Raw genomic sequence first — 71,229 nt, forward strand, 5'->3', positions numbered from 1 at the left:
TTCTTGTTCCTCCCTTCCTCCCCTTTGTGACATGAGGTTTGCCAAGCAGAAAGGGAGAGCCTGAAACCGCTGCCCTTGACGTCTGGGAGGAGGGGAAAAAGCAGCTTAAATTGCCAAGTTGAAAGGAGGCTCAAGGTTACAAAGGGGCAAAGGGCAGATAAGTGGCTGGGAGTGGAGTGGCAGAGGGATCCAGGCTGCAGAGAGTTAAGGAGGCACACTGGATTAACTAGCTTGGGAGAACGTAAGTCAAGAATCAACTAACAATAGATTCAAGGTAACTTTGTTTGGGGATTCCTGCTTGAAGTCCTCAAGCTGGAGCATCCCCAGCTTGCTCTGTGAAAGTAAATCTTTCAGCAGTTGCAATTAATGCCCCACACACGTATGTACAGAGTTTGGTTCCTTATGTGGCATTCAACTGTTCCCTGTGTCCAGTAAAACTCTAAATCACACACCCTGTCACTCTTCGGAGACTGTGTCTGGGGAGCTGACTCAGGTTTTGAACTTGCAGCCTTGTCTCCTCCACTTCAGCAGCTTCCTTAAAATGACGTATCAGTGATCTGAGAACCATTTCAAACTCTTAAAACAAGTTTTGAACCTGGTGCTTTGCTTCCTGTGCAACTGCTGGAACAGCAAACGCTTCCATGTCTATAGTTACGCGAAGTTAAACAGCGTTACAGTGGTAGCTGTACTATACTAGCTGTCAGCGCAGCTAGGTATTTGAAATCGGACACAGTATTGCTACGTATGATAAATCTCATCACATATGGCAGGAAATTCGAAACAGTTTTAGAAAACATGTGAATTCGTGTCTTCCAAATTCAGCTTACGGGAACTGTGGTACAGAAATTTACCCGCTAGTGTCACAGTGATTCGTTCAAGTTACGCTTCCTTTATTTTTACTCTTCACTTCTCGGTTGTGTGAACACCCTGCTACCACTCTGTCATCACAGTATGGGGCTTTCTAAAATCTTCTATCTGCTGCTTCTGTATAGGAAATGTCAGATGACTGTGCTGGGAGATTCTGAGCTTTGGTCAGTGTTTTGGTAGCTGCTGCGGAAATTTCTCAGTATGCCTGAAACCCCTGCAGTGGGAATTTATATTCTGCCTTCCTCCTATTCTTCCCCTGTGACTTTCAGTGACTTAAGTCTTTATCGGTCACGTTGTTTCCCCTTTCGCAGTCTGCAGAGCCGCCTGTATTAGGAAACGTGGCCCAGCAGCTCTGTTTTACACGAGTGTCAAGGAGAAAAAGCTAATCCGTGGGGCTTGCGGCAAGTCCCGTCCTCCTCACCCCCTCGGGACGGCAGCACTGCAGGCAGCAGCTCAGGCCGAGCTGCCAGCCGAGCCCCCGCAGCTCGGGGCCGCCGGCGCTAGCGGGGTCCCGCCGGCACAGCCGCTGCCCCTCCGGGCCTGCTCCCTCCCGGCGGCCAGGAGCGAAAGGCCGCCTGCGAGGCTGGAAATTCCCGCTCCGCGGCGGCCGAGCCGGTGGGGAAGCACGTTCTCCCGGCGGGTTTCCCCGGCCGTGAGGAAAGCACCTAACGTCCCCGGGGCCGGGGGGGGGCGGGGGGCGGGGGCCCTCCGCCCTCAGTGCGGCTACCGGAACGAGCGAGAGGCGGGGCCGGAGGGAGGAGCCAGCGGGGCGGCCGGGCTGAGGGTCACGGACCGCCCACGGCAACGCGGCTTCCTCCGCACGGAGGGGCTGCCCGGGCAGGGGCAGGCGGGGGCGGGGGCAGGGGCAGGGCAGGAGCAGGGGCAGGGGCAGGAGCAGGGGCAGGGGCAGGCGGGGGCGGGGGCGGGGGCAGGGGCAGGGGCAGGGGCAGGAGCACGAGCAGGAGCAGGGGCAGGGGCAGGGGCAGGGGCAGGGAGGGGCGGGGCGGGGCAGGGGCAGGCGGGCACAGCCCCGCACAGCCCCGCACAGCCCCGCAGCTGCCCGCGGCTCGGTGGGAGGGGCCGAGGGGCAGGCCCCGCCCGTGGGGCCGCGCATGCGCCCGCCGGGGCTTTCCCGGCGCGGGGCTGCACTGGCGGTTTCGCGGGCAGGGGCGGTCCCGGCCGCGGGCACCGCTCCCCTGCACCCTCCTGCCGGCACCGCATATAGGCTGCGGGGCGCGCCAGGGCCGCCTGCTGCGGGGCAGCCGACCCGGGACCGTGAGTACGGGGCGGGGAGGGGCCGGGGGCCGGACCGTGGCCTGGCGGGGCCCTGCTGGGGTGGTGCGGTTGTTGTTGTTGCTGCGTGTCGGGTCTCGCTGCCTGGCTGAGGGAGCGGGGGTGCGTCGTGCCGGGCCTGTCACAGCCTTGGCGGCTCCGGCCGGCGGCCGCTGGGCTCGGCCGGCGACGGAGGAGACCCGAGGCGAGGTGAAGGGCCTGCTCCGCCCGGGCGCGGGCCCTCGGCGCTGGAGGGAACCCCCAGCAAGCCGCGGTCTCGGGGGTGGCGGGCAGCGAGGCCCTGCCGTGCTGGGCAGGGACCGCGGAAGGGGCCGCGGGGCTGTCCCCGCCGGGCCGGTCTTGGTGCTCAAGGTCTGTACATTTGGCGAAGGGCGCTTAGAAGGTAAACTTGTTTGGCCTGGTTAATAACACAAAAACAGAATTAACTTGAGTTTGGAGGTTGCTGTGCTTTACTTGTCGCTACTGTGGGCTTAAGTAACTTTTCGGTGTCGCTGCAGGATAGTGGAAGAAAAAACCTGTCAGATTCAGAGCAGTTGAGTGACTCCGGAAATTAAGGATACTCAGGGCTATTTTGTGGAGGATAATAGTAGAAGAAGAGTACTGAGCAGAAATTGACCGCAGATCTTAGGTTCAAGTGACCCTAAACGTTTTGGGATTATCACGGTGTCAGTTTGCTCTGGTGTTTCCAGCATTTACTGTGAGGTGTGTGACTTTCTCCCGCATGGACGCCGGCTTACCTTCTGTGACTAGCAGCATTCGTCTTGCTGGGTTAGTTCCACCATGTGTGTTGAAGGAGTGGATTGGTGTAAGGCAGTTGTAACTCATGTCCTCACCGATTAAGAAGTTAGTTGTAATAACAGTGTGGCCGTATTAAGAAGAAGTCTGCTAAGAGCTATTGAGTAGGAAGTGCTTTGCTGTTTTCCAGGAGGTGATTTTTTTCCAGGGTTATGTCATCATGACAGGTGTATCTGTTTTGAATCTTTTCTGGAAGAACTTTTTAGGAACTGATACTGTAAAACATACTGCTATATATGTATCTGCAAATATAAAATTATGCATTTAAAAGCTTCTGAACTTTGTCTTTGCTCTTAACTGAAATTTTTGGTGACGTTCAGTTTTTCTGATGTCCAATGCCCTAAGTGTCATTGGATTTACCTAAATAAGAAGTTCCAGTACTCTTAAATTAAGTTAGTGCAGTAAAACTGAATCAGCGTTCTTTGAAAATCTGCAGGCTTAAACCAATTTAAATGGATGCGACTTCTTTAATACAGCATATTACATTCAGTCATACAGCTTGAAACCATGTGGCCTGGTTCATCCGCCTACCAAAAAAGTTCTGCTTGTGGATTAAACAGTTTTGCATATGTGTCAGTAACAGGGAAATAAGGTGTGTGAAATTCACCTTATGTGACTGTGTATAAAGTTCACACCCTGAAACTTTCTAGCTAGCTTTATAAAAAAGCTTGGGTTGAGGTTTCAGTGTTTCAATTAATGTAGTTTCTGTTTATATAGACATTGCACGCACCTCATTTTGTATATTTTGCAACGCTCCTCTTTTTTTTTTTTTTTTTTTTACAGGATTTGTTCCTCCCAAAAGAATTAAATGATTGGAACTATAGTTACTTACTTTTTCTTCTTGCGAGCAGTCGTTATCAATATGGAGGCGTAGGCACCTTAGAAGGGACTTTAGTCTGAACTCTGGGAGGTAGTTCTGTGCACAAATAAAGAAACTAAAGCTTCAAATTTATCTATTTTTTTTTTTAATTTGAGGTTTCTCTTCTTTATGCAATAAACATGGCATATGGAAAAAACTTAATTCAGCAGTATAAACCATTAGAATGTTCTGACACAAGGCAATTAATTTATGTTCAATTTGATAACTCTATACTTTTAACTAAGGCACCAGGGTAAAACTGAAATGCTGTGTTCAGTCTGTACTGACATTGTAGACAGAAAAGCCTGGGGCTTTTCCAGGTTTGTTAATTAAGACAGCTTATCCTTGTCAGAAACAGCATATAGGATTTGTTTCTTTCATAGCTGAATATTCAATATATGTGAAGTTCAGTGTAAACTAACTTCTTTAGTCTTGGCAATTATTACAACAATTTGCAGAAGTTGAGGGTTTTTTGGAAGTCTAGTAGTAGTGGGTATCCCAGATCAGTTCAGTGATGTCAGTTCAGGAGCTCTTTCTTTGTATGCTTTGAGCTTGATAAGCCATTATTTTTAGCCTTCTAATGAGGTTTTACAAATAAAAAACTTTATGTATAAGCTGCATATTTATCAGCTGTCTAGGGTGAAACAGTTCTTAAAACACTTAATGTGTTCTTGTTAAAAATGAAATCATTTTAATGGCCCCTCATTTTAGTTTCTTTATTAACAAAGGATTTTGATAAACCCATTTGAGGTTTTCCCCTCTGGATCCCACCTCCAGTAGCCTGACAAATTGGTACTGCTCTCCCAGATGGACAGTACAAGGAAAGCAAGTGATGCCTGTATGATTCAAGGGAACGTCCTCTTTAGAGTGCTTTCTTCAACTGTCAAAATGGGATGCAGCAGCTTTTGCATGGAAAGCAGTTGTGTAAACTAAAGTACATGAATTTCTCAAGTATTCAAAGGCTGTCAGTCATGTGACTGACTCTACACACCCGCATTCAAAGTTGCACAATAAAATATTTCATTTTCAGGTCCTTAACTTTTGTACAGGCAGGGGTGATTCGGAATTGCCTTTAATGCACACAACTACCTCCCAGAGGAAGACTTTGTCCCATTCTTCCAAAAATAGCCCATTATGAACATAATGGAGAACAGCCCTTTCTTGGCTAGCATCATGAAGCAGAGTGCTCTGTGTGGTGAACTGAAGTATGACTTGTCCTGTGAACTCTACAGAATGTCAACGTTTTCTGCTTTCCCCATTAATGTGCCAGTGTCAGAACGGAGTCTTGCCCGGGCGGGGTTTTATTACACTGGTGTGCAAGATAAAGTGAAGTGCTTCAGCTGTGGCTTGACATTGGACAGTTGGCAACCAGGAGATAATGCTATGGAGAAACATAAGCAGCTGTATCCTAGCTGCAGTTTTGTTCAAAACATGCTTTCTGCTAACAACATCGGACTGTCCTCTCATTCTGCCTTTTCACCTCTAGTTGCAAACAGTTTTTCACCATCTCTACGTTCCATAACATCTCCAAGTTTAGAACAAGTTGGATATTTCAGTGGCTCTTTTTCCAGTTTTCCTCAAGACCCAGTAAATAATAGGGCAGTGGAAGACCTTACATTCTTGAGACCTAAACTTCACAATCCTTCAATGAGTACAGAAGATGCTAGACTACGAACTTTTCACTCGTGGCCACTGACGTTTCTCTCGCCCACTGATCTGGCAAAGGCTGGACTTTATTACTTGGGGACAGCAGACAAAGTTGCTTGTTTTGCATGTGGTGGTCAGCTGAGTGACTGGGAACCAAAAGATAATGCTATCTCAGAGCATCGGAGACACTTTCCAAACTGCCCTTTTGTAGAAAACCTTACCCGAGACCAGTTAAGTTTCAATGTTTCAAATGTGAGCATGCAAACCCATGAAGCACGTGTTAAAACATTCATTAATTGGCCAACTAGAATTCCAGTTCAGCCTGAACAGCTTGCAGATGCTGGCTTCTACTATGTAGGTAAGAAAAACTGATATCTCCAGTTCTGTTCCTATTGCTATGACAACGTTTACTCTAGAGTAAATTGTGTGACTCTTTGCTACATATTGGCCATCTTTTCTTTGAAGGCCGCAACGATGATGTCAAGTGTTTTTGCTGTGATGGTGGGTTACGGTGCTGGGAATCTGGAGATGATCCATGGGTTGAACATGCAAAGTGGTTTCCAAGGTAACTTGCAAAATCTTTATAATAATTTGGGCATATCCTTATTGCTTAAACACTTAATTTTGGCAGATTTGTACTACTCTTAACTTTAATATTTCTTATTAAACATAGTATTTAATGCTTTCCACTTCATAATGAAAAGCCGTGTGCATCACTAAATCACTATTAGAAAGTGAAGCTGCATTATGAATGAACATACTTTTCTAAGTCAAGTAGCCAGAAAGTAGACTGAGGAGAGCAATAGCTGCTGAGAAATGCAGTAGACAGAACATCTTAACACCTCTGGACAAGTTCTGTGCCCATGCCAAACGTTGTTGAACCAGTTTTTCAGCAGGTTTGGTTTAGCTTCTTAGGTGTGGAAAGGCCTGCGAAGGTTTCAGCAGTTGTTGAGTATGTCTCTATTGGAAAAATGGCAGACATAAATAACTTTTTAAAATGTCCCCCATAATTAGATGGCAATTACATACTTAATTACTGCCTATGCCTGTTGAAATCTCCACCTACATTAATGACAGAAATAGCTCCACTTAATAATTCTTCACATTGTAGATCTCCAGCTTTCATGGGCAGTTTACCACGTGCTGCTGGACTACATGATGTACTTGGAGTTTCCTTCTGTGTTATGCCTGTCAGTAAATGTACTTTAGGGATACAACTCTTGCAGAGTGAGGCTGATCTGGCTTTGGTAGTGGTGTTAAATTTTGCTAACTTCTTTCGAATTATTCGAGTAGGAGATAAGAATGGTGAGATGTGAGATAGAAACAGTTTATCACTGCACTTTATAGTGATGCTGACACAGTTATCATTTCTTGTGGCATGCTATTCTGATTAGAAGTGGTAGCGGAATGTAAAGGTGCTGCATTTTTATACCTAAGACTACTGACAGCTGAACATCGTGGGAAAGCTTTATGAATGTGTCACTGGGCTGTATCAAAATTTCAATTAAGAGAACTCTCCCTTCTGAGGGAAGAGAAGCATAAATTCAAGTTATGCTGTGTTACTGTAAACTGTTTCAGTCTTCTGAAGTTTTTTTCCTTTGGCAAGTAGAAAGTATAATTTGGTCCATTTCTGTCAATGTTTCAGGTGTGCGTATCTGCTTCGTGTGAAAGGAGGAGAGTTTGTAAGTCAAATTCAGGCCAGGTTCCCCCTTCTTCTTGAACAGGTAAGTTTTACTGTTCTATAAATTTTCATTTTGCCTTGCTGAAAAGTGCTGTGATCTTTTTGGGAGTTCAGTCCATCCTGCTGCCTCACTTCTGCATATATTTCTGCTACATTTCTAACATAAATGTTCTTCACGAACACAGGAAGAAACCAGTGCTGAACCATGGCTAGTGAATTTAGACTAGTAGGGTTTAACCTGTATAGATTATTTATGGAAAGTATTATGGGGCAGTGAGCTCCTTTGTCAGGAGAAGGAAGTTCTGATTATATAGGTCTCGCTAAATAATGAGGATCAGTAATTATTATTTCAGAAATTGTTCATGGGCAGCCTGAATTATTTCTATGCACAAGCCTTCTGGCAAGTATAAGGTACATTTATATTCGTGGAAGTGGTCAGCGCTAACTTTATATTGATTATATGGTTGCACAACTTTGAAAACTTGTGTAAACTGTAAAATACTTAATGGGTACCACTGAGATAAAAAGCTTAGCATGAGCAATGTGGGAAGAATGTGTTAGAAAGGTATTTTGGGGGAAAAGCAATACTTTGATACTAATGTAGTTCTGTTGTGTTCCACAGCTCTTGTCAACCTCTGATACGACTGTAGATGAGAACATTGATCCCCCAAGTATGTATATTAAAGCTTATTTTTAAACTTCCTCAGCATTTTGCAAACTTAATAATTACCTATCCAAAGCTAACTTGATTAACAATTCCTGGATTTTTTTGGTAAACAGTAATGTTGTAAGGATAGTCTACCTAGTGATAAATATTCGGTAGCTTTGATGTTATGTGGCCAATCTTCAGGGAAGCACCTTTAAGAGATCTTGCTTTTATTTTCCTTGTTTTCACATGAGCAGCTCATATTTAAATTTTTTGTTTTAAATGCTTGGTGTCTGCTGGGGTTTTTTGGGTTTTGGTTTCATGACTGGGTTAAACAACACAAGTCAATTTGGCATTTGTTAAACTGATCTGTGGTACAGTGGAACAGTTGCTGCAGGGTGTCATGACTATGCAGTTATGCAACTCCATTTTTAGGCACATGCCCAGGTGAATGCTCTGAGCTGAGTAGTAGTGGTCAGGAAGAGGGTAAAAGCTGATAAAACTGATCAGTAGTTACAGTGCAAATAAACTCCTCCCAGAGAGTAAGTTATGCTAGCAAAGTCCTTCCTGATTGAGGACAGTGAGTCAGAATCCCGTGTTTCTGGTGCTTAGTAAGTTGAATGGAAAATACTGATCAAGAGCTGGAATAAAGCAATTGTTTGTACTATAAACTCTGAATTTTGGTTCCTTCCCCTCCACCCCCAAGGCATTTTTCAAGGCTGAAGCTAGAAATGACTAAGTATAAAAAAAGCTGCTAAGACACAATGGAATTCTCTGTGGTTTATCTGGATTATCCTAGATTAGTGAAAGCCTGACATGGGTTGAAGTTTGTCGTGGATTCAGTCCAATTGAATCTAAGTAACTGGCTTCCATTTTTTAAACTACTTGAAAAATTAGTCTGTTTAACCATTGAAACTTTTTAATGGTAAGCATTCATGTATATATGCATGTGTGTAGGTAATGTTGTTGTGTTTGTCTTCTGGGTTGTATGGGTATTTTTCTATTACATATGGTGATTTTCCTCTTTGATTAGTTATTCATTTTGAACCTGGAGACAGTCACTCAGAAGATGCAATCATGATGAATACACCTGTGGTAAAAGCTGCCTTGGAGATGGGATTCAGTAGAAGGCTAATAAAGCAAACAGTGCAAAGTAAAATCTTGGCCACTGGAGAAAACTACAAGACTGTAAATGATCTTGTGTCTGATCTACTCACTGCTGAAGATGAGAAGAGGGAAGAGGAGAAAGAGAGACAATCTGAAGAAGTGGCATCAGGTACACATAAGGCATGAATAAAAGTGAAAGAAGTGGTTTATATTATACATAGTTTTTATAATTATTATTCACTAAGTGCTTTAATTTAATTGCTGTTTGGGTCAGCTTCTGCAAAGGCATTGTCAGGGTATCTGTGTGGAGCTAACAGTATGGGAATTGCTTCATTCCCTTTCAGGAGGGTGGTTCATACTGGTGCCAAGAGTTCAGAATCACCTTGTCTCCATGGGAACAAAGATGCATTTTTTTAACTTGTGTGCCTTTATATTGCTGTTAATAAAAAATGGAACCAAAATACTTTTACTTGGCACTTTCTACTAATTTGTTTTCCAAATTTGCCTGTTCTTTATGCTGCTTGAGACCATGAGCCAACATATCCACCTCCTAGAAGAGGCTGTAAACTTTTACACATTTATATTCTGTTAGATGGCCAAGGATCTGCTTTTCTGTGTCAGACTGCCATTTAACAGCCAGGTCAGCTATTTAATTTGATGTGTCTTTAACTCTTCCTATTGTTCTAATACTGTACAAGTTTTTTTAAAAAAGTCTGCAATTTTTGAGTCTGTGAAGCAGTAATGAAACTTCTAAACTAGAAATTGAATTAAGACTTCATCTTTTCTACTTCTGTGTCCTATCAAAAAAGCATAGACGGTTTCAGCCATTAAATCTTAATGGAAATTATTTTGTTGTTTGTGATAGACCATTTAAAAAATCTCAGGTCTGGTTGTGCTGTACTTCTGGTTCTCTTGCAGATAATTCTATTGGACATCTCTAAGAAATGCTTGATTCTATCCACATCTCAGAAGTTATTTTGAATGCCACTGACTGAAGTCAATCTGTTGGTTGTCAGTGAGTTAGCGTTGGTGTTACGCAGAGACATGGTTTTTTCTTTCCAGTTCTGCAGAGAACATCTTGCTAGTGTGAATTGGACAACATGCCCTCAGATAACTTTAGAAGTGGGAGCAGGAAGTTTCATTGGTGTAAAAGCTTCAGCTCAGAAGCTGCTTGTATGTGGTTTTAAAGTCTTTATGTTCTTTATGTGAATACCAGTAAAATTTACTGAGGCCTTTATTAATTATGTGTAGTAAGTGAACATTTCAATAGAGTTTGAAGAATGTATCAATTACTGTTAAGCAGAAATGCAACTTGAAGTAGTGTATTCCTAACAAACATCTAATCCCCTCTGTATTCCAGATGATTTGTCCTTAATCCGGAAGAATCGCATGGCCTTATTCCAGCGTTTAACATGTGTACTTCCAATCCTTGGGAGCCTTCTGTCAGCTAAAGTGATAACAGAACTCGAGCATGATGTTATTAAGCAGAAGACTCAGACACCACTGCAAGCAAGGGAATTGATAGATACAGTTTTAGTGAAAGGAAATGAAGCAGCCAGCATATTCAGAAGCTGCCTACGAGATTCTGACCCTGTACTGTACAAAGATTTATTTGGTATGCCTGTTTTTTTTAATGGATTTTTGTTTAAAGGCTGTAAGTTTTTACAAGTCTAACCAGTGCTGCTGTAGCAACGTAAAGATTAAAAAAATCAGATGCTTTTTGAATACAGATTAGTCAAATGACTAGTATTTTTTCTCTTATTTTAGTGGAGAAGAACATAAAGTATGTTCCTACAGAAGATGTTTCAGGTAACTTGAGTTCTACCTTCTTACTTCAAAGGGTATTGTGGGACAAACAGTTAAGATAATAAAAAAGCAAAGACTTTTGTTAAGAAATAGGTTTTGTGCTTTACTGTTTTGCTAATTTGCTTTGCTAAGATGGATTTACCCAAAAAAATTAAGTGCAAGCAAGTCAATCTGCTAAAAGCTGTATCCTGTGCCTTACACATGCTGTTGCACCTAAAAGGTAGAGCTTTCTGAAGCTTGACAATTCAAGCATGTACTGGACTTAATCCTGATACCAGTTCTCATTCAGGCATTTCGTAAAGATTGGACAGTGAATAGTATGTTACCATTTCACAGCAGGTATCACCATCTCTGCTTTTCCCGAGGGTTATAAGTGTCCTAACATCTAGCTTGACCAACAGCTGAGTAGGTAAAAACTTGTCAGACATGGGATTGAGTTTGCTTGGTTCTTAGTCTTGTAGTTTAGTAAGTTTAATAGACTGCAGAAAAGTATACATGTGTGAATATAGCTCACTTACACTAGCCAGGCTGTGCTCTGTGCTTCTAATATCCAAGAAAGGAGAGTACAGCACTTGCTAAAATGTTAACATTGCTTGGTCTTGGGAACTATAGTTGGCCTAAAATTCCTGAGCTGTTTGTTGTCTCACAGGTGGAAAGTACAGACTAGGTCCTTGCATGCTACTTTTTGAGCTCTGAAAAATGTATTTATTTTCTCACTGCCATCTCTATTTAGTGAATGGGGAAATAAAGGATGAAGTGAAACATGGCTGTTTTCTATTTAGAATTCACATATATTCAGGCTTCTTAAATGTTTTTTTCTAGGTTTACCTATGGAAGAACAATTAAGAAGATTGCAAGAGGAAAGAACATGTAAAGTTTGCATGGACAAAGAAGTTTCTATTGTTTTTATTCCATGTGGTCACTTAGTGGTGTGCAAAGAATGTGCACCATCCCTTAGGAAATGCCCTATTTGCAGGGGGACCATAAAGGGCACAGTTCGTACATTTCTTTCCTAAGGAGGGAAGCTTGCAAAACATCTTTTCCTGTCATCCTCCAGCTGCTGAAATTTAGGCCAGCAGTGTCTTAAGAATCGAAAACTGTGATACAGAAGATGATTAATCAACTACCTAACACCATTGTGTCATAGTAAACTGTATCATCATTATAAGTATACTCAGTCTTCCTTCCCAAAGACTAACTTCTGTTCATAAGACTAAATCAATACTAAGGTGAGGTTTCTGTAGTTTTCCTTTCTGAGTAAGGAAAGCACTTTCACTATTAATGTCCTGGTGCCACTTTGAATAAAAAACTTTCTGGTTGAGTTTCTAAAATGAAGCTTGGCATAACTCATTTCTTGAGTTTCTTCCATGTGAATGCGAAGAAATACATTAGGGTTGAAGTTTGCTGTTTATTAATAATTATATTAATTAATATTAATTAAATTTACTGTTTTGGTTCTGTTTTAGCATTTTGTAGACTTGAGGAGAAATAGGCTAACTTGCAGGAACAAGCAGGACTTAAAAAAAAAAATTAGTTCATGTGTAGATACTTGTGTAATGTGTATTAATAATAGTTTATATGAAGACTGAATAAAAGTATTTCTACTTCTCAAATGAGTGCTTGTTTACTGTGTTCCCATTTTTGGCTTTTCTCTGTGAACTCCACTGTTCCGTCTTCACAGAATGCTCTCTTTTCCTTACAAAAGTTTGAGGTTGTTTGTTTATCTGCTGAAGTATGAAAAAACTTAACTCTGTGTGTCTTTTGTCCATTTTTGAACAAGGAAGTTATAGTACTACTTCTATCTTGATTTTTCAATGGATAGAAATCTTGGCTAGCAATGGTACTTAGGCCTTCAAGGCGAGGCAGGGGGTGGCTACACAGCAATGTAGCCTTTATGCTAGAGATTAAAATGCAAAACCTGTGTTTCTCTGTTTGGAACTTATAGTGATGGTGTAATTAAATAGTAGGATCTTCCAGCCCCCTCTGAAGTCTTGGGTTTTTCATAAACTGATAGTCTAGGGACTCCTAATTCCTTACTGGCTGGCTCTTACTTAACCCTGGTCCTGCAGTGGTGGTGTCAGTTTCCCTGGCTGTAATGGCCAATTCGGGTGTCTTCAGTCATACTTTAATGCTCAGGTGTGGCCCTCCCACTCTTCAGGTCTGCCAGCAACAAGATGCTTTTTACAGTACTTTGGTGTTTTATGCTTTGTAGTGTGAGGTGAAAATACCATTTCTTGAAGTTTTAGGATGCTGGTGTTAGCAAGTTGTGTGCATGTAACTGGCTTTCATCACTTCGTATGTGGCTGTACCCATACATGTGTTACCTCTTCTAAAAAGAGGGCACCCCATATGTGTGAAAGTAGTGAAGTGTTAAAAAGAACTTGTTAGGGCTATGTAACTTCTGACTCACTGTAGTAACTTATGCTGTGTGATGGCTGCCCAGTGTTTAGAGCAAGGCTTAAGGGAGGAAGTGTTTGTCACTAGCAAATTAATTTCAGTTCATACTTACAGATGCTGTATGTTTGGCATTTGTATAAATCCTTCCTGTTGAACATCTGAGTTGTAATTTAATAAAGTCTGAAGTCTGTAAAAGAAACCTCTAGGTTTCCTACTATAATCACATGCCATCTTGGGATATCTGTCCACTGAGTTTGGAATGTAGACTTTGTGGAGTTAACAGTACGTCATATTTCTAGTATATTTACAGCCATGGCAGTTGACTTAAAATTTTGGCTAGGTGAAAAGGGCCAAAACATGTATTTGTTAATTAAGGGATTGAGCTTGACTTCTTAGCAGATACAGGATATTTCTATCAGTAGTACTGATCACTAAATTTAGTGAGGACAATTGTGCAAAAGAAAAGTTGAATACATTCTAGTTATCTGCTTGTGCCTGCCCTGTATCTGCAAGCTGTGCCTCCTGGGCTGGAGTCAAAATAATACTGGAGACACTAATTTTGAAGAAGTCTAGCTTTGCTGTCTGGGGAGCTAGGGGAGGGGTGTAAGAATCTGAACTGGTTTGTATTTAAACATTTAAACATATGAATTCAGCAATACTGAGGTGTGGTTTCATCCACTCTTCCGTAATTATTGCAACACTGTTTAACGTGCATTACCTGGCACCACAGTAGTTTTAATGCTTTGCTATACATTCCTTGCATACCTAGGATTCTTTACTTAACTGTAGATTGGCTTGCTCTAATTGTTTTGAATTCTTTTGTCCAAATATTAGAATCATAGAATAGTTACAGTGGGAAGTGACCTTGCAGACCATCAGGTTCCAAACCTCACACTAGACCAGGCTGCACAAAGCCTCATCCAAGCTGGCCTTAAACACCTCCAGGGAGGGGGCATCGACAGCCTCTCCTAGGCAACTTATTCCAGCACCTTCACCTCGTGGTGAAGAATTTCTTCCTGATATGTAATGTAAATCTCCCCTCTTTCAGTGTAAAACCGTTACCCCGTGTCCTATAACTACCCTCTCTGCTGAAAAACCGCTTTCCTACAGGCCCCCTTCAGGTAGTGGAAGGCTGCTGTAGGATCACCACAGGTACAGTCCTTTAGTTTTCATGTTAAAACTACAAATGTTTCAAAACTAGCCTGTAGTTTTAAGCAGCTTTGATTAACGTACTTTTGATTTTCTGACTTTGAAATGTTTCTAGAGGCTCTTTTGTGTAGCAACTTAAAAAGTTGTCAAAAAATACGAAAGCTCATTAAGGAAAGAAGAGCATTACTTGAAATTTGATGTTCAGACTTGGAAATAGGTACTACTAGAAGCAAGTGTACTTTCTACAGATCAAGGTGAGTCTGCAGGAGGAGCTGAAGAGATCAGGCTCACCCAAAGGCTGGAGAAATGCGGGTATGTAGGCCCTATTTCAGACCAGGGAAGAGAGCAGGGAAAAACCTAGTAGCAAGCAGACTTTTTAAGCAATGCATTTTTCTTTACAACCACTGTGTCATCAGTAAGTTTGCAGATGATACCAAGCTGGGTGGGAGTGTTGGATCTGCATGAGGATAGGGAGGATCTACAGAGAGACTTGGATAGATAGGGTCGTTGAGCTAATGTTGATGGTCTGGGCTTCAACAAGGCCAAGTGCCGGGTCCCACACTTGGACCACAACAACCCCAGGCAACGCTACAGGCTTGGGGAAGTGTGGCTGGAAAGTGTCTGGCAGAAAAGGACCTGGGGGTTCTGATTGACAAGCGGCTGAATATGAGCCAGCAGTGTGCCCAGGTGGCCAAGAAAGCCAATGGTGTCCTGGCTTGTATTAGAAATAGTGAGACCAGCAGAAGTAGAGAGGTGATTGTCCCCCTGTACTCAGCACTGGTGAGGCCACACCTGGAGTGTTGTGTCCAGTTTTGGGCACCTCGATTCAAGGTGCTGGAGTGAGTACAGAGGAGGGCAATGAAGCTGGTGAATGGCCTAGAGAATAAATCTTATGAAGAACATTTGAAGGAGCTGAGAATGTTCAGTTTGAGAAAGAGGAGGCTAAGGGGAGACCTCATCAGTCTCTACAGGTACCTGAAAGGCCAATGTAGGGAAGTTGATGCTGGTCTCTTTTCACAGGCAATTAGTGACAGAACAAGAGGGAATGGCTTCAAGCTGTAACAGGGGAGGTTCAGACTGGACATTAGGAAATTTTTCTTCACAGAAAGAGTGGTTAGACACTGGAATAGGCTGCCCAGGGAGGTGGTTGAATCACCATCCCTGAATGTGTTTAAGGGTCATTTGGATGTGGTGTTGGTGGATATAGTTTTGTGGAGAACATTGTAGAGTAGGGATGATGGTTGGACTCAGTGATCCCAAGGGATTTTTCCAACCTGAGTGGTTCTATGATTCTATAATACAGGGTTACACTTTTTCAAACATTACAGTTACTATGTATAGATCAAAGAACATAAAGGGCTTTAAACTGAGTGATTTAGGTGTTCAGTGTAGTTTGTGATAATGGAGGGTATCTTGGGACCTGCAACATACCTGTTAGCCCTGGTTGGTGACTGTTTTGAATGTCCTGGGCAACTTCAAACAGCACTGGCTGCCTGCATGTAGGCATCTGAGATGTGGAAGAACATGATCTAGAAAGTACTGGGTAAAATTGTTTGACCTAGTTTTGGCAGGAAGTCTAATCTAGGTTACAGTTTTCCACTGCTCCCCACTGTGATTGTGGTTGCCCTGGTCTACAGTACCATGCATGTGAGAAGTTCAGCTCTAAAGCTGGTTGTCTGTAGCACGTGGCAAACAGAACCCTAGCAAAATGTTACACCACAGAGAAGACTGTCTGCATAGTGCTATGTTCGGAGAGAAGTGACTTCTGTTGTGAACCAGCTGACTATGTTGACATTTTTTTCAGCGTCCACATCCTGTGACTGGGTTAAATGGTAACAAACACTCCCCGCCCCCAGCTTCCTGTGCAGCTCTGCTGATCAGCCTGACCTCGGTGCCTGGCAAGATTATGGACCAGATCATCCTGAGCGCCATCAAGCGGTATGTAGAAGACAACCAGAGGATCAGGTCCTGCCAACATGGGTTTAGGAAAGGAAGGTCCTATCAGACCCATCTCATCTCCTTCTAAGACTGAGCGACCCACCTAGTGGATGAGGGGAAGGCTGTGGATGTGGTGTACCTCAACTTCAGCAAGGCCTTAGACACAGTCTCCCACAGCATCCTCCTGGAGAAGCTAGCAATCCATGGCTTGGACAGGTGCACCCTTTGCTGGGTTAAAAACTGGTTGGATGACCAGGCCCAGAGAGTGATGGTGAATGGAGCTGCACCCAGCTGGCATCTGGTGACCAGTGGTGGTCCCCAGTGATCAGTACTGGGTCCAGTCCTATTCAACATCTTTATTGATGACCTGGATGTGGGGATTGAGTCCACCCTCAGTAAATGCAGTGTCACGTGTAATGCTGCAGAACATAGTCATAGAATGTCTTGGGTTGGAAGGGATCTCTAAAAGTCACCTAGTCCAACCCCTTACAATAAGCAGGGACATCTCACTCTAGAACAGATTGCTCAGAGCCCCGTCAAGCCTGTCCTTGAATGTCTCCAGGGATAAGGCCCTCACCACCTCTCTGGGCAACCTGTTCCAGTGATCCACCATCCTCTTATTGAAGTACATTTTCCTAATGTCCAGCCTAAATCTACCCTTCTCTAGCTTGAAACCATTACCCCTTGTCCTATCATTACATGCCCTTGTGAACAGGTCTTCCCCAGCCTTCTTATCGGCTCCTTTCAGGTACTGGAAGGTTGCTATAAGGTCTCCCTGGAGCCTTCTCTTCTCCAGGCTGAACAACCCCAACTCCATCAGCCTGTCTTCATAAGAAAGGAGCTCCAGCCCTCTGATCATTTTTGTTGCCCTCCTCTGGACATGCTCCAACAGGTCCACCTCCTTCTTGTGTTAGAGGCTCCAGAGCTGGACGCAGTACTCCACGTGAGGTCTCACCAGGGCAGAGTAGAGGGGCAGAAACACCTCTCTCAATCTGCTGGTCACATTTCTTGTGATGCAGCCCAGGATGGAGTTGGCCTTCTGGGCTGCAACTGCACATTGGTGGCTCATGTCCAGCTTTTCATCCACTAGTACCTGGGGGTACTACAGCCACAGGGCTGCTCTCTAGCATGTTCTCCTTTAACCTGTATTCTTATCTCTGGTTGCCACAGCCCAGGTGCAGGACCCTGCACTTGGCCTTGTTGAACCTCATGAGGTTCACCTTGGCCCATTTCTCCAGCTTGTCCAGGTCCCTCTGGATGGCATCCCATCCCTCTGGCATATCAACTGCACCACCCAGCTTGGTGTCAGCTGCAGACTTGCTGAGGGAACTCTCAATGCCACTGTCAATATCATTAATTAAAAGTCATTAAACAACACTGGGCCCAGTATAGCTCCCCGAGGGACACCACTTGTCACCATTTTCCATCTGGACTTCAAGCCATTGACCACTACCCTCTGGCCTTGCAGAAGTCTAAATAGATGACAGTCACCTCCGTGCTGGCCAGGTACAACACCCTGGTTTCCAAACTGCTTTAAACTTGATGTGGAGAAGGCCAGAACAAGCAACAGACAAAGAAAAAATTTTTACTATCAGAGTGAGAATATATTTCCTCTTGGTTTTCTAAAAGGCCACTTAAGAGCCTCTGGAACTTAGGACACTCTTTTATTCTTTCAATTTTCAAAGTTACTGAATTGAATGTTTTGAAATATAAGGAATGACCTAATTTACCCTAAAGGGTAAAATTAATCCAGTTTTCAAAGAAGTGCTTTATAGTGAAGCAAACACTAAACTCTAATGCAAGCTAAAGCTTAGACACTGCAGGATCAGCAGCAGGAATTGGCAGTCCCTGTGCCTGAACTGTTTGCAGATTCCTAAATTCATTTAACTTTCCTGTTTTTGACATTGCCAGCTCAGCCATACATAAGCCAGGACTCCTTCAGTGTTGTCTAGAGAATGTGCTTACATTCAGCACAGGCCAGGTCCCTTCTCATTCTATCTGCTTCCATATCTCAGCTAAATTCTTAACCTCTTCAGATATCTAGGCAATTTTCAGTCTCTGATGCTGTTCCACTTTGCTTTTGGCAATATTATCATTTTGCTGCTTGTATTTTTTTTCAGTAAAGGCTATTAAGAATGCTATGTGTCTTCAGGGCAAAAATAAAAAGTGGCATGAGTATGTAGGCACTTTAACAGCTTCTGAACAAAAAGGGAAAAAGTATGAAATTGGATTTACAAAGGGATAATGTTCAAGTTACTGAGTGGTGTTACAGTAATGTGATCTTGCTTTACTTTTTTAAATTAAAAAAACCCCAAGTATATTAGTGCAGCATTTCTGGATTCCTTTGCAGCCTTTGATGCACAGGGCCACATCAAATCAATTAAGCTGGAAGAGCTGTGATTTGGTACTAGAATACAGGCTAAAAGAGAGTTGCATATAAAGGAAAGAGGTGCAGGAGGAAGGCAGAATGCTGACGTCCTGAGGGTTGGTCATGTGGTTGATCTGAATGTCTTTTAAGGGCAAAAGTAACATTCATACTTGACCTAAGGCAGCTTATGTTCTGTAGCCATTTGATGACTTCCTAATCCTGTTGTAGTACGTGATTTTACTGAGTAAGCAAGTAATTTTAATTTGAGCACAAAATCATGACTCAACATTTAAAAATAAGTCATGGGGGTTATGTGAAAGAGCTGAAATAATCAACTGAATGCTGCTGATGGGCTTAAAACTTGATGCTGTAAATGCAGTTCTGTGCTGTGTCACCAGAGGGGTTCCTACTCAAGACAAAACTATGAACTCAAGACACCAGAAATTCTATTCTGTGTTCTATTCCCCAGCTGCCTGGGATGATGCCAGACTTCAGCCTATGAGACAGAAGTCCTTCTGTCTTTTGCTCATACTTCATTCAGCTTTACACCTTGCACTGGTCTACAAAATGGTCAACTCCTGTGGCAAACCCTTTCAAATACTCTTTCCTTACAGAAACCAAGCGCCAATGCTTAGTTAACATAATCAGGATTTTTGAGTACTACATTGCTATTTCAGTAATTTATTACAGTCAACTCCTCCACATGTGCACAGCATGACTAAATTTGGGTCCACAGTAGAGAGGACTCCAGGACAGACACCTAAATGTGTGCTTAGTGGTGGTATGATACAATGGAAAGCTGTGCTGTTCATCCCACTTCACATTTTGGAAAGCAAATGTAAAGTCAAAGTTAAGATTAATCAATTGCACTTCTCTTTGGCTAGTATCCAAACATCTGAAAGGAGGTCAGGTTTTATATTTGCACTGACACCACATAATTTTGCTTTATTGTATTAATGAGATTACAAAATACATTACAAGTGACTGAGTTGGGCAAAAATGCATTAGCTCTGGTCTGTTGGCCTTTAAAAGATATATAGTAAACCCTTCTTACTGAATGGTTATGACTGAGGAAAAGGTTGAGGGAATTATGCAACTGTCTAATAAAATAAAAAGCCAACTGAAATTGACAGAGTAACTCCAAAGATTTCATTTTATTTATTCACCTGGACAACAGAGGTGAGACAATTCCAGTAATTGGGTTGCACTTATCTGTCTTAATTTCTACAAAGTAAGGAAATGCAGTTCTATGGAAGAATTGTTTTCAAAGTCTTCAAGTCAAAACCAGAAGTTTTTCACCAAACAATGTAATTAAGAAAAATCACAGAAGTTACTTGAAATCCCTTTTCCCCCTCTACCTCAATCTCAGAAAAAGATGGAACAGCCCTGCTATGCTCACTGCAAGTGTGGGGCTGGTGTTATTAACTCTAATCATTCACCATGGTTTGCTGGAGTTGGAAGTGCAGGAAAAAACATCCAGGCACCTACTTTACCCTTGTATGTCAGAATAAACCATTGCTCAACAAAAAAAATCAACCTGTGCCAGAGCTGCAGTCTTTTTTTCCCCCACAGTGTGCTCTGTCCCAGCGCCCTGACAGACCAATATGCAGTTAGTTCCTCTTGTGCCCTTCCTCAACTGTTGCCACCTCCCATCTGTGTCCTGCATGAGTGCCAGAAGTAACCAGGATGGTCAAGCCCCACCACACCAACTCTCTTCATCACAGAGAGGTCTACAAGTGGAGCCTGGGAGGGACTGAATGATTAACAGTGACACAACGAGATGCAGGCCTGTGTTTCTTGGTCCTTGCTCCTGTTTTTCGTAAACCAGTGTAAATCAGGAGCCTGTCTACTCCATGTTACCTCCATGTAAACACTGAAGCAATATGGAAGCAGCATCAGCCATCTTGGGCAGGACCTCCAGTGTATTTGGGCCTTAATCTAAAGGCCTTCTGAGAGATGCCCCATTGCCTTCAGTGGGCTTTGGACTGTGCAGCAGTACCAAGTTCTGAAAACAGTAGTAAAAACGCATATAATATTCTTCTAAAATGCTATCTTACATATTTTCCACTTCTCTGTGTAACTTTCAATGCTTATCAAATGTTGCTAGATCATTACATACAACTTCATAGTAATAAAACCCAAGAGTGAAGTGATTGCTACATTCAACTTAAAAGCAATTTTAGAAGGAATTTTCATATTTTATGTCATATTTTGATGGCACAATTACTTTTTCCCATTCCTGTTTCATCTTCAATTGCACATTGCTTCATCAGGACACGCTAGAATACAGAAGCTACGTCCATGTTGCATAGTCCATCTTCTCAGAATGACCCATGTAGAGAAAAGGGTTGTGGATGGCTATTTCCAGTCTGTCCATGCTTCCTGCAGCTAGTCTCACTGTACAGTCTGTTAAGGAAAGTCTCTGCAGGTCATTGGTAAGCTAATGACTTAAGTTTACTCATTCTCACCTTCTATACAGTTAGCAAACCATGTCCTTTCATGGCCTAACAAAAATTAACTAACTGAATTGTTCAAAATCCAAGATGTGTAAACTAAGGTTCACATCAAAGTTCAAAATAAACACAATTTCTTACAAAATATTAGAGAAAATGCCTCTATTTTACTTGCAAAAACTTATGCTTGTTTTTAAAGGTACCTTATTTGACCTACTATATCCATTATGGAACAAACTGGATTTATATGATATGTGGGAAATAACTGAACTTAGAATTGCAATGATGCTATTGACTGTGCTAGTAATTAGCTCTTTCAGATACTTGTGCGTGTACTTTAAACTGACTCAGTATGTGCATTTCTTTAAATTTGGTTACATACTGAAAAATGAAAACCCTGTTTCTACAAAGCACTGAGTTCCTCTCCTTATGAAAGCAATGCAAAAAAAAATACAAAATCAAGATGCTTAAAGAGCTTTTCAATATTTTGCAGGATCACCCAAGGCAGGTTTAGAGACCGTGATCATCTTTACAAAAGGAAAGTAAGTTGTAACATCTGCAATAGGATGGGTTTCCAACCCTGTCTTCCCTGAAGTCTCTTTAAATGATGGCATCATGTTCATCACTGTAACAGAAACACAAACATTAACGTTCTGCAGAACAAGAAACAGTCAACATGAGAAACCAGCCAACCAGCTGCTGCTAAGAAGGTTATTTTTTCAACAGAGGTTTTCTTGCTGGGAAGGGCTAAGGGATCTGATCTGCCAGTTACAACCCTTTCTGAGCCAAGCCTGATGTTAATAGAACCATTTAATTTTGTCAAAACTCTCCTAGCTTTACCAGCATTTTTAACATTTTGGTGTTCACATTCAAATAAGTATTTTTAGATCAGCTGCTACTCAGTCATTTTTATCCAATCTAGCTTGCCTATAACCAGTGGTAACAGTAGTCTTGCAAATTGCAACAAGCATTGCAAGGAAATGTTTTCAAGGAAATGTTAGCTATTTGTGGAATAGCTAAGGGACAAGGATCCTTTAAAAAAAAACCCATAAAATTATTTTATATAATAGATCAGAGAAAAAAAACATGTAGAAGAAAGGCATAATAATTTTGATGAATAGCAGATGTGGTGAAAGACAAAGTATCAGTTAAATCTCTTAATGATATTAATACAATGTACATAAAACAAATTAATGTATTGGAGTTCTGGTTTTGTTTGTCCTTGTTTCTCTCAAGAAAGTAATAAATTGACAAGGGACAATCCCTTGGGAACTTACATGGTTCTGTACTGAATGCCTCTTCTGGAGTGATAGGTTTTGCACCCGATGTAGAGGATAACTAGGGCTCCAAGTGTCAGCACAATGCCACCTACAAAACTGCCCACATCAAATCTGGAGGTTTTGATTATGACAGTCTCAGATTTTGATGTGGCTGGAAAGAAGAAAGCAAAAGGCACTTTTTACCGAGCTTGCAAGAGTGTGTTTTGAGGGACTCCTCTGTATCTTGACCTCCCCATTGACATATCATCTAAAGACACAACTAGACAAATGTAACATAGATCAAACGGCAAGGTAACAGTCAAGCACATTGAAACTATGGTTTTAAGCGTCAGATTCTGGTAATGCAGAAGGAGATAATCCAATTGCAACAGTCTCTGAAAGACTGATTTCCCCTTCTTCTCTCCACCTCTTCCTTTCCTCTGCCTTATTTCCCCTGCAGTCTCCTCTTTCCACACATGTAGTTCCTGCCCTTCTTAGGCCAGTTCTAGTGTTTTTCATACCCTCTATGAGCCAAATTAACTCACTAATCTTGCCTGAAATTAACCCAAGCAGAAAAAAAAAGTTACTTTTAGTCAGAGGAGCATAGTGAGTCAGCCTGCAGAGGGGTCCAATAACCACCAAGTCAGTCAGCATAGTTATGTATTAGAAGTAAAATACTTTTGGTGGTGATGAGCTGCTGGATTGCTTCACCTTGTCTCATGGAATTGTACCCTCACTCTCCACGTGAGATCAGCTCTGCAGCCTGACACAAATATTGACATAGACAACATGACTTTAGATAAGCCACAGCAGTTTCCATGTGAGAACTGGTTTTATCTGCTACAAACTCGCACCAAAAGACCCAACCCACGCCCACCTCTACACTTGGCACAGGGAGTGTTACCTGGCCAACTAGAAGTTCCGCTGATGACAGCTCCACCTACCCAGTAACGCTTCACTGACACACGTGAGCAACCCTGATCTGTCTAGAAATGCAAGCATGAAGTGGTACAAACAAGCAGCTAACTGCAAGGAAATTCTGAATTCTACAATTACTGTTTTTTTATTAAAAGATTCTGTCAAACTGTATTTGACAACTTTTACATGAAGTGTGACTTATCCATAGTCATACTCTACCCTCCATTAGGGATAAAATTCATTACATAGCTACAAATGTGACTAACAAAATTGTCTCTACTAAACCAGTAGACATGTTTTGAATCACAGGTCAGCTGTTAGAATTGAAGTAGTAGAGATGAGTTCAAGCAAGTTGCAGAAGGGAGAGCTGAACAAATACGTAAGTTGTATTCAAAAGCCAGACTTTCTCCTAACATTGCTAATCTCCTTGCTGGTGGCTGCTGATTCAGACCACTTCAATTTTTTTCTCCTTACATATGTCAGGTCTTTCAGGTTAAGTTAAGCCTTATCAAGTAAGTGGAGTTCTCAGAACATTATTATAACCAACTTAATTAAAAAAACTCAACAGTTCACTTTCCTTTTTCAGCATTCAAATACCTTCCTTGTTATACTCCTGTAATGATCCTACAATTGTACAGCACCTTAACATGTATACAAGCCTTTGAGATTCCTGAAGTGTGAACTTACCTGTTACAGAAGTGAAAGAAGTCTTGGAAGTGGTCACTGCTGTAATATTGAATTGTGATGACGTGACTGATGAAGCTGTGGTGGAATTTGCTGTCTGGCTAGTTTTGGTGGGCTGAGTCAGGGTGACAGGCAAAGTCGTGGTGGTGGGCTTAGTGGTACTGGTCAGATTGGTAGTACTGGTGGACATACCTGGGAAATTTTTATTTGTGATTCCACACAGAAAAATACTTAAAATACAACTGTATACTCATTGAATAAGGTAGCATTTATCATGGCCAAAGACAGTAACAGAGTAACAATGAAAATGCCACTGCATGGATATCCAGGCTTGCAAACAGACTCTTCCCTATGCATTTCCTTTGGAAAGATCCAACTTCTGATTTCTGGGACTCGAGGTAAGGAATCGCTTTAAAGAAAGGCTATAAAGAAAACCTGGATAATAGCAGAAAACTTTTAGAAGGTTCATTTGTTGTTTGTGTGGGTTTGTTTTGTTTTTATAACACTATCCAATTCCATAGAAGCATGCCTAGATTACAGTATCTTAAAATGTAATAGAGTTCTGGATCAAGAGTAACTCCCCACTTGAAGTGCCCACTTTTCAGATACCTAGTATTTTCTTGTAAGAAGAGATTCTGCTTGAAAAGACACTCCTGGCCCCCCAGTTTTAGTAACGATTTGACCTTTAATTTACTTTTGAATGATACACAAAGGCTGCATGTATATTAAGCCTAACAGAGAGAATTCTGTATGCATGTTAAACTTAAGGTTCAAAAGGATTTTCCAAATGTGATACAAGTTCAACCAAAGTATATCTGTTGGCTTGTTATTATTTATTTTTGAGCTTTCTTGTCAAGGTTAAAACAAAGGCTGGAATGCTGTTTCACAAGTTTAATTGACACCTAACATATTTAACTCTTACTCTACTTTTACCTAACACTTCCCCATCCCTCCTCATAAAGCAGTAATGAACTGTTCAGAATAAAAAATACCATGAAGCAAAATTCAAGAATAATAAAGATTGGTATTGATAGCAAAATCCTTAGAACTTTAGTAGCAGGCAGCCAGATATAGTGATCCTAAAAACAGCTTTTATGCATGAAGGAATTTTAGGGAGAAGAAGCTCCTTTTGCAGCTGTCTAGTTTGGATTATTCTGATAAACTCACACAAGCTGGGTTAACTTTAAACTCTACAAAAGCCTTTCCTTACGGACATTCAAAAGTCTAATTCTATTCTCTAAAACCAGAACAACCAAAGAACAGGTAGTTTCATCTCAGTTCCACAGTAAACTTGACATTCAACTTCTGCATTTTTTTGGAGTACAGCATCTAAAATGCCTTCCTGTGGTTTACAATGTGAGCAGCCACATGCAGAACAATATCTTTTCTAAGACTTATGTGTCACTGTTTCCAGTAGATCAAAAACTTAAAAAACCCAAACAATACGACAGAGTAAGCATTCAGAAAGCAACTTTTCTGAGACATTTAACATTAAAACTACTGAAGCAGCCCAATACAGTCCTCACAGTAAGTGTTACTTATTTTCCTGTTATTTGATGTTATCACTGTATTTTGCCATAACACTAGGAAACACTTTGAAATGAGCATTCATTGAGATGGAACAGTTGGAGTACCATACTCATGTGCTTACCTTGTTACAATTAGGAAATTCAGTTCCTCTATGAAGCATGTGTAAAACACATCAGATAAAATTCAGGGCACGTTTTAATAGTGACAGGTAAACTCCCCAAAGGCACAATGATCTATAAATATCAAATGGTTCCTCATTATAGGAAATAAGCAAGGAAATGTTTATATGGAAACCATCTACAGTTATATGATATGAAACCACACCTGGTAACTGCATTCCTAATATAAAATAAAAGGAAGGAAAGAAAGACAAATCGGAATGCAAGTGTCAACCAGTCAGTTTTCCACTTTTTTTTTTTTCCTTGACCCATGAATTCTAAGAGTCAAGCTGGCTTGTGTTTCTGAACAATACAATGGATAATGGTTCCATGTGTAACAGTAATAAATGATGTTACACAAGGATGGTACTTGTTCCATGGGCATTGAATTACCCTAGAGAACACCTGAATCAGCACAAAAAATACCCAAGCAGGTATCATGAAGAATTTCAGCAAATTTGCACATTGCTTTTTCCCCCTCCCTTTCCTACTAGCAATCCTTTTTTCTTACTTTATCAAGATTACCACACTTGGTGATGTATCATTTATATTAAGAGTAAAATCTGGTTAATCCCCTACAGACTTATATTTCATGATGTATTTAGCATCAGTCATTTCAAAACAACAGTGGGAGGCTACCTGAGGCAGCTGGAGAATTTGAGAAGCTGACGTGAATTGGGCATAAATCTGTTCTTCTGTGTCTTTGAAAAATCTTACCTGTACTATTTTACCGACAGAGTTAGGATGAAAGAATATTTGCTAGCAAGATCTGTCCTGTCTTTTATTTCCCTAATTACTCTTCCCCGAAAAGACCAGCTGGGCTTCATCCAGCATCATGCTGAACAAACCCAGACTGCCCGAGTTAATTTTTATTATTTAAAAAGAACGCATGCCAGCAATATAGTTCAGGTTTACAATGCTGTCTTTTTAAAAGACACAAGTATTTTACTTTGTATGCTACCTGTTTTTAAACACTAAATAGCTATGCTATCTCCATCAATCAAAATACATATACACAGCATAAAAATGACTATTCTTAGCATGCACTGCTCCTTTAGCATTCTAACTCAACAAGAATTAACATAAATCAAATTGCATAAGCTTTGTGCTAACATAAAAAATGATTATTATTGAATGCTCTTCCTAAAATAAATACATACTCTCCCTTGCATGGAAAAAATAGAATGAAAGAGACTCTTGCTTCTGTGATGAAAAACTTAAAAAAACATGCCAAAACAACAAACTCCAAAAGACCAAAAGCCAAGATGTTCAGCAAAATTACGTACATATATCCAGTACTCTTTACTCTGAAGAGGTCAAGACAGACAATCAAAATGGATGCACATTGTCTTAAAATCTATTAAGTTTTAACAAAAAAAAAAGAGTGAAGGATGTGAATCATGAGCCATGTGAAGCAAGGCAGAGCAGCTGTCTGTTAGGTTTGTACTGTGCCTAACAGTGAAGGGCTCAGGCTCCCATTTACTATTATTATGTAGACATAGTGAAGTTCAGATCTCTGCAAGAAACCCATAGTCAGGGTTGGAGTGGAGGGTGGAAGGGTCAGAGCACAGGGTGGGAGAAACACCTTGGTTAACAATGGCTGACACATGGAGAAGGCCTGAATCACAGAAATATCTCCACTTTCCAAGTTAGACATGCATAAACTAGCCCAGGGCAGGCAATGGAATGAGAAACTGCACCACTTCCTTGCTATCAAAAGGTCTGTGCAGAGTTTGTGTTTTTTGTTTGGTTGTTTTTTTTTTTCCTTGTATTTTACTCTTAAATGACTGAGAAGCAACTTCTGAGTGTGGTAGCTCAGAATTATCTGGATACTACAGAGACACAGCTGTCTTGGAAATGGAATTACATAGTTGGGACCTTATGATCCGCATAAAACTTCACAAATAGACAAAGTATGTTAGGGTAGGTACAGTATTTCTGCCCTGCTTTCACATGGCTCTTTGCACAAAGAGGACCTAGTTCATGCATGGAACTAGCTTTTCTTCTCTCAGATACAACCTCTTCTATCTACACACCACAGACTGAACAACTGCATGACACTAATTCTTATTCAGTCTTTACTGATGTGGTGAAATATGCCTGTGCAACCCTTTTTTTTTTACATTTCTTTTAAATAATCTTAGATTGATGTAGCCAACAACTGGAACACTGCAAGTTCAAGTGGACAAATTGTTTGTGTCCCAGTTTAAGTATCTTTCAAACTCTACTAGTTATCTAACACACCTATTTCTTCTTTCTACAAAGATCTGCTTTGTAAACATGATACTTCATTTTGGAGCTTCACGACTGCAACACTGCTGACTTGGAAAATCATGCTTACCTATAGTTCTTTTTGTCAAGTTGTGAAGGAAAGATGGTAGCACCAGCAAAATGAAAAAGTACCCGTGAGAGACTGTCCCAGACCTGCCACTTATGTCTTGCTTGAACTCCACTGTTCCGTGCTATGAACTCTGTAATGCCTATTTTCTATGGTATAAAGTGTCACTAGTCTTAACTAAAAGGAAAAGGAGTCTTACTCTTGAAACTCAAGGCCCCAGGACTTCATTATGACCTGAATCTATTTACTGTGAAATAACATTCAACAGATATGCATTGTTTGCAAAATGACCTGTTCACTTCATGGAAAGGAAGAAATTTTGCTAAGAAACAAACAACTGACATTCAAAAGATAACCTTCTTTCAATGATTACTTGGAAGTTTTAATTCCTGTTTTGCAATGGCACTGCAAATGTCATTGCTTCTACCGATGAAGCACAACACCTGAACTTGAAAAACAGTGTATCTTCAGAGTTGTTTTAAAGGTTCTTCTGAGCCCTAAAATTATAATAGCTCTCTTTTAAATGTTCCTCTGAGCCCTAAAACTATAATAGCTCTCTCAAATACCCAGGTTTGATGGGTATTTATTTAGAATGTGGTATGATCTGGGGTGGGTTTGGAGCTAGCTTCTAGGTTCCTAGTAATGGACAAATGAACAGGTACATACCGACTGCAGATGTTGTTGTAGATTGTGTGGAAGATGCAACAGTAAGATTGGATGAACTGTCATTGTCTTCAAGGGGAAAAAAAATAAAAGAAGAAAATAAGTATTATTAATTTTCATTTGAATATACTATAAACTACCAGCAACAGAATACTTCTCCTCAGGGTTCTTCTCAAAGAAGATGGGTTTTATCCCCTGCAAGATGCTTCCAGATCTCAGTGCAGCAAGAACATAGCTACCCTTGTATGAACAGCAGTGCCCAAATGGTTTACATCTGAATCCTCCTCTTATTGCTTTCTTCCACCTCTAGATTGTGTTCTATTCCAGCTGCTGCATCAGCCATACTGTCACTGACTTTCTTGACCTACGTAAGCACCGTAGGTTGTTTTGTCTGTTTTGTTTGGTTGTGGGGTTTTTTTCAGTTTTTATTCCTCTATTTCAGTTCCATTTCCTGTCCCTCTGCCTTTTCTCTTATTTTGCTGCATCTCTGTTACATACTGGACTCATGCTAGGAACAAATTGTAGTCGTGTCAAGTAGGGACAGGCTGACACCCTGTGAGACATCATTCTGTGGGCTTAGGCTCTCTCTACGTAAAAAGTGTCCCAAGAATGTAACTGTTTCCAAAGATTTAAAATACAAACTATATTTCAGTCTTAATTGCTTTGTCCTTCCCTCCTTTCTTTCACTTCTACTTTTGCAGTTATCTTTCCCCCACCCTTCCTACTCACTTTACTTCTAGGTTCTCAGGCACCCTCCCACTTGCACTTCTGTCCTCATTGCTGCATCCCTCTTCAAATGTTTCTTACAGGTTAACTCTCTCTCCTGGCAAAGATCTACTGGGCTGCTCAGTAATTCCCATTCTGGATGCGTCACTGCCCATACTTCCCTCTTCGTTCTGCACTGGAGCCCATTCCATGTTTATTTTTTTATCTGAAGTTACTAATCTTTTACAGCATCCTCCCACTCTGCTATTGCTACACGCTTTTCAGTGGCTCCAGAGCTTTTCAGCATGGCTGGAAAACAAAGGGCATAACCTCAGAGATGACCAGAGCAGTGACACAGCTACCAGATCCAAGAAGCAGGCTTATTTCCTTTCAGTGGATCTGCTGTTCTTACCACCAGAGAAGACTAGTTGAAAATTTTTGTCAACCCTCTTTGCAACTGTATGCATGTTATAAGCAAGCTCAGGTTTAAGCAAAAATGCAACACATTTTTATACCTTTATACCACCTACCAAAAAGAGGGAAAAAAAATTCAGAGGGAATGACTTTGCTTTTAATTTGATATAATCATAGCCAGTTAGTCTCACCATTGAGTACTGCACACACAACCCTTATACCAGGCATACCTGGGATACTAACTTGCAGAATTAATTGCCTTTGAGAAACAGTCTATGCTTGTACAATTACAAACATCCTTTGTTGGATGTTCACTTTTTTACCAGCATGAGCCATGGATATGCCTGGGGCTAAACCTTCCCCACACTGGCCCATCACTGTAACCACAACACAGAATCAAGAATGTTAGGGGTTAGAAGGAACCTATGGAGATCATCAAGTCCAACCCCCATGCAGGACCACCACAGAATCTAGGGCAGGTCACTCAGAAACGCATCCAGATGGGTCTTGAAAGTCTCACACAGCTTTGGGCTTCCTCCACGTTCTGACTGCTTACTTCTGCAGCCCTGGGAACACACTGGATGTGGACTGCATGCTCATACAGGTGAAAAGAAGCCACGTATGCTGCCTGGAATTTAGGTTTGAGTCAGTGATGCAATTAACACAAGCTAGAGTGAGTCAATGAGCACAATACTGGCGATACATCCCACTTGTTGGCCAACAGCAAGTGAGATGAGTGAAGCAGTATAGCGCAAAAATGACCCAGTGCCTTTTATATGGCACATGCTTAAAGGTGTACAGCTTCACACAGTCAAAATGAGATTACACTATCAAGTAAACGTGTACTTTACCAACATACCAACAAGCTCAAGCACAGTGAACCTAGAATCCATTCTGACACTAAAAATACAAAGTGCCTTGCCTTTTTCTCAAGGGCACTGAAGGCTAGCCTAGCAGACTTCCTGACCTGGTGGCTCTCTTTTTAACTGTAAATTGATGTTGGCAGGTATTTCTAGTTCTATACATAACATTTTCCCACGTTATTTCTCTTTTTTCTGTTGTTCTGGGGTCCCTAAAGATATGAGAATTGAGTTGTGTTCCACTGTTCACCTGTTTTTCTTAGATATCTTTAGTTGTCCTAGAATAAATGTGACAAGTGGAGTACTTTCTTCCTGCCCTACAGCTGTTCAAAATTCAATAAAATAACAGGCAAACTATTACAGGACAGTTTAAGGGATACAATAATAAATACTGCTTTTCTTGATGCTACTGAGGAACAGCAACAGAAATGTCTAGAGTATTACCTTGCAACTTCTGGTCTGGAGTTGTAGTTAAGGGTGTAGTACTGGCTATCCCCTGATTTCCTATATAAAAAAAAAAAAAGAATAAGATAGATTTAGGTGCTTTAGTACTAAGAAGTGGGGGAAAAAAAAACCCACCAAAAAAAGTACGGCATCTGTCCCTTGCTTTGGGCATATAAATGACTTAAGCACAAGGGTCAGAAGATACATACAATGATGATACAAAAGCCTGCTGCACATTAAAAGAGCCATTTGCACTACCCAACCATCAAATGAACTGGAACTCCATCCCATCCTCGGTTTTATCTTCGCCATCATTACCATCTCAATTTCTCTTCTTCCTTAAGATGAAAGGAGACTAAAAGAAGAGGTTGAAGGACTGCACCTCTGGTGAAATACCATCATAACCTAAAGACTAATTGAGGCCTGATGACTCTGTCCTCAGGCTTGGTTTACAAACAAATGGCAAAATTTAAAAATAAACCACAAAGAATGAAGAGTCTGGCATTCACATGCATGCAAGAGGATCAGTTGTGGATTCTGCCTCTGTCAAGCAGAGTTTAGTTTTGATCATGTATAATGATATTCTGCTAAAGGCAAGCAAACAGCCTGTACTCAGGATCACAGAAACAGGGTATTTTCTTAGTAGTTACAAAACCTCAGTGAAGATCTCAGAATGGTCAAGTTTGCAAACAAACTGCAAACCACTCATTGTGTCTCACCCCTGCAATATCAAGATTGAGGGCAGAACTGCAAGATATATTAGACTCATAATGAGGGATCTTAGGGAAAACAAACAAACAAAAAAGGAGGAAGGGGCAGAGGTAAACTAAGTTTCCTCAGGAAAGACCTGATCTCATAGAACATGGTCTGCCTCAGGGCTAGTTCCCCTGCATTTAACAATTATCTGACTGAGGAAGCTAAGCCAACAGAAAACTGGCATTATTGCCTCCCCAACAGTGCACAATAGTTTTTTGCTGTCTCAACCAGCAGAATGGGCTTCCCGTAGAATTAGATGAAACAGAGGGGCAGGAACCAGAGGTGGATGGGAAGACAGGACTATATTAGTCCTAGTTCACATCAGCTTGGACTGCAAACCTTGAAAGACATCAAGGACCTCATCCAGCTTAAAAGATATAACTTTTTTTTTCCCTGCCCCCTCTGCAAAAAGTCCCCAAACATTGCTAAGTTTCTGAATTTGGATCACAAGCAGTTGCTCCAGAATACAAATAGATCATACCATGGAGTACTGCATAAGCATATGCCCCAATGGAACACATGGCAGTAAATGGGACAGGCAAGAAACAGAAAATCTTAAAATGACACTATCCCCAAACTGTTCTCTATCCTCAGACTGTGGTTTTGGATTTGAAGCCATGTGTATTACTGCACGGTCAGCAGAAAACTTCAGTCAGGGAAGAGGGAAAGATGTCCTGGATTAAGACAAAGGGAGAAGCTGCTTTTAGGCAGCAACAGCTCTGACAACTGGAGACTCCCATTTAAGACCACAGACTGTGCAGTGCAACCAGCCCAAAGCAACACAGGGAGGATGCCTGGCCCTCTCTGGGGAGCAGAAGGGCAGGGGTTAGAAGTCTGACCCAGGTGCACACAGGCGGGGGTGAGCACAGGAAGGAAGGGGGGAGAAGCTGCAGTGTGGAAGCTCCTGCGCTCAAGCAGAGGTAAAGGATCTCCGTGTCCATTTTACATGCTGAAACAGAAGAGAACCAAGGAAATAACCAACTTAGAACAATGCACTGAAGCACCAAATACTGGAAAAGGACAAGGAAAGGGGATCAACAACCTTTCTGACACACAGCTCTATGTTTTCCCGTGTTTAAAGGCCATGCACAGATGCAGCTAAAACCAGGAGGGGCTGTGCTGGCCGGGGTCTCTGGCAGGTGTGCTTCCTGCGCGATGCCCTGGCACATCTCGGGGGGGGCCGGCACAGTTTTGTTGCTCCAGCGTGTAGGAAGTCATGATTTGCAGACAATTTCGATCAGCAGCCAGTGAAAAGGGCAGAAGCAGGCTAGTTCTTCCAGTTTTACAGCTGGAATTTGGCTTCCAGAAGTGGCATTCAGACACAGGAGCTGAAGTTCTGTGCTTATGCTAAACAGATGGGTGCAGGGTGAGTGACGGGGATAGCTCTGATACTTGTTGAAGGTGAAGAGGGTAAGATTTTTAATGGGCTTGATTTTGCCAGACCCCGCAAAAATCAACACAGTGGATAACACCCATGAGCCTTTATCATTGGGAATCTGTTGTCTGCAGCTCATGCATGTACCAAATTGCTGCTCTATGTACATGAAGCCTAGTAGAAGAACCATACGCTAATGAGTGGCACTAATCATTGAACAACCCCGCATGTGACAAAGGTCAATTTGCCCAATCCCACATTCAAATTTAAAATAAACACATTCCAAGGACTCACAGGCTTTAGGTCTAGTCTAACTAAATCTCATCCTGCAGGAAGATGTTGGAGTATAAACTCACATTATTACTAAGCACAATTTTACACATTCTTTTTGGGGAAATCTCAGAAGTCATATATAAAATTCTGTCTGGGCATCTTCTCTTTTCAAGTTGGATGCATAGCAGAGAAGTAGGTGAGTTTTATGTCCAAGCCTTTCCACTTCGTTGGTTTAAAAACCAAAAAGTACAGAGGCACTGACAATGCACAGTTCATTAGAAAGATCTTCACCTTGCACTGTAACTTCTAGGCAACCTAAATACATGAAAATTGAGGTGCTGGAATGGTTAACGCAGGGATGCTAAAGCAGTAGATGTTAAAGCAGGAACACGAATACAACCATCCCCCAGACAGTCTTCCCCATCAGGACACTCCCTCTTCTCAGCTGAAATAGATTAAATTCAAATTCTGCAGATGAAAAAACAACCCCCTGGCCTCCAATCTATTGTCACATTTGCCAAGCAACTTTGACAGACTATACATTCAAAATCATACTATCTAGAAAGTTTTTATTTATTTTCCCTTTGACTCAAGAAGGTAATTTGTTTTTGAAACCGCATTTTTGAGCTACCAAGAAGGTTATTGCTTCATACTGACAGAGAGCTCAGGCAGGATTATTTCAGCAAATTTTTGGACAAGTCCTCATTGCCTTAACATTGCGAAATCTACATCACAGTCTTGCAAAGGAAAGCATAAATACCATCACATAGATGCTTAACATGGTCCCACCTAACCAATTCTCAACCCTGGTCAATTTGAGACTAAAATAATGCATCTTTTGCCATCATCCAAGAGTCTAAAAGAAATCTGGAGATACACTGAAATCAAAATGCTTGATTTCAGGTCTGGAGGCTACTGCTCACCTGTTAATGCAAAGGAGTTCTCTATACAGGTAAGCTCTTGGAAGATGTTTCTAGCTATCATGTCTGAACAGAGCAGGAAGGGGGTGAGGGCAGGTTCCTGCCAGGGCACTTGAATTCTCCTTACTTGCTCAGCTGTCAGGAAGCCCGATGGATTTTACATAATAGATTTTTCCCAAACCACATTTTGGTCATGTTTCTTCTACTGACTTGACCAACACTTAGAAACACACTTGCCAGCAGAGTAAAAGGACAGCATTATATACAAAATAACCAGCCTGCCCAAAAATCTTAACTGGAGTGAAGTCACACCTACTGCCACTTTTACTTTCTGCAAATCACAGTATTTGATGAGTTTCAAGCTTTCGCCTGTAGTATTCATTAGTGAAGCACTAACTTTTGCTGAAACCAACACAAATCTCAGCAGTAGTTTCTGGAAGTTTCTGAGCAACTAGGCAGAAAAAAAAAAAAAAAAGAAAAAAAAGATACTTCAATAGATATGTTACACTCGGCCTTAAAGGGACACAGCTTCTCTCAACATATTATAAAGAGTCTAGACAACAAATTCACATATAGAGAAAGGCCTACATTTGATTGTCAAGAGTTAGATGAGATCATCCCTGCCCCAAGAGGGAACACTGAGCATGCACTGAGTTGAACCAGCATATGCACTCAGGAAGCAGCATGATAAAAGACAGATCAGACCAATCTTATACCAAATGAAATGGCAGTCTACCATTGTAAAATGGAGGCCACAATGTCTTAGCAAAGCAGTAAACATGTTACTGGTAAACTTCTTCAGGAACAGCATGATCTTTTTGGAAAGGCAATTATAAAGATGTTAACGTTCTTAATTTTACTTTTTTTTTGGTATCAATTTGTATTTTATCTTCAATAGAATAAGCATCAACATATTAACACTGCTGGACTCAGTGATGCTCCTCAACATTATTAATGGCATGTTAACTTTTGTACCTATCTTTTGGATTCTTTACTTTGAAAAACTGTGGGGCACTGTATGGGCCATCTCAGCCTTCTGAAAAGGCAGCTCAGAATTTTCTAAGTCTCATTTCATTTGAGTGCATATTGACAATTATCCCCTGAATCTGGTCTTCTGCCGCCTGAGTTACAGCACGAGAAAACAGGAGGCTGTGTATTTGCTAGAATCTGTCCTTAAAAAGTGGCATCGCTGCAAGTGCCTGACAGAAACGCGAGAAAAAACACCATCTGTCCCAACAGCAAAGCCGCGGTGACTCCAAAGCTATTAAAAGCCACTCACCACAATTACAGCACGCCTCAGAGAACAGCATCAAGAAGGCTGAGGAGAGCGTTTCCTTCCAGTCCTGCCTTGTCTGGGGCACCGTGGCTTTCCCTGCTCCTCGGGGCACCCACCCAGGGAAGGTCCTTGCTCTACACCCCGGGACAGCTGCAGGGTCTGGGGAGCATCTCCTGCTGTGCCTCACGTCCCTCCCCATCTGCACGGGGAGCGCGGGGCGGGCTGCGGGGCTTGGGCATCCCTCTGGGGTGTGCAACCATTCACACATACACACGCTCCACGACACTCCTTCTCTTTCTTTTCTTTCTTTTTTTTTTTTTCTTTCTCTCTCTGTCTCTCTCTTGTTTTTTTTAAAGAACTGTTTCTACTTCAAAACCATCCCGACTATCAAGCCTCTCACCCCGCTCCTCTCACGGGTGCGCTCTACAGAAACGGGCCAGGCGCGCCCTGCAGCCGCAGCTGCTCTGCAAAGACGCCACGAAAGAACCCAGCAAACCCCCCGGAGCTGCCGGGGGGCAGCGAGGGCGCAGCCCCCACCCCGGCCCCGCTCCGGCCTCCAGGGACACGGCGAGGCCCGGGCCCGCCCGGCGGAGCTTGTGGCGGCAGCGGGGCCGACACGGGGGTCGCGGGGCAGCTCGAACCGCGCCGGCCGCCTCCCCGCCGGGCGAGGAGCAGCGCTGCTGCCCGTCCCGTCCCGCCGCCCGCCCGCCCATCGCCCCCCGCCGGGGCTGCTACTCACGGGAGCCGGGGGCGAGCAGCAGCAGCAGCAGCGCGGCCGCCTGCAGCGCGCAGGACGCGGCGGAGAGGGACCGCATGGCCGCGGGAGGAGCCGGGCTCGGGCCGCTGGAGCTCGGCGGGCGCTGCCTGCCCGGGACGGCGGGGCGGGGCGGGGGGCCGGGATGGGCCGGGGATGCGTCCTGCGTGTGAGGCGGCAGCTGCTCGTCCCGCCCGTTCGCCGCTGGGGGCGGCAGCCCGGACGCGCCTCCTCGGCGTGGGGCTGGCCCGGCGTGGGGCTGGCTCGGCGTGGGGCTGGCTCCGCGTGGGGCTGGCTCGGCGTGGGGCTGGCTCAGGGTGGGGCTGGCCCGGCGTGGGGCTGGCTCGGTGGGGCTCGCTCCGCGCGGGCCGGGGCCGGGCTCAGCCCGCCCCTCCACGAGGGTGTGCAGAAGGAGCCTGCCCCGTCCCTTCGCCGGCGCCGGGCTCCCCTGCCGCCCTCACAGCAGGCAGAGCGTCGTGGCATTTCCCCGTCGTGGGAGGGACTAGCGAGCGGGGAGCAGCCCGCACTTCGCAGCGTGCCCCGCAGGCGATGCCCGCGCAGCGCTGCGTCCGTGAGCGCCCCCGGAGCTGGGGGCGAGCGCTGGGAGCGCTGCCCGCAAACACCCGCACGGCTGTTGGTGCAAGCCCCTGGGTTACCCCAACAGCGTGTTAGTGCCTCCCACCAGGGCCGCTGCAATGAGGCGTTCTCCGAACACTACCTGGGCAGCGATGCCTCCGTTTGCAGCTCGCTGTGCGCGCCCCCCGACGCCGATGCTGGAGGCTGTAACTGGCTCTGTTCGCATGGTGCTGGTTATCATAGTCTGCGGTTGTGTTCTATGCAGTTACAGCCGCCAGACCTAATGTAGAGGGATTCTGAAGTTTCCCCATGTGCTTAGAAAACGGTGAGAGCAAGTGCCAAGGTTATAGGGAGAAGTGAAAGACGGGAACGATCTTCAAGTCTTTCCATTTTTTTCTTGTGTACGTCTAACAAAACTACCATTAGAAATCTGTTTTTCAAAGGGAATTTATTAATATGTTCTTGAGTGAAAACAACTTGAACATTATTTAACAAAGGAAAGAAGACTGTGCTGCTGCAAGTTGCTTTCTAATAAGTTGGAGAAAAATACTTAGTGTGGGTAACATTTAATGTGTATCATTGCATTTAAGTTTGCTGGAGCTCGATGATGATGCTGTGTCAAGCAATGAGTTTGAGCCAGAGAGGGAGAGTGACTGGCCTGGGAGCACATGGACAGGCTGTGAAACCTGGTTCCCTTCCCTCGTGACAGAATATTCCTTTTACATGCATTTACTAATTCTAGCCCAGTTAGGCCCCATAGTTTGCATTCAGTAAAAACAGGTGTATGTGTTACAACATTTTCACAGACCTTTGTTCTGCAGGACTTCCTGCGTGGTTCTGAAGGTGAATATGGTACCTGAAGACCAACATGCCTATTTTTTCTGTGACTTTTCTGAGATGTTCCTCCAAAGTTTGTCTTTATGATAGCAGTAGGAGTAATATCTGCAGCTAGCCTAACTCCAGTAAAGCTTAGAAATACTATTAGTCCATACTAGGTATAAGGGCCCCTGCTTATAGAGGCAATGCTTATAGTGAGAAAGACCATTTTTTATTAAACTAACCTACATGTAGAGGATAAATATATTCATTATATAAGTCTTTCAACTCTTGCACAACTCCAGTGAATGTCAGGCTTAGAACATACTGGAAGCAATTTATTTTGGAACAGCCTATTTAACATTGCTCAACTTGTATATCTGCAGGAATAGTAGTTAAGATACGTGGAACAAAGAGAAGTCATAGTCTTGTAGGAGAGAGCTATGTAACTCCTGTAGGTGATGAGTTATCCGGAACTGAGACGGGTTGAAAAATAGTACAGGCTCTTTATTGCATAAAGGCAGAGGTGTTGGAAGGTCTTGTGTCTATTGCTTCCGCGTGATCTTGCTTCATTTGGTGTTTGTTGTTCTGTAGGAGGTGAGTGACAATGTGTCTTGAGGTGGCTGAGGGTTGTTCATGTAATGAGAAGGAAACATTCTGGGAAAATTTAGTGGCAGATATAATCTCCTGTTGGTATGTGGTGTAATTAATGATTCCCACATAAAAATGGAATTGGTTGGGATTTTTGGTGTTTGGTTGGTTGGTTTTTTTCTTTTTTCGTAATTTAGTTTGTATTATTTAGTGTAGAGGAGCAGCAAGCATGGGCACAGTCCCACAGGACCTGAACTATCACCATCCTGAGTGATGGTGATAGTGGCAGAGTCGACCAGCAGTCCTGCATGAGTCAAGGTGATGAGCCTGATCCAGAGAGTCCAGCTGGGAGGGAACAGGAGGAGATGGCTCAGAAACAAGGCTATGGCATAGCTACAATGTCAATCCAGGGGGAAAGATATAAGGCTACATACCACCTTTTCCAGTCTGGAGTCCCTCCAGGAAAACCAGTCATTAAATCAGGACAGCTGGAGACAGGGCTGGGAACAGGCACAGCTAAGATGCAGCTGAAGCAAGAACTGAGGCTCAGGCCAGAGTCAAAAGAGAGCTTCTGGATGAATGAATAGAAGGTATGTGGACAGAGGTCTCAGGTGAGGCTGGGCAGGGCTGATTATTACCAGTTGAGGCTTACTGACACAGTTATGGCCCTGACATACAGGCAGTTCATTCAAAGGTACAACCTGACCTCTTTGAGGAATGTCCTTGGTTGGTGAAAGTTGTTCTTATGTTGATATGGTAGGTGTATATCTGCTAGGACACTCACACAAGTATTATAAATTAAAGTCCCACAACTAAATTTTCAAAATCTATGGATCCTAACCATAAGCATCTCAGATTTGTTTTGTCTTTGAGATGTTAAAATGGCTTTGGAGATGGTGCAGGTGAAACAAAAAAATAGCCCCAGGGCAGCGTTAACTCACAAAGATGATAAATAAAACCCAGAAACACCCAGCTGAAACAAGGACAGCTCTTTTTATCCACATATGAAACCTGATCCTCAGGAAAGACCTACAAAGGCAAACCTGGGAATGAGAAGTACCAATTCCAGTCATTATTGAAAACTGTGGACTCAGTATTTGCTCAGTAAAAGTTTTATGACCATTGTAGTTTTTCATTCATCTTCTCAACTATTAACACATTGCTGTTGATGTCTGCTGTCTATGAATCCAACTTGTAAATGAGTTTTTATTGCCTACTCCAAAAGATCTTACTCCAAACACAACAGAGGACACCTTTCTTTACAAATCATGTCATTTTGATATTTTTAGACATCTGAGTTAGAGCAACACTGATAGCTATCAGCCAAATATTTCTCATCAGGAAAAGATAGGAACATGCAACATGTTTTGTTGAAATACTGGCAAGCATAGCTTAAATTCATGCTTCTTGGCAATGCAAAGTTAACACTTGAGCTCTACAGAAGGGGAGATGATAACCAAGGTTGACCAAATTGGCAAACTCCTTGATCATGGGAGTTTGTAAATCTGCATTTGTTCGGTTTTCTTCATGCATACTTTTTAAAGAGTAAGGAATTAAGTTCTAAATTATATTGGCACTACCAGGATTAGCCATATTTTGTTAAGCAGCAGTGCCCACATGAAGTGTCATCACCCTATGAATGAAAACTGACATTTCTTTGAGGCCAATGTTGGCTCAGAAGTGAACACCTGTAAAGAACATCAACCATAATGCAAGTATTTCAGTCAGAAAGATCTGTATACTTGGGTGTTTGAAAAGCCTTTAATTCTATGTACTTTCTATTCCTGGACTGCTTTAAATTTTCCAATCTATGCACTAGAATTTCATCACTGTATTGTACTTGGTGTAAGTGTGAACCTCCTGATGGCTTTTCTGTCCTGCAAACTCTACAGTGCTGGGTCCTACAGCGAATCCTATACTAGAACTGTATATTGTTGTATTTCTGTGGACACTGTGCTTGACACAGTTTTACACGAAGATCCTGAGGCACTCAGCCTTTCAACCAGGGATCTGGTAAAGCATGGGGTCTCTACAGAGGGTACCTGGGAGTCTGGAGTATGTATGGTCAGGAGTGTGGGAACCATTCCTGCTGAGTCCTTAGCTGCTTTTTCCTATTGTCTTGTACTGTGATGAGTAAGAAACAGACTGCAAAAACTAGCTGCTTCTCATACAGTGTAGTGGTTACCAGAAGCAAAAAGCTTGCAGTCATGCATGGATTGGATGGGTAGTTTAAATGGTAAAAATAGAGAGCTTTCCTCTTACATATGCAAATCAAAACACTTTATGAAAATTAAATGTAGGGGAATTTTTGATTGTACAGTTTCCAGTGAAAGTGGACAGATGCTTTAGTGATGAGTAGGAGTTACTCAGCAAGAGAGTTACCTTCTTTCTGGTGAGCTGGGGCAGAGAGAGGAAGTTGTTGACTGAGTGCAGTGCAGCCACCTTACAAAGGTGGCAACACAAGTATTCGTAATGGTGTAAACCAGGAACCAGTAAAAAAACCCAAACCAAACCAAAGAACAAAAAAACTAATTGGAACTTCAGGTTAATTTCAGTGATCTGGAAGTAAGTAGTTGATTTAGGAACCTGGCCAGTTTGACAGGGTGAAGAAACAACTGTTCTGACAAAATCCACTACAGGACCTTAACAGTGCAGCTGTCTGTTGATTGCACACTGTCCTGGTCAGGGAGGTTCATGTGTTTGGCATGGACAATGTTGCTTCCTCCAGCATTTGGAAGGTACCACTTGGATATGTAATTCTGTGTCTGTCCTAAGGCTGATTAAGGGTAACCCCAGCTGGCTTCTGTGACCTTACTCAGACTTAGGTATAGATGTGTGTCGAAGCAGAGAGGGAGCCCACAGCAATACATATGAACACAGCTGCAGTCTGCTATATTAAATCATATCTTCATTTTTATTTTCAGAAGTAATTCTCAGCTCTGGAGAAAACTCTCCCTATTATAGAATATTTCCTGAGATGAAACTGGAAATAAACTTTTTTTTTTTTTTTTCTTTTTTAAGAGATGAAAATGTGTATTTTCATGCAAATGTTATTGTATAAGAGGAATTAATTTTTCACTTGCTCAGACACATTAGTCAGGGTACTTGACACCAGCAGTTGCTTGAGGTAATGTTCTGCACTGCATAGCCTTCCTTAATATTAAAATCTAGACATCTTTGTGAAATCTTGTGTTTATGAACTCTTCTGTTAATCAAAACAGAGATTGTTAATAGTGCCCTCATTTTTTATAAAAAAAAGAAACTGAGAAAATTAAACACAGTTCTAGAAAGTCACATAGAACCACAGAATTGTCATGGTTGGAAAGGACCTCTGAGATCACTGACTCCAACCATCAGCACAAAAAAAAATAATGAAATAAAACACAAACACAAATAACCGCAGACACTCCACCAAAAAAACCCACAAAAACCCCAACCTCACTCCATCTTTATGCCTGATTAGCCAGAAGCAATGGAGTTTGTAAAAAAACCTATGTTATGATAAGAGTAGGATTTTAAAATGGAATGTCTAAAATTCAGCCTATCTTGGAGCCTTAGTTTAGAGTGCTTTCTGAAAAAAAGTGAGGAAAAAGGCCTTAAGCATCCTTAACTAACTCTCTCTAAGTTGAACTGGAAGACTGAATGCTGACCACAGCTGAAAATCAGTGCTTTAATGAGCAGGTTGACTATCACACAAAATTGCTTTTTGCTGAATGAATTTCATAATTTGAGAAATTCTATTAAGTCCACGTTTCCTGCTAACATGGCAGAGAAAGATCCATATGGAAGCTCTCTTCCCTGCTCCCTGCCCCTCTGTCCCCCCAGTTAGAGTAATTTACAGTATATTCAACTTTGAAAAAATGGGAAGGGTAGGAAATCTTGACGATGTTCCTGCTCATTGCGGGGAGGTTGGAATAGAGGACCTTTCAAGCTCCCTTGCAACCCGAAACATTATTATGATTCTATGATTCTGTGATTTAAGGAATACGACACATTTGATTGTACTGAGATTTGTTTGAATGGACAAAACATTTCCATGTAAACACTTTAAAATATATGGCATAAACACCTCAGGAAGTGTCACTCCATGGACAGCCCCTGCCTCCCTTCCCGGGCTGAGCAGCCCTGCCCTGCCCTCCCTGCTCTCTTCCCTGCCCTCCCTGCTCTCTTCCCTGCCTTCCCGCCTCAGCCCTTGCCCACCTGTCTGCTCCCCTCCAGGCTGGGCTGGCTCCCTCTGCTGCCCTGTTTATATCCCTCCTGGGCACCAAGGTTCTGCCCTCTGTGACATGGCCACCACGTAGCTGTGGGTACCAAGGGCTGCTGGAAGGCCCAGCACAGTACATTTCTTTGTAAAAACAGCAACATTAAAAATACAGACTTAAAGCTCTCAAAAGTTCAAAAATTGAGGTGATGTCTGTAGTTTTAAAAGCATAAAGTTCCGTGTTCTGTGCTATTTATTCACTTTAAGAAAGAAAGAATAAAGAAATGAAACAGAAATTACAACTTATTTTATCCAGCAGTTCTTTAGGAAGCTTCTCTGTGGAAAAAGATTTCTAGGTTCACCATTGTAGGTGCCTTCAACCACAATTTACTTTGGTGAATCTTTCATCCAAGCCTGAAAGCAAGTCTGGAGAAATAAATAAAATCAGCAGGTCACCTAAAACTGAGAAGACAACAACCCCTTTTTCTAACAAGCATGCCAAAATGGATGACTGTTTTTTTGTTGTTCAGTTTTTCCATCAGATCATCAGTGAGTATTGCTCAAAAGTAAACATTATGGGAGTCAAATGTATTCAGGAATCATATCTGTGGAAAAGCTTTGGAAAAAATACACACCTTGTATCCTGGAAATTCCACACAAAGCATGCAGCATATCTTCAGAAATGATCTCCTCACCCTATCTACAGTGACTTGTCTATAATAGCATACGGCCAGCTAAGAGCTCTGGTAGATTTGCTATGTGTATTTCCATCCCTTTAGATCTGCTTTTGAAGCTGTCTGAGGTTGGCAGAAAGTTTCTATTTTTTCATCAGCATTAAAAGACCGACTAACTTGTCCCTGTATTTGAGAACTTTAAAGTGCACGGAAAACCCAGTTCTTTCCTGTCTACAAAAGCAAATGTTTTCTTTCTTTGAAGAAAAGAGGAGAATGGGTAAATTCTCTTGTTCATATTCTCTCTGTTTCCTTGAATCAGTATCTTGTCATTTCCAAATGGGATCCCATGCCTTTGCTAGTACATTAAACATTAATCTCTTTTTGTTCTTCAGATGTTGAAATGAAGTTACAAGGAAATCATCTGACGAGGAAGATAAGGCTGCAGATGGATATTCTGTTGCAGTGCTTCTTAAACTGTCTAAATCCAAACTCCCTCATTTTCTTCCATCCCAAGTTCTTCCATAGAATCACAGAATCACAGAATGGTTGGGGTTGGAAGGGACCTCTGGAGATCATCTAGTCCAACCCTCTAACACAGCAGGATCTCCTAGAGTACATCCCACAGGAACACATCCAGGCAGAAAGCTTCTCTTTAATCATTGGATCCACAGCCCATAAATCATTCGTGTTCAGTGCACCTATGTCGTGACAAAGGCATTCACCTAGACCTAAAATGAGACTTCCTAGCAGCCCAGAAGCTTACCTTTGTTTGCTGTTATGTCATATCTGCTCCTAAATGTGTGACAAACAAGCCTTGGACATATGGCCATAACCTGTCCACATATATTACCCTGGGAAAAACTGCATAAAAAGAGAGTAGAAGAGACTAGAAAAATAAGTGACACTGGAACAACTATCTGTACCCAAAATCTCTGACTGATTTAAAGGAACTTGGTATCAGACATGAGAAGAAATATGCTTTACAAAGACCATTCAAGAAAGACAGTAAACTGGCATGTAAAATTATTCCAAAAAATATTTGGGATCAAATTCAGCTGAGTATTTTAAAGTGATGTAGATCCAAGGCACATATAAATGTTGTTCAGATTTGAAGGGAAAGGGATACAATTGAAATGTTTACTTTTATAGCATTGCAGTTGCCTTATCTGATTTAAATAAAATATTTGCTGAAATACATTGAAATAAAAACTGCATCAACTGAGGTAATAAGAATAATGAAAACTGCTTATTTTAAATACATAGTAAAATCATACAATTAATTTTCAAAGCACTCATATATTAACTTCTGATAACAGTTAGGGTTTGTTTACAGAAAATACAGGTATACAGAGAAAGATGGAGAAAACCTTGACAGACAGATTGTTTGCTGGAAAGTACGTGTTGTTTTCTGTGCAATATATTCAGAAACGTATGAGGGCCTAAATTTTCTCATCATTTTAGGAGACACTGTATTTGAAAAGAATAACAAATCCTCATACTAAGGTTTTTTGTTTGGTTGTTGTTTTTTTGGTTTTTGTTTGGTTTTTTTAGTACATCGAATACATTGTTTGCAGCCTTATCTAATAATCTTGTTTTGCAGTCCTTTTGCTTCATTTAAAAATGTTTGCTGATTAGTAAAGTATGTAATTGCTTCTATTTTTAAATAACGAGGCTTTCCAGATGAGTTACAAAGAATTCTTAGTTTCAGACTATGTTAATGTAGAGCCTAGCACTCTGTGACAGTGTATTGTAATGAAGGCAGTATCGAATGGTCTGCTTCAGCTAGTCAGGGCTGCCAAGTTTTATTCCTTTTTAATTTCTCTTTTTTTTATTATTATTTATTTTATTTTAATATTATTGAGTATCCTGAAAGATGGTGACTTTTCTAGAATGTTGCATATATGTCCTTGTTTGTTCTTATCTTTGTTGGTGAAAACAGTCAAGGCAATTGGATCAGTCACTGATGTAAAAAACCCAAACCCAACCCTTTCTAAAATCAAGAATTGCTGTTTGTGATGTAGCAGCTGAAAAATCTGTAAATGATGTCTGTTGTATAGCCCCATGCTTTCACTATTAATGGTCTTAAAATGCTTTCACCCACTTTAACTGATACTATTTCCAGACGATAATTATGATTGATGACTTTTAAGCAAAGGCTAATAATATGTCTGTTGTTGCTGTGAAAATGCATGCAAACTAGGTCAGTGCTGCAATATGATGGAAGATAAGTGAATGTTTTAGATTCCAGAGGATTTGGCTTCTGTTTCTGCTAAAATCTATCTTAACAGTAAGATGAAATTTTTATACAGAGCTAGTTAAATCAGGTGGTCATTTTGTTTGACAAATTGGGTCACCTTTTGGGAATTAACAGTTTGTGAGCTGCAAATTCACATGAGGTTTGGAGACACTGCTCATTGTGAGCACCACAATATTGGGACACATGGACCAACACTGTAGCAATGTCTCAGTGTAGCTGGAAGGCACGTTCTCATAAATCAGTTCAATCCTGAACTGAAAAAATGTTCTGCAAGACTGAGGAAGGCAAAAAAAAAAAAAAATCACAGGAACTATTTTTTGTCAGTAACTCTTGATACTTTGAGAAAGTTGTTCCAGATATCTGGACCTCTCACTGTGGTTATCTGTGCATCCATCTTCTATTGATTTGATTTTTTCATTTAAGTTATTTGCTGACACAAATTCCTGGGAATCCTCAGGGGTTAAACAATGACAGTCCTCTTTGGCACCCAGTGTGGGGCTGAAAGCTGATTAAGACACCTAAGGTCTGTAGCATTTATTACTGAGATACAAGCAGAAACCTGATTACCACTTGTATAAGTGTCCCCAAATTCTAGCATGTAGTTCATTTGGGAGAGAGAGGAGAATATTATTTTATACTACTACCTCTTCTGTAATAACAAGGAGGGCAAACACACAGAACTGAGGGGAAATAATCTGAGATACTATATAAACATGGTGAAAACAGTTAACTGAAATATTTACTCCCCAAATTAAAGCAAAGAGATAGCAGGGCAATAAAAATCTCAGGAAGACAGCATGCAAAGGTTAGGATTAGTGCTTTAAGTAACAGTTATTCTAGATCCCTAAGCACTGCAGAGTGTTTTTGTTAAAACCCAACATTATATGGAGATGGGCAATGTAACAGGGGTGGAATTTGTGCGGGTTTTTCTGATGCTTAAAAGTTGTATAAGAGAACATGGAAAAATGGTTGAACTGACCTAGCAAGCAGCAAAGATCTGCACAATTGGCAGAGGCTTCTATGTAGGAGGTCACATTCCTCAGCATACATACACAGAGTGTGTGCAAAGCATCCCACATTCAAAGTTTTTCCATGATGTGGACATTGTACTATGGGAACAAATAGCTCAGTGGAAAGGACTGACCAATATTTATCCATCATCTTGAACACGATTTGCAACGTGTGTGAACTTTGAGCTGTCTGAACTAGCCTGATAGTGAATGATACCAGCATTCTTCTTTGTAGTCACAGCAAACATGAAGGAAGGTTTCTTCCTTGATCATTCTGGCTTTTCATAAAAGCTGGTATCTTCCTTACTATCTTAAGATCTTTCACTCACTGCTAAATAAAAATTGCATCTTTTTTACGTCAGGACTAGATAATTATCTAATGGTTTGAAAAATTATCTCAAGGAGAACTCTAAGTGGTTGAGTTTTATTTGCAAAATACGAGTTCATCACAATCATTGAGCTCTATACCACCTAAACACTCCCTAAAGTACAGAGCCACCCCACCACCTCTCCTTCCTTGCCTATCCCTTCTGAAAAGCTTATAGCCATCCATTGCAACATTCCAGTCAAGAGAGTCATCCCACCACATTTCTGTGATAGCAACTAAATCATAGCTGTCCTGCTGCACAATGGCTTCCAGCTCCTCCTGTTTGTTGCTCATGCTGTGTGCACTGGTATAGATGCACTTGAGCTGGGCTACTGATTTCACTCCCAGCACTGACATGCCACCACTAGGCTGATCTCTAGTGTGCCCCGTTTTATCCCCTCCCATTTGAACCTAGTTTAAAGCCCTCTCAATGAGCCCTGCCAACTCATGAGCTAGAACTCATTTTCCCCACTGAGACAGCTGGACTCCATCTCTTGCCAGCAGGCCCAGGGCCATGTGAACCTCCCCATGATCAAAAACCCGAGGACTCCACCAATGGCACCAGCCTCTAAGCCATGTGTTCATCAAATGTGTTTTCCTATTCTTTCAGTATTATTCTCTGCCACTGAAGGGATTGATATATTAACAAGCTTGATGCAAAAACATACCTGTTAAGTTCAATTAACAACAAATCCACCATTCTTATATACTTTTCTACTGTAATTTTTTAAAAATAAATGTAAATTCACACTGCATTTTTCCCAAGTATTAAAACAACAGAACAGCATTGGGAGCACTAAGGTGACACTGGGCAGTCTCTTAATTTATTTTAGAGTAATTTTCCCTTTCATTTTTAACTCCTATGGGTTGTTGTAACCACCAGGAGAAAGAAAGTATCTGCTAGTCACAAAGACTATGATTATAATGAGAAAACTTGGGAGTAATCTGTTTTCAGTAGCAGCTTATTTTCTTTTCTCTGTCTAGCTGTAGGATTCCCATCTGAGACTTAGCAGAGGCAGGATTTCTGAGCCTCCTTGTCTAAGATGCTGAGAGAGATCTTGTATAACTGGCACTCATTAACTTCAGGATGTGGTAGAAGGTTTCCTGTGGTGAAGCTCTTTGTTGCTGCTTCATGGTTTGTGTTACCCTATGGGTGAGCCCCTGGTGGCAGTGTGCCTCTCCTTGGCTGTGGCACTTCTCATCTAAGGGAATGACTATTTTGAGTTATTCCAGGCTCCCTTTTATTTGAGTTCTCACTCATAAATCTAGGTTATTTTTTTCTGTACTGACAGTATGAAAATTCCTGATCTTCCTCTCTGCCCTTCTTCTAATCCCTTCTAGCTTCCAACAGTTTCTCTCTCAATTTTTTGACCATTAGTAGTTTTGTGGAAAAGGTTTGGGTAAGACCACAGAACTGCTCCTATCACTTCAAAAGGGAAAGATGGAAATATTTCTGTTTTCCCATGTTCTTACCATGCATGGATATATCCCAGCTTGACCTACTTGTGAGTTATTTCCAGTTCAGCTGGATCAGTACCTGATGATCTTTAAGGTCCCTTCCAACTTAACCATTCTATGATTCCATGATTCTATGATCTCTGACATTCACTTTATAAATGCTCGATATTGCAAATTTTGAAGAGAATGTGAGACTACACTTGCAGTAAGTCAGGCTCTTCCTGACTCCTCATCCAGTCACAAAAGACAAGAAGATTGTGTTTGATCTTTTGCAAAGCTCATATTTGTGAAGAATAAATTGTTTCTTTATTGGAAAACCATTGATTTCAGAGTAATGCTTGAACTCCGAGCGATAATGTGTGAGCAGTAGTGTAGTCAGGAATGCCACCATGACACTGTCCTGTAGTTGAAAATAGAAGCTACTTAACATTAGAGACTCCTATTCAGAGTCTTCAGACTTTCTTGCACAAAAAGCCAGTTAATGCAATGGGCAAATGCCTTTATAAATGTACTGTATCCTGTAATTCATGCCTGAACTGGGTAGATTGATGCTGAATGCAACCTGTTTTTCCAGCATCACCTCTCATTGATCCTAGATGTCTGTGCTCTGAGTGCAAAGCTCCATCTAGAGAAAGTCCATTGTAATACCACAGGTCCCTTCCACCCTGACATGGACTTTAAGGCAGGATAGATAGTGGGGCCAGTAATTCTGAAAAGGACTTAGAAGTCTTGGTAGATAATTAGCTGCACATAACTATCCTGTTTGAGGCAGTAACTAAAATGTTTAATACAGTCCTTATGTAAATATATAAAGATGTCTGAGAAAGGAGTAGGAGGGGTTGATGGGGGATATCTGTTTTATTTTTTTTTCGTCATTTATTTGACATTGTAAATGACTACTGGAATATAGAAATTTCTGGGGCCTACAAGTTTAAAAGGATGTCAATGAATGGGAGACTTGTCAGATTCAGTAGAGAACTCGAATATTTATAAAAACACATTTTTTTTTGTTTAGCTCAGCAAAAGGTGAACTCTGAGTGAAGGAAGAGAACCCATCAACAACACCATGAACTCCTGGGAAGGACTCAGGACACTGGCAACTCCCCATAACCTCCCCTCAGATTGATGCTGAGAATGGTAGGATGTGGAGAGGCTGGGCAAGAATGAATACAAGACAAAGGGGTAGATAGTAGGAAGTGTGCTAATAATTTTGGTTATATCATTATTCACACTTTTTCTGTATTAGTATTTTTCTCTTTCTTTTCCTTTCCCCCTTCCTTTTCAATTTTTTTTTTCAATAATTAAATGTGGAATGATAGTAATTATTTGATTAAACTGCCAAGTTAAAAAAATCCCGGATTTGCAAACAAGATGTTTTGTTTTGCCCACAGCAAGATTTTAAATGTTAGCAAGACTGGGTAAATTTAGATTGATCCTCTGTTTGGTATTCAACAAAATACTGAGCCACCATTTGCCATCACCCCCTCATGTTTAATAGCTGTTAGGCTACATATATATGTTCCAAAATCCACTTATGAATTTGTCTCTACTCTCAGTGAATATCCTATGTTAGTGAATTCCACAACTGAGTTATTTGCTCCATTAAAAAGTCCATTTTCCTTAATTTAAAGTCTCCTATATAATTTAATTGGGAGTACTTTACTGTTTGACTTTCAAGAAATAATGGATATCTCACTACCCTTGGTATATCAGCTCTGTCAAATCCCTTACCAAGCTGAAGACCTCTGATGTTTTCTGTTTTTCTGATGTAGATGGGCTTCCATATTTTCCTGTATCCCTGAGCAGCCTGCTACTGTTCTCCGTGTTTCTTGTTTTACTGCCTGTGAATTTTATTTTTAGGGCTGACATAAAACAGGAATAATTTCTACTCCCAAAAAATTTTCCTCATTTTTTTCCCAACAAACAGTGATTATCTGCAGTTCCCTGGTTTGTGGTGGTTCCTGCTGTAATAATAATCAAACAGATAATATTTTCTCTAGTCCTTTGCTAACATTTTTACTCTTATAGATAAATCCAGAATAATTCCATTGACGTCAATGGAGCTACTTTAGACTGACATTGCTGCAACTGAAAACATAATTATGATACCATTAAGAACATCCAGTTGGAGGTGGGTTTTGTTGAAGATACAATTCTATAAAAACAATTAAAAAAAAAAAAAGCCTCTCCAAATGGGATGAAGTTTCCAGTTAACACTCTCAGGGAATAGTCAAGAGGCTGGTAGTGTGACAGCCCATACTTCATACTTTAGCAGCTCTTCAGTTCTTTCCCATCATACAGCTGTGAGCTTCTTACATGTGGCAGCTTTAATATACATTGCTAAGGCTGGAATTGCTGCTGCTGTCATTAAACTTACTCTCCAGAGATCTTATTGCCCTGTTAATACCAGGTATTTCTGGCTGTCCTGGTTTGAGCCAGGATTAAGCCAATTTTCCTTTTTACTGATTTTTTTTTTCCTTCAGCAAGCTTTCTTTTAACTAGCAACAAAAGCTGATAAGACAGTGGAATGATTTTGTAACTGCTGGGTCTTCAAGGTCGCACCTTCACTCTGCCGGCTCAGACACTACGGGGAGATCTATGACCCCCCTGTAGGAGGCTGAGTTAGACAGACAGCAAAATTGACCAGAGATATTCCATTCCATATATCTACGTAAGCTCAGAGGAAGGTCAGAGATCACAGAAGACAACTTCCTTCCTGCTTCTTCTTCCCCTTTCTTCTGTCCATGGCTGGTGTCTGGGAAGGACTCCGTCCATCCATCACCACCAACCCTATGGCTCGAGCTCTCCTGACCCTCATCTCTCTCTGCTTTCTCCAGCAGCAGCTCTGGGATTTCTCAGGACTGTTCCAGCTGAGGGGAGTGCTGTGGGAGTTGCTGGGGGTGAGGGGAGGAGAGAGGCTTTTCCACATACCTAAACATATCTGTATATAATTATATATATTTTTTTTCTTATATCATTAGCGTTTAATTAAAGCTGTGTAGTTTAGTTTTCAATCCAGCCAAGTCTCTCTCTTTTTCTCTCTCTCCTTCCCTACCTGGGTGGGAGGGGATCGAGAGCAATGTTGTCGGACCTGAGTCAAATGGTGACACTGACCCTCCTCTGGAGTATGTAGCAACTAAGCCCCATTATAGAATTAAAAGCTGAAACCTCAGAAACCTTTGTGCAAAGCCAAGTTCCTGCAGAGACCTGGGGTGGGAGCTCAGCTGCCTGGTGCCAGAGTTTTCCCTGGATCCAAATGTGTCACAGGCAGCAGGGTGCTAGGGGAAGTGCCCTTGTTCCTCCTAGGAATAGCAGCCAGTAAAGGCAAATATGTATTTTTATTATTCATCTGAGAAGGAAAGGTTGCCTTGGATGGAACTGTATATGACTGAGAAAGAAAATGGGAATTATTCAGAAAGCAGTGAGATACACAGTCATTAAACAGCCAGATGAAGATGGGATTGTCAAAAATAACAAGTGAGCACTTGGGCAGATTGCAAAGCTTGGGAAAGCCAGTTGGATTTAAGGATGTATCTAGAAGAAGGAAAAAAAAAAAACAACAAAAAAACCCAGAGACAAACATAAGGAGAGGTGTACTGAGTGAAAAAAATATCTATGCAGTAGAGTGTTTGGTTTCCCATAAGGTCCACTTAGACAGGAATATCTTAATAGGACAAACATGCATCAGCAAGAAACATATAGAAGAATGCATTAGCTTCGTGCTTGCTCGTTGAATGGATTTTTTTCTCCATGAATTTGTTCAGACAATATTTGAAACATGTAAACTTTAAGTACTAAGATTATAAAGAAAAGAAATTTCCTTAAGAATGAATTATGGCCCTTTTGGAAGTGAAGTGAGTTACCAATATTATTGCAGCAGGACTGTATTCTCATGTGGTGAATTCAGACAAGCTCCACTGAGTGTCACTGCTAACACTGTGCAAAAATACCTCACTGCAAAGAAAACAAAGCCCTGGGGACAGGTTCTGTGCATGGCATGATGTCTACTTTTTATTTCTTTGATTTCAGACATGGAGACATGGAAAATGAAGAGCTGAAGACTGCTTTAGAGCTGGACTTAGTGTAACTTCATGTGTTGGAGGACCATTTTCCTGTAGCTGACAACTTGAAGCAAAGATGTATTTCTTTACCTTGAGATGTTTTATCTAGTACTCTGCATCCAGCCTTGCCACGTCAAAATGACCATCTCACTTTGTTCCTAATGCACAGTCTAATTTTTTTTTTTTTTTCTATTCTATCTCTTTTTGGTGGGCTGTTTGTTGGGGAAATGGATGAATGAGAAGATAAATTAAGGTGTCTGTGCCCAATAAAACCTTATTCTTGAATTTCTGTGCATAATGAAATGTTTCAGTTTCCAGGGTTCCAGAGGAAGCTAACCCCAAGGACATTGTGTCATACATTTCACAGAGCAGCTCTGGATTAAAGATGATTCTCCTTCATCAGGTATGAGAAGTCATAGGCTGAAGGAAAGAACTGAGGTGGTGTTTGAGTGTGCATTATCCCAACATAGCCAAATACTGTTACATTCACCAAGGAGACGAAGAGACAATGCAGACATAGTAATTAAAAGAATACCTAAAACTATCTAAAAAGAAGGAGAGATGGTATATGAAGAGATTAAAGTGAAAGAAAAAAGCAGTGACTTAAAACTAGAAAAGCAGAATTGATAAATTCCCTCTGCTCAACTAGAAATGGTAAAATATGTAGTTAAACTGGAAATAGCTAGTCTGTTTCTTCTGCTGTATTTAGCAAAAGCAGATAAGAAGAGACAAGAACTCCTCCTGCAGTGTTTCTGATAGCTCAGGAAGCAAGCTTCATGTTTTCTTTTGATGTTTTCAGATACACAAATTGTTTCAAAACCTTTTAAAATGATAACATTTGAAATCTAGATTATGAAAAAGAGCTACAGCACTGCACTTTCATTCAGAAGAGTAAAATAACTCACCTGTGATAATATTTCATTTGATATTAATAAAATTTAATATGTATATACATCTGTATTTACAGATAAATTGTGCAATTAAAATTCTCAAAAAATTAAACAGAAGATGAAACAGAATCAATAGGGTAGTGTGAATTAAAGCTAGTATTTTCCTACAGGCCCCGTGCACCTCTTGTGTACAGTTCTGTCACACATATACTGACTTTGCCCTCAGAATGTCACTGTGTGTTTGATGCAGTAGACTTAGGATACCTGAATAGCTGAGTAAGTCTCATTAGTAGCTTCTCTGGGGTAGGAACCCTGACATTTTTTAAAAAAGAGTAAAGCTCATCCTTTCTGTGCGGATGGTCATCAAAGGGCCCATCAGAAATGCTAACACGTTGCCAAGGCAGAGTTAATTTGCTGCTTGTTGTACTATCTGGAACTGCATTAAATTATTTTTACCTTAAAAACCCCCAAACATTAGTACAAGCAAACAAAAATTCAAAGCCCTACCAAACCAGAAAAAGGGGTGTGAAGCCAGCGCAGGTTGCCGAGCGGCGCCACTAGATGGAGGCAGATACTGCGCGGTTCACATCAGGGAGCAGGGTGAGGGGCTGAGGTTTAGGGGTCAACAAGGCAGAGCAAGGTTAAAAGTTGGACTTGATGATCTTAAATGTCTTTTCCATCCTAAATGGTTCTTTGATTCTACGATTCTGAGTACAGGTAGATGGAAATTGCTTCTCCTCATTTCCACCAGCCTTTGAATTGCGAAAGCTGCCACCGTTTTCCCATGAGTACCAAAACTGGGGCTGGGAAAAACATTTTCCCAGTTGTATGTGGACTCAGAGCCCTCATATCACCAGGCAGCAGCTCTTGAACTGGAAAAGTTTTTGGATAAAGGCTGGGAAATGATGTTAAGCTTTTGAGAGACTAGAATTTTGTGCACATTTTGCAAATATGTTGAAATAGAAGCAGCTTTGTATCCCCCCCAACAGGGAGCATAAAAACCACCCAGTGGAGAAACCATCGGTCCCAGATGAGTTTATCCTACTAAATATGCAAAAAGACTCCAGTGTTTGTAGACCAGTGATTGTGTGCAATGTAAGATATACTCATCAGCCTCTCCAAGGACTGAGTCTGGTGGAGGCTTTGAAGTTTTTCTAGTGATGCTTTGCTTAGGGAGCCAGGAAAGCATGGGCATTTTCTCCTGGAACTGAGGGACATGGATGCATCTTCCCGTGTTACTTCAGTTCTTCAGTTATGGCAGCAAGACAGGCATCCCACCTTGCAGCAGAGAGCAGCTCAGGCCCCCAGGACAACTGACCAGCTCCAGCAATGAGGAAGCTGAAAAAAACCATACCTGTCTGTGCTTGTTTTTGTTTTCTGGCGATGTGGGATTAGTCTTCTAAAGGAGTGAAGGAGAATTCCTGTTTTGTTTTTATTTTAAAATACCTGAAAGGTGTTTGAATAACACAGTGGATAATGGGAATCCTAGTCCACTACGTCTTAAACCTGCTTCTCTGACCAGCTGGGGAGGACACAAATCATAGAATCAGAGAATGTGTAGGGTTGGAAGGGACCTTAAAGATCATCTAGTTCCAACCCACCTGCATGGGAAGGGACACCTTCCAATAAATCAGGTTGCTTAAAACCCTTTAAACCTGGCCTTGAACACCTCCAGGGAGGGGACATCCACCAACTCCCTGGGCAACCTGTTAACAAATTGTTTAAACTGTTTCAACAAAGTTGAAAAGCTGTTTCCTTTGGGAAAGCACGCCAGTTTGTGCTGATGGAAGCACCATGGAGACCTTCTCCTTTCTGTGTCTCACAGCTCAGCACACTGAGGTCCTGAGGAGGCAACAGTATCACAGAAACACAGAATCACCAAGGCTGGAAAAGACCTTTAAGATCACCAAATCCAGCCTATGACCTAACACCACCACATCAGCTGGACCATGGCACTAAGTGCCACATCCAGCCTTTCCTTGAACACATCCAGGGATGGTGCCTCCACCACTTCCCTGGGAAGTCCATTCCAATGTCTAATCACCCTCTGCATGAGGAAGTACTCCTTAATATCCAACCTAAACCTCCCCTGGAGCAGCTTGAGGCCATGACCTCTTGTCTTGTTGCTAGTTGCCTGGAAAAAGACCCCAGACCCCACCTGACTACAGCCTCCCTTGAGGTAGTTGAAGAGAGTGGTAAAGTCCCCTCTGAGTCTCCTCCAGGCTAAACATCCCCAGCTCCCTCAGCCTATCCCTGTAAGACTCTCCCTCTAGTCCTTTCACCAGTCTTGTTGCTCCTCTGGACCTGCTCCAGCACCTCAATATCCTTCTTGAAGTGAGGGGCCCAGAACTGGATACAGGACTCAAGGTGAGGCCTCATCAGTGCTGTGTGCAGGGGGAGAATGACATCCCTGCTCCTGCTGGCCACACTATTCCTGATACAAAACAGGTTGCCTTTGGCCTTCTGGGCCACCTGGGCACTCTGCTGGCTCATGTTCTACCAGTTGTCAACCAGTACTCCCAGGTCTCTCTCCAGCCACTCTTCCCCCAGTCTGTAGTGCTGCCTGGGGTTAATTGTGGCCAAAGTGCAGGACCCTGCACTTGGTCTTGTTGAATTTCATATTACTGGCCTTGGCCTGTCGACCCAGCCTGTCCAGGTCCTCCTGCAGCTTCTTCTTCACAGTAAGTACTGTGAAAGGCCAGGACATGCATGGGCACTGAAAGCAAGCCAGGAACAGGGTTTGTAGCTCCAGCAGTAAACACACATAGTTATTTAGGTATCTGTGCTTCTACCCAGAAAGATATTTGCCTTTTAATCCCACCTGCAGTGCTTTAATCCCCCGGTAAAATTCCAGAAGAAAAACACCTCAACATTAGACAACAAAGTACAAGTTTTTGTGGGTTTTTTTATTTGTTTGTTTGTTTGGGTTTTTTTAATTTTTAAGTGGAATTGTATAAAGTGCACATAAATCAATGTTAAAATTCAAGGAGAGAAAGTGCAATCCAGGAGTTTAGCACTTTAATTAGCTAGAGGATTAACATTGCTTTGGAACATCAAAAAATTGATGTGAGTCCTTTGTTCTTTTTGAAACACTTTCTTCAAGAGTTTGGTGACTTTCTCCCTGTGGGAAAGAAACACAAAGACTTTACTGGAAATGGACAATTTAGGATACTATGTTTTATGCTAGTGTTCCTCTTGTGTGCCCTGGGTAAGGACAGGAAGAACACCAACCCTGGCAAAGTTTAATCCTTGGGCTAATTCTGGTTATGCTCCACCTCTACTACTGAGTGTTTTCTGCCTTCACTGAGCTATCCCATTGACTTGGTAAGTGGCACAGTGTCTCTCCCTTCCCTGCCAGCAGCCCCACTCACTGAGCAGCTCATTTGCAGAGCAAGGTCCACAGAATCTCTTTGGCCATGTGTAGATGTGCGGGAAGATAGTGTGCCAGGCTGCTCCACTGCTGCTCTGTCACATCCTGATTGCAGAGGGGACATACTACAGAAGCAACTTAGTGGACTGAGTACACAGGAATATGTTTTTTCCAAGTTTGCTCCCCTTCATTTTTGTTGGTAATATGATGAGGCCCTTGCAATCAGGGAAAGCAGTGAAACCTGCACCCCAGCATGAGTTTTATCTTGAAAATCAAATCTCAGCATGAGTTTACCGTATAACTTCTGAATTCTTCGCTTATCATCCTGTGGAAGTCTGAAGGTTGCTGGATTCACATATGAGTAGGTAGGGAACATCAGAGCTCCACGGACATTTGTATGACCAAGTCCCAAAGAATGGCCAAATTCATGAGCAGCAACAAGGAACAAATTAACTTCTGCAACACAGAAGCATAGAAAACTATATTAAAAACTTTTCTTTTTAGCACACAAAGAACTGAAGTAGCAGGAGAATTTATATCTTTCACCTCCTGGAATGAAACCTCAGCATTTTGATCATAGAATCAGAATGGTTTGGGTTGGAAGAGACCTTAAAGATCATCTAGTTCAAGCCCCCCTGCATGGGCAGGGACAGCTCCTACAAGACCAGGTTGCTCCAAGTTCCATCCAACCTGCCCTTGAACACTTCCAGGGATGGGGCATCCACAGCGTCTCTGGGCAACCTCTGCCAGTGTCACACCACCCTCACACTAAAGAATTTCTTCTGAATATCTAACCTAAATATCTCTTTCTCCAGTTTTAATCCATTACCCCTTGTCCTCTCACTACAAGCCCTTGAAAAATATCCCTCCCCATCTTGCCTTTAGGCCCTCTTCAGGTACTGGAAGGCTGCTCTGAGGTCTCCCTGGAGCCTTCTCTTCTCCAGGCTGAACAGCCCCAACTCACTCAGCCTGCCTTTGTAGGAGAGGTGCTCCAGGCCTCTGATCATCTTTGTGGCCCTCCTCTGGACTTCAAGAACTCCATGCCCTTCTTATGTTGTGGGCTCCAGAACTGAACACAGTACTCCAGGTGGGTTCTCACAAGAGCCAAATAAAGGGGTAGAGTGCTGCTGTCCATGCTTCTTCTGATGCAGCTCAGCCTGTGTTTGACTTTCTGGGCTGTGAGCACACACTGCCAGTTCATGTTGAGCTTCTCATCAACCATCACCCCCAAGTCCTTCTACTCTGGACTGTTTTTGATCCATTCTCCACCAAACCTTTATTTGTGCTTGGGATTTCCCAGGATCAGGTGCAGAACCTTGCCTTGTTGAAATTCATGGGCCCACCTCTCAAGCCTGCCAAGGTCCCTCCGGATGGCCTCCCTCCCATTCATCAGTTTTTACTGAACTTTCTTATGTAACTGTAATGTTTAAATAAAAATGTTACTGATCCCTTGGATATGCATCTAGATCCTGAGTGTCTTTGCAACTCAGCTTTTAGTCAACTTTATTCCTACAAGCCAGTCATTTCACCTTTTCATAATTCATGTAGAAAACAGATGCTCATAGTGCTTGCCTAGCCTGTGGAAAGTGCTTTAAAATGTGGACAGAACAGGGATTATGTAGCTGCTGATGATAATGAAGCACAAGTACTTAGAAAGACAGTTGAAAAGAACAGAAATGTTGGTACTGAATTGGTACTGATACATGAAGAGTTATGGAAAGCACTTCCTATGGCTATGTTCTTTTAATATGTACAATTTTGCCTCTCCCCTTCATAGATGCATGTCAGTTTTACCTCGATTGAACTCTGACCACTGTTCGTCGTCATCAAAATGAGCATCTCCACCAATTCCTGGTCCGGGTAGGAATGCATGTGCTAGTACTTGACCTCTTCCGTCAAAAGGATATCTATCACCATGGTCTGCATTTGAAAAGAAATAAAAATCATCAGATGGCTTCAGCTGTAAGGTTTAAATTCAGCAAAGTGAAGTGTGCTACTTGTTTGTGCTAGTTTTGTTCATTAGTAATCCTTAAAAAATTCTACCATAGCAGCAAGGTTGAATAATGCGGACCAAGGCTTTGGGAACACTCTCCAAATACATGACTTAAGTTCAAAAACTTGTATTGGATAATTCAGGCTGCTGCCTGTTTCAGAAAGAGCTGAAACTTTTTTTCTGAGCCTTTGTCAGGAATGTGTTTCTGAGGCAGCAATCAGGGATTATTTCAGATGCTTGACAACATTATAAGCACCTGAATGTTTTCAGTGCTGTAAAGTGCTGGGCCACATTAGTTGTGGCCATTCTCACTTGTACAGATTTTAGTGACGGGCAGTGATTTGGGGAAGATCACCCTGTTTCTGAAGATCTGAGTTAATTTGTCCCCAGCCTGGGGGTATTGTTTATTACCTACTTCTATCACAGTGCACTTAAAAAATTTCTGTTTCCTACCTCAAGTGCAAGAGCTGACAAGATGGTGTGTTTGTACCAGCTCTGAAGAGTTCCCTTGGTGCAATCTTACAGTGTACCAGTGGGATTCCTTCTAGCAGAAAATCAACCAGAAGATACTCTCTGTGGCCCAACCTAATGCACCCCAGCTGCCAAAGACTGTTCTTTCTGGGGAGCCAGACTAGATCTGTATCAAAGTAAGCCTGCCTGAACCTGCATGAATCCAGCCTGTGGAGGCTGGATCTTCAGAACCAGCTGTTTTCCTCTACAGATCTATTCCCACTGGTTTGCACTATTTGTCAAGGCAGATAGAATCCTGAACATCTAAATTTAGGTGTCTCATTCTGGAGCAGAATTCGTCCTCCATTTCACAGCTATCACACTGAGAAGACTTTCTAATGGTAGGAGTAAAACTGAATGATGATGGATAGATCTGGTGGCATGATAAAGAGAAGATAAAATTTATGCAGACTTCAGAATAATTCCAAACTCTCTGTTCTTTTTTAAAGCTGTGTCTATAAAAAATACATGCTTTGAGTCAAATATGGACCATTGCATTTTAAAAATGACAGGTATTCTCACCACGGCGTGCAAATCGAATCTCAATGTCTGCATATCTATTCGATACCCTTTGGAACACCAGAGGAGTCACATCACTCCATACCATAAAAGCCCTTCTAATTGCATCATCCACTTTATGTCTGGGTAGATCAGGTGTATAATTGACAATCCTGGTGGCAAAAGCAAACAGATTAATGTCATTTAGCGTGTGAAGGAAACCCACACAGTTACAATACAAAGCCAACCCCTTTCCCCCTAAAACAGAAACGTCACTAACCTGTAAGTCAAATGTGTCTTTTCCCATCTGCTATTTCCAAAAAATGTTCTGTCATCTCCTGTATCAGGGAGTCCACACCTGGGCTGTTTCATAAAATCTTTTGTTTCTACATTTAATCTTCCAGTTACGGTCAGGTGGAAATACCTCTGCATTTCTTCAATCCTCTCTTCTAAACTTAAAACGTTTGTTTTTGTAAAAAGCGGAAAGAATTTATCGAGATATGCCTGGAAGAAGAAAAGTCAAATAAAAAATTATACGTACATCTATGATCTTTTGGTAATTGCACTTTTCATTTCATTGGATTGTTTCATTGTCCTGTAGCGGTACATGTATTTTTCTTTCCATTTCAGTTTACCAAATGCTGTTCTCTCTATAGTGCAGATTAGCATATAAAAAAGTAATTGCAATAGCAGCAAAACACTGGAAGCAAGCAATCCTTGTAAGTGCACACAATATGCTGAGTATTCAAATCTGCAGCCTTCCCATGTAGTATATGTAGGATTTTTTGAGACTTAAAAAATGGCATGCTCCCCTCTGTTTACCAGCTAGTATTTGGTGTATTTTTAAATTAAGATTTAGGGTATCTAAGCTAGTCAACAAGTTTGAATTGTTTTATGTCACCTCTACAAAAACCTTTGTAGAAATTCAAGAAAGGAAGCTTATATAAACATACAGGAAAGGAATGTGGGAGCTGAATTAAAAAATCAGGCTATTCATAATGCAGTTAGTTTGTTCCTCTGGTAACATACCTTTGCATTCTCCAAGTCTTGTTCTAGTTTAGCTGGTGTTGGAAAAGCAAGATTCTGAGGTAGGAGAATGGCAGCACAGAGTAGGAGGTATTGCATAGTGCCCAGCTTGCCAAGGAGCTTTGCTCCCTCCAGCAGAAAGGGTTTTACCTTCTGTCTCCCAAGACCACAGCTTAAATGCTTATATAGATCCTGAGAGCTTCAAGTGCCAATTACTCATGTGACTCACTTTTTGGTGGTGTTAATGTAATGTCATCACTATTCAAAGAAGTAAATGAAAGCACATTAAACAAATCCTCCCTTTGACTTCCCTGTTGATGTCATGTCACAGGAAGCAGCCAGCTTTGGCTCTCTCTTTTCATATTATTCCAGTAGTGAAACCACAGGGTCATGGGGAAGTTAACTTTCTGTAACTTCATCAGTACAGTTACTGTGTAATCACTTCTTCCTCAGCTTCCCCTAAGTTCCTTATCCTCAAAGGCATTTTGCAACAGTCCATGGGTCAGACAAGCCTGCCAGTGTTAGCTGATGCAGAGGCAGGGATGAGATGGATGGGAATGCTCTCACACTGAAATGACTGGCATTTCCTGGCATGCACAACGCTGTCTAGGTAATTTGTCCAATTCAGATTCTCTTGTGAGGTATCCTGTGCTGCAGGAAATCCAGTTCAGCTAAGTTAAAGAGGTTTCGGCTGTTTTCATGGAGATCAGAAAAGAGCTTGAAAAATCTGCCCTCTAGAAACAGGAGGCTGTGGGAAGCCTTTCTCCCTTTCCTCCCAGATTAGATGGCCTTTTAGGAGAGTCTCTTTATATTGGTGAAGTAGATACAAAAGATCATTTTCAAGAATGTGTGAAAGCCCTCAGGAAAAAAAAAAAAGAGTATATTTCCCTAAGGAAGCTATCTTCTACCTCCAGCTGTACCAGTGCAACCTGATGGAGGTCCAGGAAGCAGAGGAAACCAAAGTTGAGCAGGGCAGCCACAACCTCCTTGGTACCCAGAGACCAACACTGGTCTCAGGTGCACTCCACCAAACCCCGCTGGAAGTGGTAGATTTTGAGGACTGGAAGCATCAGTCCACAGGCTGGCTTGTGATTTTTCTCAGGCTGTGCAGTTTTGTGACAGTGCTACCTCTGATCCAAAGGGAAGGATGTGTAAGTGGGAAAAGACCCCTGCTGATTCCTACAAGAGGGCAGCTCATGTGGATATAGCTGAACATGTAGAGTTGGTGGGTTACTGGCTGAAGTCCAATGTACTTCTGACTGATGTGATGGGAAAGACTTTGAGTTCAGAGAGAGATGATCTAGACAAAAACACTTTTGAATTATGCAGGAGAGGACTGCATGATACAGTAATGTCTGAAGCAGTTGCTAAAGTAATGACGCTTCCACCTGCCATTGAAAACTGCCCTGACACCTGCCACATGATCATTTCTGCAGATTTGGTAGGCTTACAGGAAGTCTATCAGTCCGAATTTTAAAGCTTGATGAAAAAAATCTGTTTTATTGTTAGAAACAGATTCTTCTTTTTCTTCCACAACTGATTTTGTGTCTGACTGTGGTGGTAAAATAAGATCTGGATCAGCGTCTTGGCAGCAGGAGATGAGGATGTGCTTCAACCACTCTGAACTCAGTGACACCAGCGTGTGGTACTGATTATTTCCTCATATACACAAGAGGAATTTGAAAGCCTCCAGAGAGCCCCATTCCATTTGTCAGACTGGGAGCAATTCACAGATATCTTTAACTAGGCTAAATTGAAAATGAGTGTTGAAACACAAGAGCTGGCTGAGAGAGGACAGACATCATGTTCCTTTTTATTTTCTACTGGAAATTGGTCAACTGCCCTCTTTTTTTTTTTTTTTTTTTTTTGTCACAAAAGAGAGAAGGTTTTGAACACTGGGTTGGAACCGAAGTCTAAAACTTTCTACGTAAAGAATTTTCATGCCTTTGGTCTCAAAATCAGCAGAGATCAATCTAATTCTAATAAAATCTAAAAGGAATCTATTTCTAAAGGGAAAAAGATGCTGATTTTTAGATTTAACGGAGTGAATTTTACAGACTTTATATTTTTGTCTTGACTTCTAATGTCAGTCAGTTGTGAGTCAGGAAAAATAATTTCCTGCCCAAACACCACAGTCATTTAATTTACATTTAGCAGAGAACCTGTGTCTATGCCAGAGAGCATGGCTTGTGTAGAGAAGGTTCAAGGTGGTTAAAATAGATGCTGTCAGAGACTTTTAATAATAGAAAAGAAAATAAAAGCACTCCATGATGTAAAATTCTATTAAGAAGACTCCAAATATTTCCACTGAAATGGTTACACTGTGAGGTGAGTAACTCTGCTGAGAACAAGGATGCTTCATGAAGTTATGTCCTGTGTGGTGCTCATTGATTGGCATCTGAGCTTTTGTGGTCTAGAGAAAAGTACATGTATAGAAACTAAGAGCTGAGCCTCCTTTAGACATAAGTGGGATGAAAAAATGAAGTAGAACTAATGATTCAGTGATGAATGATTAGATCTTCAGGTTCAGCACAAACAATATGACAAGAACTAACACATCTGAGTTATTAATAATTAAACAACCAAACAACATATCTCAACTTGTGGATTTACCATCTTCTTACTGTCTAGATTTTTTTTTAAATTTCATTTAATGACTTTGCAATTATTATGGTTTAATTGGGACATAATGTGGAGAAAAGGTGTAAATATAGAGATAAGTTTTTGCAATAACGTTCTTCAACAATAAACCACAAGGGAAATGGCATTCTTGTAAATGTTACCTACTTGTGTTCTGACATCCTCCTCTTTTTAATTTGTCTGCTCCTTTGGCCAATGATCAGGGGTCTCTCTTTCCTCCAGTTAAGAAACACATGTAGATCTCTAACAGTTTTCCATATGATAATTTGCTTTATTAAAATTAAATTGAAGTAATAAGATATAGCCTCTAGGTGCATGCAGTCTTTCCTGCCTCCAGAAGCACATGTGCAGGACATGGGGAAGGGAAGAGGGCAGGAGGTCAGTCAGCTCCATTTCACTGCAGTGTGGATCCAAACCTTGCTGGGCAGGAGCAGTGGTATAACCTCCTAACGTCACCTTCATTTTATTAATATCCTTTTTGTAGCTGGCTGTGCCCATTAATTTGTAAGTCTGGCTTCACACTGCCTTTGAATGACTGAATCAAGATGCAATCTAAAGCCCTATGTATGCCTTGTCTTGTCAGAGCCATATCCCTTTGTGTAGGAAACCTTTAACTTAGTACTTGGACTAAGGTAACCTCAGTGTGTTCTCCAGGCCCAGGAGCATTGCACCACAACTAAGAGAAAGTCAGGTAAAAGCTCCAGGAGGACAGTGTGGATGAGTAAGCAGCTCCTAGAAAAGCTCAAACTTGAGAAGAATGCATACACAGGGTGGAAGTTAGGGCAGGTACCCTGGGAGGATTACAGAGAGGGTATCCTGACAGCTAGGGATCAGGTTAGGAGAGCCAAATCCCAGATGGAATTAAATCTCACCAGGGATGTAAAGAGCAATAAGAAAAGCTTCTATAGGTATGTTGGGGATAGAAGGACAACCAAGGAAAATGTAAGCCCTCTCCTGAAGGAAATGGGAGACCTAACTACACAGGATATTAAGAAGGCTGAGGTTCTCAGTTACTTCTTTGCATCGGTCTTCTCTGGCAAGTGCTCCAGCCTCATTACAAAGGCCACAGCAGATGAAAGCAGGGACTGGGACAATGAAGTACCTGCCACTGTAGGAAAAGAACAGGTTTGTGACTATCTAAAGAACCTGAAGGTGCACCAGTCTATGGGATCTAATGAGGTCTATCCATGGGTGCTGAGGGAGCTGGGAGATGCAGTTCCTAAGCCTCTCTCCATCATATTTGAGAGGTCATTGTGGTGTGGTGAGGTTCCCACTGAACAAAGGTAATATAGCCCCTATTTTTAAAAAGTGGAAAAAGGAAGACCCAGGGAACCACCAGTTGGTCAGCCTCACCTCTGTGACCAGCAAGATCATGGAGCATATTCTTCTGGAAAATCTGCTAAGGCACATGGAAAATGAGGAGGTGATTGGTGACAGCGAACATGTCTTCACTATGGGCAAATCATGCTGACCAATCTGGTGGTCTTCTATGACAAGGCTACAGAGGTGGTGGATGGTGACAGAGCAACTAATGTCATCTACCTGGATTTGTGCAAGGCATTTGACACTGTCCCACATGACATCCTGGTCTCCAAACTAACAAGACATGGATTTGACAGATGGACCACTTGGTGGATAAGAGATTGGCTGGATGGCTGCACCCAGAGAGTTGTGGTCAATGGTTCAGTGTTCAAGTGGAGACAAGTGGCAAGTGGTGCTCCTCAGGGGTCAGTATTGGTCCCAGAACTGTTTAACATCATTTATTGGAGACATGGACAGTGGGGCTGAGTGTATCCTCAGCAAGTTTGCTGATGATACCAAGCTGTGTGGAATAATTGACACCCTAGAGGGAAAGATGCCATCCAGAGGGACCTTGACAGGCTGGAGAGGTGTGCCGGTCCTGAAGTTCAACAAGGCCAGGGTCCTGCACCTGGGTCGGTGTAACCCCAGGCACAAATACAGGCTGGGGTGAGAAGGGCTGGAGAGCAGTCCTGAGGAGAAGGACTTGGGGGTGTTAGGTCATGAGAAGCTCAACATGAGCCGCCAGTGTGTGCTGGAGCCCAGAGAGCAACTGCATCCTGGGCTGCATCAAAAGAAGTGTGGTCAGCAGGGCCAGGGAGGTGATTCTGCCCCTCTACTCTGCTCTGGTGAGACCCCACCTAGAGTGCTGTGTACAGTTCTGGTGCCCTCATCATAGGAAAGACATGAAGTTGTTGGAGGGGGTCCAGAAAAGGACCACCAAGATGATCAAAGGCCTGGAGCAGCCCTGCTATGAAGACAGGCTGAGAGAGTTGGAGCTGTTTGGTCTGGAGAAGAGAAGGCTCTGGGGAGACCTTATAGGGGCCTTCTAGTACCTGGAGGGGCTACAGGAATGTTGGGGAGGGGCTTTTCACCAGAGAGGGCAGTGATAGGACAAGGGGTAATGGGTTTAAACTGAAAGAGGAGAGATTTAGGTTAGATATCAGGAATAAATTCTTCACCATGAGAGTAGTAAAGTGTTGGAATAGGTTGCTTAAGGAGGTTGTGGAAGCCCATTCCCTGGAGGTGTATAAAGCCAGGTTGGATGAGGCTTTGTGCAACTTGGTCTAGTGTGAGGTGTCCCTCCTCTTAGCAGGGAGGTTGGAACCTGACGATCTTTAAGGTCCCTTCCAACCTTAACCATTCTATGATTCTATGGTTCTTTGCCTGATCTTGAGTGAAACCCTTCTGGAGGCACAGCCAGCACCCTGGCCCTTTAAAATCAGCTTGATGTCGTTACGTCATTATGTTTTCTCCAGAGGCTGTTGTCACTGCCAGGTGATTATGGCTGATCAAATGTCATGAAGAAAAGGCTTCTGTATATTTTAATCCTTTATGATCCTTTATATTGATGTGTAACAAAAGAAGATTATGCATTAAGGGACAACACTCCCCATTTCTGGCTCTGTATCCCAAAAGTTTACTGTAAGTAAAGTTTACATTTTCACAAAGTGGAAGTTTACATTTTTATGGAGTCTAGGAAGGAAACTAGCCTAGGGTTTTGTGGTTAGTTAATTAATTTATTTATTTTAAATTTTCTTGTTATACAGCCCTTTACAGTTAGAATTCATTTGTCAGAGCATCCTGTCCGGGCAGGTCACTGAGGTTCTATAGAGTGTCCAGAGAAGGGCAATGAAGCTGGTGAAGGGTCAGAAGAACAAGTCTTACGAGGAGCAGCTGTGGGAACTGGGATTGTTTAGTTTGGAGAAAAGGAGGCTAAAGGGAGACCTTATTGTTCTCTACAGCTACCTGAAAGGAGGCTGTAGTTAGGTGGGTTTTGGTCACTTCTCCCTGGTAACAAGTGATAGAACAAGAGGAAACTGCCTCAAGTTGTGCCAGGGGAGGTTCAGATTGGATATTGGGAAAAATTTCTTCCCTGAAAGGTTTGTCAAGCATTGGAACAGGCTGCCCAGGGAAGTGGTTGTGTCACCATCCCTGGAGGTATTAAAAATATGTGCATATGTGGTGCTTAGGGTCATGGTTTAGCGGCGGACTTGGCAGGGCCAGGACAGCAGTTGGACTTGATGATCTCAAAGGTCTTTTCCAACCTAAATAATTCTATGATTTGATGATACCTCACTCGGTTTAGCTATCATGTGATATGAGTGTCCTTGCAGAGATCAGGAAGCTATTCCCACTTCCCCAGTGAAGAGGGAAGCCAACCCACTTGAATATGATTGTACCTTTTTCAGCAGTTCTCTATCCAACATCACAAACCATATTCCTTTGTCTCTAGAAACTATGAATTAAACTGATTTATTGTTAAATCATCAATGTACCACTCATTCCCTCCCATGGTGCCTTGGCTTAGTTTGGTGCCGTGAATTTAAATGCTGCTTTTGTGTGATGTCCTGTTGTTAGAGTTATGGAAAATGCTTAAAATGAGCAGTTGTGATATGAGACCTACCTGTGCTATAAAATCTTAACAAAACAAACCTACCTAAGTTCCATCTGGCCATGTTATTAAAAATTTGAATGATTTGTATTAGTGTCTCAGTCAAAGTTATGGGAATGCAACAAACTCAAGTTCCGCAGCTTACTTGTCTTTTTTGAGCAGAAAACAGAGTTTTCATGTCACCTTCCTGCTTAGGATAATCCACGGGAAGCTAAAAGCCAAGAAGGACAATGTCTGTTTTGTTGAGGCTTGATCTGGTAAGTTATTATTAAGTCCCTATTTGAAATAACACAAGAACATACCAGTCCCTAGTGGGCTAGCTAATTATTAATATTAGACATAAGGATTCACAGACATAATTAAAAAAAAAAAAAAAAAAAAAATAATTAAATACTGGAGTTAGGAAACAAAATTTCTTGTGTAGTACTTGCATTGTGGACGGACACAGTGAAGCCTTCTGAAATTTGCAGGTGCACGTTTAACCTGACTGTGATACACATTTAAGTTGGAAACATACTGCTTAACCCCCAAGACTCAGCAAAACATGGTGCAGTTTAAAAAGAAATAGAAGTCATGTGCTGTAGTTGTGGTTAAATATTACACATTACCGTACAGGATGAGGAATTAGTAAATAGTTGATCACAAGCTGAATGGGAGTTAAAAATAATACTGTTTTGCTCTTTTGAAAAAGGCAAACATCATCCGGGAAGTAAAACAAATGAAATAATTGTTCTGCTCCAGCAGTTGCTGGTATCTCCCTCAGGAAAGCTTTGCATACAGTTTTGTGCACTGTGCATCTAGAAAGGGAGTGGCCAACTGAAGGCAGCACAGAGGTGAGCCACAGGGATGTTATTTAAAATATATTTCTGTAGAAAGTTCAAGGCATTGGGGTTGCAAAGTCTAGAGAAGAGAGGGTTGAAGAAAGATCTGATAGCACTTCACAGATACATGGGTCATAGTGGCAAAGGGGAAGGAAGTGTCGGCTGTGAACAGGTTTAGCTTAGTAGGTAGGAACAATGCTCTGTCACCAGGATGGTTGAGGCTGCAGCAGATTGCCTGGTGAGACTTCACATTCTCCATTACAGTAAACTTTTAAGAACAGTAGGTTAAAAAGACATCACTCATTTATCTGCTGCTCTCCCTGGAGAACTGGACCTGTACTCCTAAGTGCCAGTTGGGTTTTAGAAAGACAGAAGTGGGATTAACAGAATGACAGTATCTGAGTTTTAGATCTGTGGTATGAAAGCAAGTGGAGGATTTTTTGTGTACTACCCTGTCTGACCAAATATACATTGCATTCTGGATTTTCCTTCAATATGTTAAATATATTCCAAAATACTTGGATTTGTTCCAGAATTTTATGCAACAAAAGGTGTTCTTCTTGAGCTAATTTTCCAGAGGACATGTATGTTTTTTCTCTCTTGTTAAGCATACATTTATGATTTTTTTTGAAAATTAAGACTAATATTGCTAAAGGGCACTCATATATTCCACTTACATATAGTTACACTATCTCTTTCAGGCCTCAGCAAATTGTTCTTTCACTTTTAGACTAGAATTAATGTTATCATGCCATGAGGTGTTCCAGGGGAGAAGTGAAGTATAGGCACACACACGGTGATCTTTTCAGTGCAACAAGGTCTATATGGCTTTTAAATCATCATGAGGAAGGTAGAATCAATTGGGGCTGAAAATTTCCTGTATTGTGAACATGAGAGTGTCTGCATCCTAAGAAAACAAATCCATTAAGCTTGACATCAGATTTGACAGTATAGTCGACTGGTGGAAAAAACCCCAGTTTGGACTGAAGTTCAATGTGAACATGCCTGCTGAGAGGCAGGGTTGCTAACTGCTGCACACAAGCAGTTTGGGAACTTCACACTTCTTGGTTTGCCACGTCAGCTCTTTGGGCAGGATCCAAAGCTTATGGGAATCACCAGAAAGATTTCACTGGTAGGAGGTAGATGACTGAGCTTGTGGGACACAGCTCATTGTCCACAATTCCTCTTCCTCTCAGTATCACTGTCTGTTTCCTCCCCTTCACATCCTTATACTTGACCTCGCACAAAATGATATCTATCAAATAAGAAAAAGTTTCCATATTGTAACAAAATGCATACTGCCTTTTATCTGGCAGTTCTCTTATCAGGTAAACAGTTCAACCATAAACTACCATAATTTGAACCCAGATTATTGTGACCCTAGGATTTTCCTTCTCTGTTACATTTCAATTCCCTTGTATGTGTTAAGTCAACAAGTACTACATTCCCAGCTATGCTATGAGCAACATCCAGGGTTGCAGGGAATCAAAACTATATGGGCTAATTAAAGATTTCTTCCCCTCAACACAGAGAGCTGCCAGGAGTTAATTTCTAAGGGTAGTGGTAAATAGATTCTCCTAAGGTGTGTGTCTCCTAGCACAGAATGTATTATGATTTAGCATGCTCGTGCCATGTCCTCCTCTCAGTCTCACTTATCCCTTTATGTCCAATCATATTTACAAAAGGAATCTCTTGTTTTTTTTTTTCTTAATGCACATTTTGATTGCCTGGTGCCATTCAAGCCAATGCAATTGGTTCAAGAGAAGGGAATGTACTAGAAGACACAGAAACATGTAATATAAATATTTTGGTCATCAGACTTCAGTCATCTGGAATGTGTCTTATCTCATTCATCAGATTCTCTGATCAAATATGAAGGAACAGCCACTGCCAAGAAGAAAATAATCCTGTTACATGATAAGAGGCACGACGAGTGGATGAAGAATCCTCTGAATTTCTTGTTCTCTCACTAGTGGCCACTGATGGAATCTAGGCTAGACATCAAAATTTTACATGTCTAGAAAGGAGATTACTATGACTGAGGTTGCGCAGGAATTTAATCCTTTAGAAGGTTTTCCTTCACACATATGCATGTTCGTGTTTCTAAACAACGAAAATAATTTGTGTAAGTTCCAAGACTTTGGTAACATCTTCCCTCCTGTGACCAATGGCAGGACTCGGAAAAATGGCAGGAGGCTGAATCAGGGGAGGTTTAGGTTAAATACCAGCAAAAGGTTTTTCACCCAGAGGGTGGCTGAGCACTGGAACAAGCTCCCCAGCACCAAGGTCCCCAGGACCCCAGCACAGCACCAAGCCTGCCTGAGTTCAAGAAGGATTTAGATGATGCTCTCAGGCACATGGTGTGATTCTTGGGGTGCCCTACACAGGGGCAGGATTTGGACTGATGATACTGATGGGTCCCTTCCAACTCAGCATATTCTATGATTCTGTAACATATCTAAATGTCTTCCAGTTAACCTGCTCTTTTGTGTGAAGATCCCTTTCTCTACTGGTAGAATTGCACTTTTAAAATAATAATATCACATAAAGGCCTAATTGCTTTCTTCCTCTGTTGTGGGTGGGAGATGAGCTGTGTGTCTGAAGGACTTGAGGACAGAACATCCCCTGCCTCGTTCTGTAGACCTTCCTGCTCTGCAGGACACAGCAGTAGAGATGACAGCAGCTGGAGGGAGAAGAGAGGCAGCATTCAATCATGCACACTGGGAACACTGCTTTGGGAGTGGGAATTGCTTGGTTCAATGGTATGCCTCTTTATTATGCATCAAGAACTCACAGATAAAATTCATGCTGAATGTTAGGCACACCTAGGTACCTTTGTAACTGAAACATACTGTGTATGATTAAGGACTTTCATGTGTTGCTTTTTCTTAGATCACTTAGATTTTTACTTTGGTATTTTGCTCCAAGTGGCACTTGAAGTTCTTTTGGAACTTATGCCCTTTGTTGCAAGTTGTTCTTCCTCAGAAAGCTTGCATGAGCAGGTGACATAGCATGAAGATTCTCATAACTTTTCTTAGAAAACCTCTCACTTCAAAGTGTCTTGTGGACAGGTAGGTTATGAAAACACACAGGAAAAGCAAACACTTAAAATCAGTGATTATTCTGGTGTCAGTGTCTTTACGTTACACTTTCACAATGTACAGAGTTGTCACGTCCCCTGAGTTCCTTAGAGATGTTGTAACTATTTGATTTACCTCTTCTTG

At 41.8% G+C, this 71,229-nt stretch overlaps 3 protein-coding genes across 4 annotated transcripts; 1 reads left to right on the plus strand and 2 right to left on the minus strand.

The window, feature by feature from the left end:
* Positions 1-1,960: 1,960 nt before the first annotated feature.
* BIRC2 (baculoviral IAP repeat containing 2) lies at positions 1,961-12,314 on the plus strand. Of its 2 annotated transcripts, none has more exons than XM_051632312.1 (9): positions 1,961-2,142; positions 3,739-5,819; positions 5,927-6,026; positions 7,107-7,185; positions 7,765-7,813; positions 8,822-9,064; positions 10,256-10,510; positions 10,663-10,704; positions 11,524-12,314. In XM_051632312.1, the coding sequence occupies exons 2-9, from the start codon at positions 4,949-4,951 to the stop codon at positions 11,715-11,717; spliced, it is 1,833 nt and encodes a 610-aa protein (XP_051488272.1). In that variant the 5' UTR covers positions 1,961-2,142; positions 3,739-4,948; the 3' UTR covers positions 11,718-12,314. The 2 variants fall into 2 exon arrangements, with proteins under 2 accessions (XP_051488272.1, XP_051488282.1); XM_051632322.1 differs by lacking the exon at positions 1,961-2,142 and adding an exon at positions 2,547-2,928.
* A 7,374-nt stretch (positions 12,315-19,688) lies between these two features.
* Positions 19,689-36,452, minus strand: TMEM123 (transmembrane protein 123). Its single transcript, XM_051644208.1, has 6 exons — positions 36,319-36,452; positions 30,980-31,039; positions 28,560-28,625; positions 23,871-24,059; positions 22,284-22,437; positions 19,689-21,631 (listed from the first exon to the last, which is right to left on the minus strand). The coding sequence occupies exons 1-6, from the start codon at positions 36,392-36,394 to the stop codon at positions 21,607-21,609; spliced, it is 570 nt and encodes a 189-aa protein (XP_051500168.1). The 5' UTR covers positions 36,395-36,452; the 3' UTR covers positions 19,689-21,606.
* Positions 36,453-56,227: 19,775 nt separating this feature from the next.
* On the minus strand, positions 56,228-60,730 carry LOC127389303 (matrix metalloproteinase-18-like). Its single transcript, XM_051629676.1, has 6 exons — positions 60,635-60,730; positions 59,886-60,109; positions 59,630-59,778; positions 58,399-58,524; positions 56,899-57,060; positions 56,228-56,355 (listed from the first exon to the last, which is right to left on the minus strand). Exons 1-6 carry the CDS (start codon positions 60,728-60,730, stop codon positions 56,333-56,335), a joined length of 780 nt encoding a protein of 259 aa, XP_051485636.1. The 3' UTR covers positions 56,228-56,332.
* Positions 60,731-71,229: the final 10,499 nt, after the last annotated feature.

The sequence above is a fragment of the Apus apus genome, chromosome 1 (assembly GCF_020740795.1).
Source record: "Apus apus isolate bApuApu2 chromosome 1, bApuApu2.pri.cur, whole genome shotgun sequence".
NCBI classification, from domain to species: Eukaryota; Metazoa; Chordata; class Aves; order Apodiformes; family Apodidae; genus Apus; species Apus apus.

Coding starts and splice junctions, on each gene's coding strand:
- BIRC2 (XM_051632312.1), top strand. CDS start 4,949: ATGAACATAATGGAGAACAGCCCTTTCTTGGCTAGCATCATGAAGCAG. Junction 7,814..8,821: donor TGAGAACATTGATCCCCCAA/GTATGTATATTA, acceptor CTCTTTGATTAG/TTATTCATTTTGAACCTGGA. Junction 9,065..10,255: donor ATCTGAAGAAGTGGCATCAG/GTACACATAAGG, acceptor TCTGTATTCCAG/ATGATTTGTCCTTAATCCGG.
- TMEM123 (XM_051644208.1), bottom strand. CDS start 36,394: ATGCGGTCCCTCTCCGCCGCGTCCTGCGCGCTGCAGGCGGCCGCGCTG. Junction 31,040..36,318: donor GCTGCTCGCCCCCGGCTCCC/GTGAGTAGCAGC, acceptor TTTTTTATATAG/GAAATCAGGGGATAGCCAGT. Junction 21,632..22,283: donor GGCATTCAGTACAGAACCAT/GTAAGTTCCCAA, acceptor TTTCTGTTACAG/TGATGAACATGATGCCATCA.
- LOC127389303 (XM_051629676.1), bottom strand. CDS start 60,730: ATGCAATACCTCCTACTCTGTGCTGCCATTCTCCTACCTCAGAATCTT. Junction 57,061..58,398: donor GTGGTCAGAGTTCAATCGAG/GTAAAACTGACA, acceptor TCTGTGTTGCAG/AAGTTAATTTGTTCCTTGTT. Junction 56,356..56,898: donor AAGAATTCAGAAGTTATACG/GTAAACTCATGC, acceptor TCTTTCCCACAG/GGAGAAAGTCACCAAACTCT.